Source organism: Tasmannia lanceolata, unplaced genomic scaffold, assembly GCF_043159265.1.
Source record: "Tasmannia lanceolata isolate RefF3 unplaced genomic scaffold, GAP_Taslan_0.1 ptg000018l, whole genome shotgun sequence".
Lineage (NCBI taxonomy): Eukaryota > Viridiplantae > Streptophyta > Magnoliopsida > Canellales > Winteraceae > Tasmannia > Tasmannia lanceolata.
In genome coordinates, this window is record NW_027518695.1 from 3,647,659 (window position 1) to 3,708,606 (window position 60,948).

The 60,948-nt window shown below is 38.1% G+C and overlaps 3 protein-coding genes, 1 non-coding gene and 1 pseudogene across 9 annotated transcripts in view; 3 read left to right on the forward strand and 2 right to left on the reverse strand.

Moving 5' to 3' along the window:
• Positions 1 to 3,613, reverse strand: part of TRS120 — a 16,320-nt gene extending 12,707 nt beyond the window's left edge. For both annotated transcript variants that reach the window (XR_013235724.1, XM_077358642.1), the window contains exons 1-4: positions 2,991 to 3,613; positions 1,784 to 1,990; positions 1,469 to 1,651; positions 1,145 to 1,254 (exon numbers count right to left, since the gene is read on the reverse strand). Coding sequence is in view for 1 of the 2 variants with exons in the window: in XM_077358642.1 (XP_077214757.1) it covers positions 1,145 to 1,254; positions 1,469 to 1,651; positions 1,784 to 1,990; positions 2,991 to 3,401 (911 nt within the window). In the remaining variant the exon portion in view is untranslated. The remainder of the gene's footprint in view (positions 1 to 1,144; positions 1,255 to 1,468; positions 1,652 to 1,783; positions 1,991 to 2,990) is intronic.
• Positions 3,614 to 18,189: 14,576 nt separating this feature from the next.
• On the forward strand, positions 18,190 to 20,804 carry LOC143849756 (transmembrane 9 superfamily member 11 pseudogene; annotated as a pseudogene). Its single transcript, XR_013235807.1, has 2 exons — positions 18,190 to 18,325; positions 18,491 to 20,804. The product of XR_013235807.1 is annotated as a transmembrane 9 superfamily member 11 pseudogene (transcript).
• A 3,433-nt stretch (positions 20,805 to 24,237) lies between these two features.
• Positions 24,238 to 40,362, forward strand: LOC143849777 (adenylate kinase family protein). Of its 4 annotated transcripts, XR_013235866.1 has the most exons (19): positions 24,241 to 24,655; positions 25,337 to 25,465; positions 25,552 to 25,686; positions 27,420 to 27,566; positions 31,435 to 31,509; positions 31,608 to 31,713; positions 33,277 to 33,329; positions 33,677 to 33,805; positions 34,286 to 34,321; positions 34,388 to 34,468; positions 34,566 to 34,704; positions 36,412 to 36,491; positions 36,585 to 36,650; positions 37,122 to 37,151; positions 37,259 to 37,368; positions 39,454 to 39,591; positions 39,746 to 39,775; positions 39,852 to 39,941; positions 40,215 to 40,362. XR_013235866.1 is itself a non-coding variant. In XM_077358961.1 (18 exons), exons 1-18 carry the CDS (start codon positions 24,350 to 24,352, stop codon positions 39,877 to 39,879), a joined length of 1,818 nt encoding a protein of 605 aa, XP_077215076.1. In that variant the 5' UTR covers positions 24,241 to 24,349; the 3' UTR covers positions 39,880 to 40,198. The 4 variants fall into 4 exon arrangements, 3 of the variants coding, with proteins under 3 accessions (XP_077215077.1, XP_077215076.1, XP_077215075.1); XM_077358961.1 differs by lacking the exon at positions 40,215 to 40,362 and having other exon boundaries at positions 39,852 to 40,198; XM_077358960.1 differs by lacking the exon at positions 40,215 to 40,362 and having other exon boundaries at positions 39,746 to 39,884.
• Positions 40,363 to 44,212: 3,850 nt separating this feature from the next.
• LOC143849885 (putative NOT transcription complex subunit VIP2) lies at positions 44,213 to 58,827 on the reverse strand. The gene is made up of 14 exons (XM_077359171.1): positions 58,644 to 58,827; positions 53,452 to 53,598; positions 51,093 to 51,198; positions 50,828 to 51,006; positions 50,308 to 50,659; positions 49,307 to 49,507; positions 49,120 to 49,221; positions 47,093 to 47,181; positions 46,882 to 46,947; positions 46,338 to 46,772; positions 46,204 to 46,256; positions 46,062 to 46,103; positions 44,762 to 44,906; positions 44,213 to 44,677 (listed from the first exon to the last, which is right to left on the reverse strand). The coding sequence occupies exons 2-14, from the start codon at positions 53,467 to 53,469 to the stop codon at positions 44,618 to 44,620; spliced, it is 1,848 nt and encodes a 615-aa protein (XP_077215286.1). The 5' UTR covers positions 53,470 to 53,598; positions 58,644 to 58,827; the 3' UTR covers positions 44,213 to 44,617.
• On the forward strand, positions 51,093 to 51,170 carry LOC143852106 (small nucleolar RNA snoR35). Its single transcript, XR_013236684.1, has one exon. It is a non-coding gene; the product is annotated as a small nucleolar RNA snoR35 (small nucleolar RNA).
• Positions 58,828 to 60,948: the final 2,121 nt, after the last annotated feature.

Here is a 60,948-nt window from a genome sequence, read left to right on the forward strand (position 1 = left end):
GTTAAAGCAAAAACTTTGAGAATAAGATAGGAAGAACTCTTCACTTGAAAAGAAAAGAAAAGAAACACCAAATCTCTCCTTCCAAATGATACACATTTCTCTCCTTCCAAATGATCCACAAAATCCTACCTTTTCTTCTCCAAGGGACCAGCTACCAACAATCTAAAAGATCAATAACATGACGAGGGAACACCCAAGATGCACCAAATCTCCATAAAACTCCACACCAAACTTCCTTTGCTACCTTACAATGCAACATTAAATGATCCACTGATTCTCCCGCTTCTAAACATAGACAACAATGATCAACGATCAACATTTTTCGCTCTCACAGAAAATCAACCGTCTGAATACGCTGAAGAAGCGCTGCCCAGCCAAAAACACCCACCCTTGGAGGAGTTTTTAATTAGTGATTCATTTCGTAACAAGAATTAAGGAGTTCACACTCATGTCTACACTGCAAACATCCAGTTCCCCATGCAGTTATAATACTTATAGTTTCAGTGTTATAAATTTTCATTTTTTCGTGCAGACTTTTTAAAATAGGTAATTAGATAGGTAGGTACTTGTAGATGTAATGTTGGGCAAATATTGCCCTGTGATCTTATTGTTTCTCCAAGACAGAATGACACAAAAATGGCTCCAACCAGCAAGATCAAACTACTCAACTCGTGTTCCTAAATCTCATTATCAAGTGAAACAATATGGAACATAATGACCCCAGTAATAACAGGAATTAGACATAAATTTAATTTCCAGGAACATCATAATGAAAAATGACGCTAAACTATGCAATTTTGGCAACATTATATATTTTTGAAATAATCAAGAATTACTACATTCGGACACAATATGGTGAAACCAAAATCTTTTAGAATACGATGGAAAGATATATTACTAACTAATATGACAAATATCTGCCAAACATGTACCTGTCATTTGAACAAGTTGAAAAGCAATTAGAAGTATGGGTTACAACAGGTGTATAGGGGAAAAAACGAGCTAACTTAGCTTAATGGTACACATTTACAGATACTAGTCTAGACAAGGTATGAAGTCATTTCATGAGAAAAGATATTCACAAAAACAAAACAAAACAAATAGGACAGCTTAGGGAAAAGAAAAAAACATGATGGTCAACTACCTTTGAGCATTCTCTTGTATAAATGACTTTCTGTAAAGTTGGATGACATTATAATAACGATACTTCACTTCCTCCTCTAAAACTGGATCTCTCTGTCCCATACGGTCTATCTGTTCACATCAAGATCACAAATAATACTAGTGTCAAAATTTTAATTGATTCTTCTCTAACTTACACCATGAATGAATGCCTGAACTGCAATTCAAACAGTATCAAGGGCATGGCATGCATGGCAATATGAAAATGAAATTCTATAATGGAATACATTGAAGGAAGGAAAACCTTCAACCATTTCACATTTTAAATCTAGAAAAATGAGCCTACCAGTAAGGCACAGACACTACCCTCCAGAGCCCCAGCATGCCAGAAGACATCTCCTGTCAACCTGGCTAGCTCTAATGCTGTAGAATAATGTGCATTGGCATCAACAGGGGAGCCCGCCAACAAGCAGTAATCCCCTATGGTTTTTTGTGCACGACCTAGCCTCCGCTTTTTGGCTTTGATTACCTTCATTTATATCAAAATGAAAACAAATAAGTTTCACCATTCAATCTGTTTGCTAGATGATTGTGAGAATGCAGAACCATGTCCTTTCTCAGTATACAAAAAACAAATCATTGTAACACCTAAAAAATAAACCTCCTCTGAGTTGAGACTGGTTTGAGAATCTAAAGGAGTCTTCAGAATTGTCCCCGCAGACTCGGCATGAAGAACCCATTTCTCAAATTCCATCAACAATGAAGCAGCGATATCTTGCACCATGGTTTGCATGTGGAATTCCTGTGTTTGCTGATCAGCAGGAGGAAACAATATTATCTGGTTCACCCTTTTACCGCCATCCTCTAGCTGCGTCATAAAACAAGCAAAGCAGGGTTTAGGAAAGGAAAGTTGATGTGTAATGAAAGTGAAGTTGAAAACAGGAAAAAAAAAAGGAGTCTTCTCAATAAAGGCTTATGGAATTTGAAGTGGGAAATGGATGCTCCGAATGTGGAATCCCACATAAATCTCAAAACCCATAATCTTGCAAGGCTCAATCGACAGGCGAAAAAATAAATTCATGTACCTTTACAGTTAGATTTGCATTCTACACACTTTCTATGAACCCCATTCTTAACAAGACAGGTAAATCCACATTTTACTGAATTTCCCCAAATAATGGAATGGGTATCATATTATATTCATTATACTATGACAAAATGTAACAAATCACTCATCATGTCTCTCTACTTTTCTTTTCCTGATCGGTAGAAAAAGTGCCATAGCATAGTATCCGATCATGATAGATAGTGAAACAGCAGCTTGCACGGAATATACAACTCGAATGTGTTCCTCCGCAAACTATTTTGATTTATAATCGATTTGATTGCTTTTAATTGAACCAATTCAATCATCCTCATCATATTGCTCATGCATTTTCACTTACTATCCACTCAAATCAGACCTAATTAAAGAAAATGAGAAGAAATGAAAAGAAGACGAAGTGTACTCCACCTGAGTGTTGCTAGGGCAAAATGCTCGTGAATGTGTTCCCCCGCTAACTGTTTTAATTTATAGTCGATTTGATTGCATTTAATTGAACAATTCAATCGTTATCATCATATATTCATCCATTTTCGCTTACTATTCACTCAATCAGACCTAGTTACAGAGAATGAGAAGAAAGCAAAGGAGGAAGAGGTGTAACCCTCCACTAACTGTTTTGATTCAGAATCGATTTGATTGATTTGAATTGAACAATTCAAACCTCTTCATCACATCGTTCATCCAGTTTCACTTACTATTCATTCAATCAGACCTAATTACACAAAATGAGAAGAAAGAGAGCGAGAAAGAAGTGTAGTTTTACCTGAGTGTCGCTAGGGCAAAATGCGAAACAACGTTCAACGAGAGCATTGGCATAACCCTTACAGGCGGATGAGAACTGATCGGAAATGAGGCTGAGATCCGGGGAAGACGGGCAGTGACAGAGTCCGATGACGGCGAGAATTTTGCGATTCGACTGAAAATCCTCCCAAGGGTTCGGCGGGGAGCCTCCGATCATGAACTTGAATCGGAGGCTACCGGAATCCCAAGGCTGGTTAGAGAAGGGACTCTTATTGTGCTCCGTATAGAAGGAACTGATGCCAGAGAGATCGATCTTTCGATGTCGAACTAACATGGATACGTAGTCTCGGAGCTCCGATTGGGGGACGGGTCCGATTGGGAGTACTGCGATCCGGATCACGCATCCGGTCTCCATGCTCACATCTGGCTCCATTGAGGGGTGAAATTGAAGATCGTCTCGGATCGGACGGGATTGTGGGAGGAGTTTTTTCAGGGCCGGATCATGGAGGCAAAAATGAGGAGAACGGAGAGGAGGGAAATAGGAGGAGAAAATGCAGTTCCAGAGCGGGAGTATTTGGAGAGGGAGAGGAGTGGGATTTGAAAGCACTTTACATGGTGCTTTGGTAAAATTGGACGAGACATTGTTGAGAAATCCTTTGATAAGCTGTTCCTGGGATCGGCTATATCTGCACTACAGTGTTTTGATGATGACACAAACTTACCTTGTCTTTTGGTTTTTAATTGGCTGCTGAGAGCATTGCGGGAAGAGTAATGCTGAGGAAACTGAGAGTACAGGTGTGGCTCTTTGGCTTAAAGTCTTAGGTATGCTCCCAGAGACGAGAGTTCGAATCCCCCTGAGCTTACCCGATGCACGTGGTTTACGGGTGATTGCGCACATCCGGAGGACATAAATGACCGGATCAACAAGTGACCATCTGAGTGGGCTAGGTCAGTAGAATTATGTGTCGCACTGGCACTTAATGGACATGTTGGGAAACATGCACGAACCAAAATGGTATAAGTGGCAGTTGTTGAGATATCCATTAAAGCACGCTCACCCTGAAAGAAACAATCACTCAAATGGGACTGAATTAGCATGATATTATCTGTTTGGATGACTCAAGAACGTGGCATGGTTGTTGCTAGTCATGCGAAGGTGGAAGATAGCCACTTGGACTATAGAGAACATGAAAATAAGGCGACCCATTAAGGGTAGTTACCAAAACATTTCCTTCCAAGAAGAACGTGGGGTAATGAGGAGCGGTTACCAGAATAAAACTATATACGAAGGCATCCGTCTCCAAAGAAGAGGTCTCGGGACCAAAAAATCCAATCATGTATTAGCATTTTATCTTTACTTTTCATTACATGTACCTTTTACTTTGTTGTAGCTGTACTCAAATTAAAGAAGCAATGGATTCATCTTTCCGAGTGAATCTATCTCTTTAGTTCGTTTTATCACCCACACTGGCATTGGGCTTGTTGTTTTGTTGCCTGGTTTGAGTTGGATGTCTATCGACACTGAGGGTCTTCCACTCCCCGTGCGCGTGAGGGAACCCCCTCTTTACTTTTAAGATTCCACGTTTGTGTGCATAAGTAAGAAATGCCGTACTTGCCACATAAAAAGTCCTTTCCATCTCTGTAAAGACATTGGAACCCAAGGAAGAACCATTGTTTTGCTCTTCTTCTCAGCCACTTAAAATGCAATCCCATGGGATGAAAAGGTTTCAGTCTTCCACCCCACTCAAATTGAATTTCTGACCCTTGCCTCGGGATAGACTGGCACGCCCGCATGTACATGTACACACAATCACACATGCATTGTTTTGCTCTTCTTCTCAGCCGCCTAAAATGCAATCCCATGGGACGAAAAGGTTTCGGTCTTCCACCCCATTCAAATTGAATTTCTGACCCTTGCCTCGGGATAGACTGGCACCCCGCATGTACAGGAACACACAATCACACATGCATACACACCTAGCTCACACGCTCAGATCGAAGGAGGCCAAACCGCCAACAGACATTTTTTTCCATTTTTTGCACACATGGCACTTTGTCATTGTTGGGCTCTCCGTCAGCCTACATATAATTTTCCTTGCAATGGTTATTGACAGTAGGTTAAATAATAAGAGAGTTTGTGTCATTATCAAAACATTCTCGAGACTAAAGTATACGTACTCTAAGCGATATTTTCTAAAATGATACTCTCTTATGTCTTATATCACCAGATTTTCTATTAAGTATTAGAAATAAATGATTAACAAAATCAGTTCCTAGTCTAACAATGCGCTATTAGAGATTATAAATTTATGGAGCATTAAATATGAGAGCCCCAACTGTATATGACTACTCTTTTTACACTACAATGGGGTGGCCCAGGAAAGAAAAGAAGGCGAATATATCATTCCTTAAGGGCTTCCAAACGAACTGAACATAATTATCAATGTATTGGCAATGGTTATAAGAAGCTAGTGCCTTTTTCTTTGCAATCTTTTGTTTGATATTGGCACTTGTTTCTCTATTTTAAACATCTCTTATTTGCTCTTGTCATGTTGGGAATTGTACAATCCAATGAGATAAATGTGACACAAAGAGAGGAGTGCTAGGACACTATCCCTTCTTGTTTAAAAATTAACAAAGGGAAAATGATTTATTCTCCTTTTTTTAGTTTGACACAGTTCATAAATACACCAGTGGGGACTGTCCTGGGTAAAAAGAAGGGTGAGTATATCACTTCTCGTAAAAATAGAGGCTTCTTTGCAAACATTTAAGTATCTCTATACTACTTTCAGCCTTGCTTATGTACAGTTGAATCTTATAAACTTTAGTAAGTCTCGGAGCTGGCCGGAAGCCTCCTCGCAGGGTAAATTCAGATCAGGTAGTATGAATAGAGCCTTGGGTGTTTCAAAAGAAGAACCCAACTGTGACTGCAAGAAGGAAAAATACTCATTAGTTGCATTCAATTGTATTTCGAAAGAAAAGCATCAACCCAGTTCAGTATTATCATTTTTATGGGTAGGAAAGAAAAATGAAGGGGCGGGTTAATTTCAATCTACAATTCAAGAAAAAGGATCTACTTCATATAACAGAATTCTGATTTGATCTATTGTATAAAGCCTAATCTATTGTGGGTGAGGAATGATCTATTGTGTTTTTGAGACAATGAATTTTGTTTTTCACGCCAACTATTTCTCCAATTAAGCATAAGAAAATAAATTAAGGAGGAGAAGAAAAAAAGCAATACAGAACGTAATATACTAACCTTGGACGTTCCTTCCCCGTACCCAGGCCATTTTTGGCATCCGCTCAACTTCATGCACTCGTCGCCGCCATTGAACGAGATCGACGTTGTCTTAGAATGTAACATAACCTTCAACGTTTCTTCCCCGGAACCTGGCCATTTTTTGGATCCACTCGACTTCATGCATTCGTGGCTGTCGCTGAATGAGAGCGGTGTTGTCTCAGAACTTTTCTTAACCTTCGATGTTCCTTCGCCGGAACCCAGCCATTTTTCGCATTCTCTCAACTTCACGCACTTGTCTCCGCCGCTGAATGAGATCGACGTCGTTTTAGAATTGATTCTAACCTTAGATGTTCCTTGTCCAGACCCCGGCCATTGTCTGTATCCGCTCAACCTCATGCACCCTTTGCCTCCTCCGAACTCGTTCGGCGTCGTCTTAGGACATGTCCTAACCTTCGACGTTCCTTCGCCGGACCCTGGCCATTTTTTGTATCCGCTCAACTTCACGCATCTGTCAATTCCGCCGAACGAATTCGGTGTCTTCTTAGGACATATCCTAACCTTCGACATTCCTTTGCCGGACCCGGCCATCTTTTGTATCCACTCAACTTCATGCACCCATCGCCTCTGCCGAACGAGTTCGGCATTGTCTTAGGACATGTCCTAACCTTTGATGTTCCTTCGCCGGACCCCTGCCATTTTTTTGTATCTGCTCAACTTCACGCACCCATCGCCTCCGCCGAACGAGTTCGGAGTCATTTTAGGACGTTTTTTTATGGTAATCATTTTAGGACGTGTCCTAAGCTTTGACGCCCTTGGTTCGACTCCGGCCATTTTCTTGATCCTCCACTCAACTCCACCAACTTGTCGCCGTTGAGAGACGTGCTGTCGTCGTTGAATGAGAGCGGCATTATCGAGCTCACCCTCCTCTCTTCTTCATTGGCTTCAAGAATTCCTCTCATGGTTATTTGCCTTGACCGGGGCTGTCGGAGACCCCACTGCACCTGTGATGGAGCAGGAGCCACTTCTTGAGAGAGCCGCATCAGCATCTCTACCGCCAGATAAACATCGCTCGTGGGTTGAAGTAAGGATGCTTCAGCTCCATCAACCGAATGCTCTGACATGTAGGAAAGCTCGTAGATGAAAAGGGAATAAAGAGTAAAGGTTTTAAAGAGAATGTGTTGTTGTTTTATACAGCGAGGTAGTGGGGGAAGTTCTTGTTCTTGTTGAAGGAAACAAGAGGTTTTGGGCTTTAAAGAGAATATTCAACGAAGAGGAAGAAGAACTGTTTGTGAACTTGTGTCCGATTAGGAGTCTACTTTCTAAAATGGGCTATTTTTCTATTTTGGGAAATAAATTTTGGAGGGTATTTTGGGAAATAAAACTTCCTTTACTAGTATCCACATGAAGTTCTGTAACGAGTTTGCTTCCACATTGGGCTGAACCCACTACGGATTCTGGGTCAGTTTCCATGGATGATCTTTTGTTTGTAAAGGATCCTAGAACAGCTTTTGGGAAACAGAAGTATTTTCCTTGTTTATCTCAGTCCAGAGAAAAATAAAAATTTCAAGGTAAAACTGTTCTCATGTGCGTGCCTACTGTAAACATTAGTTACTTTGTATAATTTCCCTTCCACTATTAGATGCTTGGCACATTATTTTGTTATAGATCCTGTTATGATTTTATTTTTCACTTGCGGTAGGACTACCATACGTTTTGTTGTAAACCTGATTAAATGGGTTAATCTGCGGGTTAATATTTTCATTTTTTTGACCTTACACCAACTGCCTAAAGTAACTTCCGGATGTTGCTCCGGACTAAACAAAATTTAGAAGTTGAGAGTAATTTAACATTTAATCAATGACAATCAATACTGATTATGTGTCACTTGTGTCTTGTATGTTGAGGAATTCTGGTAAAAAGCTAAAACTTTCATAAGCCTGAGATGGCTATTCACTGAGCTAGAAGAGGATGCGTCTTATTTAGGCCCATAGTTGTGGATTTTGAGAATCGATTGTGCGTCCAAAATTGATTGTTGGACTCAAAATTGCATCTAATGTTGAGTCCAATAATCAGTTTTGGATTCACAATCGGTTCTCAAAATCCAAAACAAACAGGGCCTTAGTAACCTTGGAAGTTCTATCTCATCTTAAAGTGTATTACAGGCAACGGTTACACATAGGACTCCGAGACTCCATTGTATATCAACGTTCACTCATTGACCAGTGAAATAGCATCTTAATACAATGGAAGATATTTTGATTTGCGCATTGAAGAGTGCCTTTGCTTATTGTAACCATTTTGAGATTATGTATTCATCTGTGCGCTTAGATATTCAAAATTGTTTTTGTCTATTTGACAAGCATCTGAGCATTACATCGTTTGTATGCAGCTGACAGTCATGTTATGCACTTCCATGTGGTGTTGCTTGCCATAATTGGTGCCCTCCATTTCAGATTGTATTCTTATGCATGAAAGATCATCATTTCTACGTTAGCATTGGCACTATTATCGTAACTTCTAGATTATGGAGCCCATCTCCTGGTTGAATTTTAGGTTATCTAATTATCAGTGACCGGCATCTGTGTTGTACTCTTCTGTTTAGTTATTAACTTATTATACAACAATTACTTAGTGACAGCCAGCTTACATATTATGCGCATTTTTAGTACTATGTGGTGTTATATATATAGAATATAGAATTTTTATTATTTTATATTCGTAACTTAGGGGTTCAACTTTGTTTCTCTCTGTTTATTCAAAACATAGTAAAGAAATGATTGCTGTGAAGCGCCGAGAACGAATGCTCAGACGTGGTGTGGATCACAATCAGATAAATTCATCGAGTCTAGATGTCATTCCATTGTAATGCCCACTTTTTAATGCTTATAGATTGATCTATCCACCTCTTTTATCATTAAATCGGTTTCATTGTTTATCGTTCGTTCTTCTAGCATTTCATAGATTGATCTATTCCACCTCTTATTGACATCTTTTCTGGCACCAATAATTAAATATTTTATATTAGTCCATTCTTCTGGGACTAGCTTCTGTTTCATACCGACATTTTAGAACACTTTTTGTATAACTGAGCCTTAATCTTCTATTGAAAGCCAATAATGTTCTTATCCACTCCATGTGGACACTGCATGATGACATTGTGATTATTGATGAACATTGAATTGTTCAAGGTGTTTTAAACTTCATCATATTTCTGTGAATCTAATGCTTCCACGGTTGGCAACATGCAGAAGTTGAAGCAAATGGTATTGGATGAGATTGATATGTTATCATTTGAACCTATGCATTTCCGTGCTTGTTACAAGGTCCGTATCTTTGGTTCTCTCTTTTTTCTAGCTCTTGGCCTACTTTGCATGTTACTTTTTGGTGCTTAATTAGTGTTGGGAATGCCTGAATTCATCTGTTGATTTTTTGAAAAGTGTTCAACGGCGTTTCATCTTAGTTTCCAAAGAGCTAGAGATATATATGAGAGTGTATAGTTACAATATGATATTTTGTTTCCGGGTGATTCTATTTTGAAGGATCAGTTATTTTCTTTAGACAAAAAAAATGATGGAAAACTTATATGAGAGTGAAAGCAAAAGGCAGGAAAGCTTAAAACTGCCACAAGAACATCCACAAAACAGTCATAGTTAATTTGACACTTTTTCAATGCATTTTTCTCAAATTTACAACCGCTTCTTAAAAAATACATCTGTTCAGGCCTTTAGTTGTTTTACAAACTGTAAATAGTCATTTGTATTGGAGATATGCTCTCTTTACATGCCTTGGGAACTCGGTCACTCTTGATTACTTTGGTTGGGCTTCTTAAAACTAAAGTTCAGTGTTATTTTTTTGTGTGTATCCTGCCCAGTGACAAAGCCTGCCATTAGTCGTTTTTAAAACTGTAAATAGTCATTTGCATTGGAGATAGGCTCTCTTTCCATGCCTTAGGAACACGCTCACTCTTTATTATATTGGTTGGACTTCTTAAAACTAAAGTTCAGTGTTAATTTTTGTGTATATCCAGTGACAAAGCGTTTTTGTGGTTGCTAATTGTATCTTCCTTGAATTATAGTGCACAAATTTCCTTGGATCCTTGCTTCTTAAATCTTAAGCTGGTTAAGAATTATAATGCTTAGACTTTTATGACTATAATTTTCCCCATTTGTTTTTGTGGTTCTATCAGATGCCTGTAACTGTACAACACTCGTGTGTTCTACATTGAGATATCTTGCTGAGTGTGTATTATGTGACTGGTTTGATTGTTGATATCCTTCTATAATTGGTGCTACTTGGGTCAGGTCCAACTGGAATTTGACAGACCCGGTCTGAATTTATTTCGGGTTGGGTCAATTTGGGTATAAATTGTAGAACATGGCTCACGTTACAAAGTGGAGATTTTTTTCATTTTGAGCTGGAACGAAGTGTGAGATTTATGACTTTGTTTTTTACTATGATTGGATTATAGTTCTTTCCCAATCCCATGCGACATGCTGATGCATCACTTTGTCAAACTCTGGCAGCTAGATTCTTAAAACATTAACATATTTGCTTCTTTTCTCTGATTTCTTTTGTACTGAGTTTACTGACCATATCGGTGGTGGGGTTCCCCCATTTTTTCTCCCTTTTTAATATAATCCGCAATTTTCAAAAAGAAAAAAAAAACATATTTGGGTTTGTCAGCTTGCTGCACTTTCATTTGTTTACATTATTGTTGGAGTTGGAATGTGATTGTTTTTTGCATTTTTTGAATATAAAGCCTTTTTGTCATTACTTTTGGCTAACACAGATATTTTAAATAGAGTAAAATACCCTTGATTTATCCCCTCTTGAGAAATCTGCCATTGGTTTACTAAGATTTACTTTGATAAACTATGATTAGCTTTTAATGATGTAACTGAAAAATCTGTCTGTTGAACCTCTAGTGATGTCTTGTTAAAACTTACTGTGAGAATAAACAAAAACTGTTAGTTTCTATTTCTGTTAGCACTAGTGAATCTATGTTACCATGTTTGTTTCAACCTTAGAATCCAATAGCCGGGGCAGGAGTATGGTTGGTAACAGGAGCGTAGTTGAGGACTACTCAGTTTTCAACGGTTCGGGGTTGAATGGTCTAGGAGCGGACATAAGTTGGGGTCCTGCTCCGAGGTTTGAATTCCTTCTTACCATTAGAAAAAAAGGTTTGAATTTCTTCTTCCCACATCTAGTTTCCTAAGGAGTACTCTGTAATGGAACACGGGTGACTTTGACAACTCCAAAATTTTACAATGTAGAGAGTTTGGGGTTCTGCTTTGCAATCTGACTGCCGCCGATACGATTTCCTTAATTGATCCCACCACTTTCTGCTATAAAGATGCCTTCATCATCAGCCTTTGTTGGGAATGATGCTCCACATTTGTATTGTTGGTGCGTTGGACCTTATTCCAGGGATGCTGGTCGTCTGGCATATTGTTGACCTTACAACCGAAGGGAAACCATATGACTTTATGTTTGTACAACTGGGTTACATCATGTGGATTTTGGGAAGAACTGAAGAAGGATGATTCTGCTCCTGCCTTTGAAAGTATCCTCTAGTTCACTCGCTTAGAAACCGTAAACAATCCAGTCTCCCTCCCAATTTCCTATGCCTCTTCATCTCCTCTCCCATTTCAATCTTTTTATTTTTCAGCCTCCTTTTCTGAGTGGAAATCCAGATCCTCCTCCGTTGCTGTTGGTAATTTTTCTCCTGTCAAATGATTTCTTCTATTCAACAAACGAAAAAAGAGAGCTGCATAAAAAATAAAAAGATTGAAATGGGAGAGGAGATGAAGAGGCAGTTTTGATGCAGCTCTCTTTTTTCATTTGTTGGATAGTAGAAATCATTTGAGAGAAGAAAAATTAGCTCCATTGCTGTTGCTATTTTCTCTTCTCTCCAATGATTTCTACTATCCAACGAACGAAAAAAGAAAGCTACATCAACAACGGCAGAACAACAGCATTAAGAACATATGCTTTTTAATGATGCAATTTAAATAGCTGATTGAGCTACTGAATTCATACGGTCCAATTCTCTCTTGCTCATAAGTAATCAAGTCTAGATCACGGAGCACACGTCATTTGATCTTCAATGAAGAAAGGAGGAGGAGATTCCATAACTTCAGACAAAAGGAGTTGAGACGAACAAGAAGAAGATGGTTACTAAAATCTTTTAGACCATGTTGGAAGGTGTTTGGAAACATTCTTAAACCAAGGGTAAATATCTCAATTGGGGAAAAATTGATGGTATCATACTCTGCATTCAATCTTAATTAGTAATTTTAATATGAAATGCCAAAATTCTTTCACCTTTCTTGTTTCTTATTGTTTGTTTTAATTTAGTTCCTTCAATCACATTGATAGTTCTGTTGTTTTTCACTATTACTGGATCTTTAGGTACAACGACTAGCATCAATCTACGGTTGACGAAGTGGCTGCCAAGGTTCTGGCAGGAAGAGGTAGAAATGATATCTTTTTTCCTTTGGATCAGATTTTGTTGTTACTTTTGGAGTTTAACTGACTTATTTCAGAGGTGGCTGTTGAAATGAAGCTTAATCCCTGTGTATTAGTTACTTGGATATACTGAATCTAAACTATGTTAATCTCTACTGAATCTAAACTATGTTATAATCCCTCTGTATTAGCTACTTGGATATAATCCCTGTGTATAATCCCAGTGTCCTCCAAGGTAGGTAGAGTGCAGATATTCCAAGCTCCACCTAGAGTGTGCACCTTTGTTTGGGTGTCTATTCGTGACAAGACTCAGATAGTGCACTTTCTTCGTAAAAGGAAGATGCTCATCATAGGCCATTGTGCTCTTTGCCTAGAGGCTGGGAAAACTGTTGATCACTTATTCATGCATTGCAAAATTTCTAGGGAGATTTGGACTCAATTGTTAAAGAGATTTGGCATTTATTGGGTTTTCCCAGCAAAACTCATCGATCTTCTGCAGGGATGGTCGGCGGTCCTCTGGAAGAAAAAAGAGGAAAAATATTATGGAATGTATATTTCCTAGCTACTATATGGGAACTATGGAAAGAAAGAAATGCTATAGTATTTAAAGAGACCCCTAAGAGCTCTGCCTTCCTTTATGTCAAAGTGCTTGCTTTGATGTCGTGGGTAAAATATCTCCCTTGTTTCAGATTTGTATCCGCCTATGACTTATGGGAAAGGTGAAGTGAAGTGTGCCATAGTGTGGAGATTAAGCAAAAGACGGTACAAGTTAATTTGGGTTTCCCCTGCATCTGGATTTTTGAAGTTCATGGGGAGGTTTTTATGGGCCTTTGAAGGTCCTATAGGGGTGGGAGATGCTACGGAAGCAGAGGTGCTTGCAGTTCACCAAGGTTTGCAGTTTATGGTGAGAGATGGTCTAGATAATGTGGTGGTAAAAGGGGACTCAATGAATGTCATCCGTTGCCTTATTGGATTGCAGAAGCCCCCTTGGAGATCGATGTCATCTTAGGACGTCTCTTAACATTCTGTCATGATCGGAAGAAAACCAAATTCTGTCAAGAAGAGTCTGATTGTTTGATCCTAAATTAGAAGGCTTTGAGTTGGATTTTGAAAGCCTCTTCTATGCCCCGCAAACTTTAGAAATTGGAGTTAAATCAATATTTGGAGATAAATGTGAGGTTTAAATCAAAGGGAAAATACGGGTTCAAGCCTTCGAAGTGAGGTCAGATTGCTTAGGTAGTACACAAGTTTGGAAGCCTTTAAACAAATGGGCTTTAGGAGTTCTTTTTTTAAAAGGTTTTCTATTTGAATTAAGACTAGCTTTTGGGGGTCACTGCCCAGAATCAAATGTTTCTCTTTGTTTGCTTTGATTAGTAATTTTAAAGTTGGCAATTACAGGTATGCGTCAAAGAGCAGTTAAGGTTGACTAAAATTTGACTTGGATTATGAGAAGTTGGTGAAATGTGAGGTTTATATAATATGGACTGCCCGGTCAATGTACAAAACAGTTCACATTTTATGAAGTTCTTTTGTTCTGATGCTCATAATTTAAGACTTTATCTTTAGTTTAAGCTCTCTCTTTTCCTCTTCACTTTTGATTTACTGTGCTGTTAAATATCCATCAATCATCATATTGAAAGGAAGGTACTTCAACTTATAAAGCAGAAACTTCTTATAATTTACTTGTTGAAAGACCAACCACTGCCTCCCTCAATTTAACTTAAAACAGGGAAATCATCAAAAAGTATTTTTATTGCCATAGAAGCCATAAAACGACCTAAATCACTTGGATTCGGTGTTGAATTTGCTAAGGTGAGAAGAATTTCTAGCTCAAGAGCCCAAAAGGATTGGTATGTTTGAGAAGCATAACAGAGGATCCAAATCGAATATGATGACAAAAATGGGTTGTTTCAAGGGCACTGGCTAGCTCGAAAACTGCCCCATCATCACCAATGACCGCAGTGAAGCTACCAGTCTATCACTACTGCGATACCAAAGGTTGGACTTTTATCTCTCATTACAGGCAAACTAATCTGATCGAGATCGAAATTCTCCCTACTCTATGATCCAAATTCTCCCTATTGTATGATCCAAATCCTTGAACATGTACATATTCCCATTAAATGTGACCAGATTATTTATTTTCTTTCATGTTATTTTGTTTCTTAACCATCTGTTTGCAGTTCAGCAGTCAGATGACTATTAGAATCACATGGTTGTGCAGACTGTTGGGTTAGACTTTTGTATCTCATTACAGGTAAACTAATCTGATCCAGATCAATATTCTCCATACTGTATGATCCAAATCCTTGAACATGTACATGTTCCCATTGGAAAATGATATGGAGACCTAGAGTAGGACCTAAAACGGGACCTGCAATGAGAATATGCCATGTGTTAAAGAAAAATCTACTTTTGGCTGATTTCCCTAAACTTAAGGGATTGCTCATGTCACTAGTGATGTTGTGGCGTGAAACAATTTGTTCGGTCCCCTTTTAGGTCCTACTCTCGGTTTCCCTAGCATTACTCTCTTTTTTAAATGGAGATCAGATCATTTATTTTCCTTCATTTTCTTTTGTTTCTTAACCAACCATTTGCAGATCAGCAGGTTGTTAGAATCACATGGTTGTGCAGATTTTTGGGCCATAAGGGTCTCACTGTGAACACTTTGTATCATTTAAAAGAGTCTCAAATTGTGCACCTCTGCGTGCCCAAGCAAAAACATACCAGTCATACGGGGCGAACATTCTATAATTCGTCCTTTTTAGAGGGCCAGTTTTACCTTCCCCACAAATTTAGGCACTTCTCCTTGTTAGTTTGCTTGTTGATATATGATTGTAGCTTTTTCGCATTTAAGCAAAGTAGAAGTGCCTAATTTAAAGGGTAAAAATACCGAGACCAACCAACCCTTCTTGTTTGAGGAACTTGCATGTTGGCGGGCCTTAACTTACGCCAATATTTTCGGACAAAAGTGCCCTGTACATGTTGCTTTAAGTACAGGGAGATGATATTTTCACCCGCGTGCAGCACGCATTCGCCCCTTGTGAGCAACTTTAACAACGTCAAATCACGGTAAAAGGGGGCGAATCCGTATATCATTTTCCTCTTTATGAGTTGTCATGGCTTCATTTTATCCTACGACTAGAATACCCTAACGTTTTCTAGTCTTGCCAATGACCCCCTAAGCAGATTTTCCGTTCATTCATTCAACACAATATTGTAAATGCTTATAAGTTCTTCATCAAATGGAGGAAATTATTCCCAAGATCTCTACACTCTACAAGTTTTGGAAAAAAAAAAATGTTATCTTCTTCTATACAGAGCTTCGAGTTTCGATATTTCTACACTTTCATATTCCACAATCCCCAGATTCATAGAATCATTCCAAAAGAAAATTCTTCCCACCACATTCTTCATGTAACATTGCTTCAGAAAAAAGAAAAAAAAGAAGGTTACCCACGAGTTTATGCAAAAATGGCCCAAAAAATCCAACAAACAAATTCGACCAAAAATGAAAAAAAAATGTCAATAACAGCTTCAAAACCAAAAAAAATGGCAAGCTTGTCTGGAAAGCCAAAAAACCCAAAAAATCTTCACTGTAATAGAGGGGAATAAGAAGAAGGAAAAACCCAAAAAAAACAAAACAAAATAGAAATGAAGATAAGAGGAGAGAAACATACTGATGAAGACGAAATTTCAGATAGTTGTGATGAACATGATGGCTGCCATGGAGGGACGAAGAAGGGAGGAGGAAGACTATTTAGGGTTTCTTTTACAAGAACCTCTTTACTTTGAACAACCCACTTTATAATTTCATCCACCGTATTTACTCACCGAACGACTTTTAGTTTCCCGGGAAACCAAATCGCACCATTTTATTGGGATTTGGTTTCCCACTCTCATGAGAAAATGTTTCCCTCCATGCCATTTTATCAATTTCCACGTCATTTTTTTCAATATCCACCTAACCACTGCTATTTTCCCGGGAAGACAAGTGAACACCGCTATTTTAGCTTTCTCGGGAAAAAAAGAAGTGTTTTCTCGGGATTTGGTCTCCCGGGAACACAAATGAACAGACCCTTAAGGGCCCGTTTGGATACCTCAAGCATCTATATTTTGATTTCGATTTGAGTTTTGGATACAAAACCCATCAATCTTCATGATCATGTTCTAAGGGAGGGAGGGAGGTCTCACTGCTGCCGGAGCAACATCGAGGAGCAGCAATGGTGAAGGAAGTTGCCACAAATATTGATTTTCAAATAATGTCTCGCAGAATAGATTTGAAAATCGGAATTTTTTCTATTGTTGTAGCTGATTTGGAAATCTAAGGATCTGATCGAGTTCAAAATATCAACTAAATCCAAATCTAAATCTTTTTGGTATCCAAACGTGGCCTAAATATCTTATGGAATTTTGTCAATTAGTCCCTACTTCGAAGTAAAATATCCATTTTGAAATATCTATCAGTGTAAAATAATTCCTAATTTTTTTTTTGAAAAGGGCAACAGAATATATATATATATATATATATATATATATATATATATATATATATATATATATATATATATATGTAAAAACAGAACCGAGGTGGTCCTGAAGGAACAAAGATAATACAAAGATAGCAGTATTGCTCATCTTGCTCCATTAAGGATAATTCAGCCTCTTTATTAATAAAACACCCTTGATCTTATAACATCAAAATACAAACAATAGGTGGTCTTTTGCGACAACTTGATATGCAATTTTTTGGTTTGTGGAGAAGGTGAAAAAATGGAGAATAGTATTAGGCAAATCCGACCCATTTTGCCTGTTTCTCCAATTTCGGACTCTCTGTACTTGAAATTGATTTGAATTGAATTCTCGGAGCATTCTCAATTCGTTGAATATTGTAGATTGATGAGGAATTCGGGCCATGCCTCATTCAAAATGGGGCCCATGAAAAAATTAAGTCATTTTCTCCAAAAAGAAAATTGCTAAAAGAATGGTCGGGTGATCCTATCCATTGATCTGGTCAGTGACTACAATTCTGGCCAATTGCTGTTAACCGAATCTTGATCAGATGATCTGAGCCCTTGATCCATCAAATCATCATTAAGGGTTCTACAAAAGAAAGCTAAACCGTCGGTAAGTCCATTCAGCATGGGACCATGACCATATACGTCCCCGAATCATGGTCTACAAGGATAAACGGTCTCGATTAAGCATACATTTCCACATTTGGAATCCAAAATCCAATTGCTAGGAATGTTGGACGAGGACCGTCCCAGAATCGGATCCCCGGAAGCTTGATGGATCAAAGGCTAGGATCATCCGATCAACACAGGGTCAATGCATATAGGGTTATAATCTGATCAAAGGACCAGATCATGTCCACCATCATTTTATTTGGAAAAAAATGAGGCCCCACGGGAAGAGTGTTTCCATTCCAATCCGCCGGTACAAAAAATGTGAGGTAATAACTTTATAAATACAGGGCTATTATTGTCTTTTAAAGTCCAGGCGTGTTTTAGAAGAGAGATAAATAATTAAATACGGTGTGCCAAAGTCTTCTCCCCAAATACGCTAGATTCAGATTTCTCCTCGCCTATCTCCATTGCCGGAAAAAAATCCCAAGAAGATCGCTTCATCTTTCTCTGTAGAAGGTGAGTTTGTTCTGCTTTCTTTGAAGCTTGTCTCCCAAACCCACTTTATATTACTCTCTTTTTGTTTGTTGTTATTGATACTAGCTCAGAAAAACCTAAATCTATGATCTTGCACTCTATAGTCTATAGCCATTTCCTGATCTGGGTTTCATTTATATCTGACAGGAGGTGAAGATATACAGTAGAAACTGGTGAAAACATGGGTATTTTTTATTGGTTTAGGGTTTTGGTCTTGGCTTTTAGTTTGATTATTCAATCTGGAGATGGGTTCTATCTCCCAGGTAGTTACCCTTACAAATACCAAGTAGGTAATGCTTTATCTGTGAAAGTGAATTCCTTAACCTCAATTGATACAGAAATGCCGTTTAGCTACTACAGCCTGCCCTTCTGTAAGCCTCAAGAGGGTGTTAAGGATAGCGCCGAGAACCTCGGTGAGCTACTGATGGGAGATAGGATTGAGAATTCCCCATATAGATTTAAGATGTATACGAACGAAACCCAGATCTTCCTTTGCAGTTCCAATCCTCTTTCAGCTGATGATTTCAAGATTTTGAAGGAGAGGATTGATGAGATGTATCAAGTTAACCTATTTCTCGATAACCTCCCTGCGATTCGGTACACCAAGAAGGAAGATTACTTCCTCAGGTGGACTGGGTACCCTGTTGGGGTTCGGGTTTCAGATGGTTCATATTATGTGTTCAATCATTTGAAATTCACTGTTTTGGTTCACAAGTATGAGGAGACCAATGTTGCAAGGGTTATGGGGACTGGCGATGCGGCCGAGATGATCCCGACGATGGAGAAGTCGGGATCTGATATACCTGGTTATATGGTCGTCGGATTTGAACTCGTCCCTTGTGTTGTTCAGCATGATGCCAATGCAGTGAAGGATCTAAAGATGTATGGAAAATACCCATCAGTAATAAACTGTGATACAACCACAGGTTCCGCCCCTTTGAAAGAAGGTCAGCCTTTGGTTTTCAGTTATGAGGTTGCATTTGTGGATAGCGACATCAAGTGGCCTTCGAGATGGGATGCTTATTTGAAAATGGAGGGTTCAAAGGTTCACTGGTTCTCGATCCTCAATTCGCTCATGGTCATTGCTTTTCTCGCGGGCATAGTACTTGTGATCTTCTTACGTACAATTCGTAGAGATCTGACCCGATATGAGGAGCTTGACAAGGAGGCACAGGCGCAGATGAACGAGGAGTTATCGGGTTGGAAACTTGTCGTTGGGGACGTGTTTAGAGCTCCGAGTAACCCGGCACTTCTGTGTATATTGGTGGGTGATGGAGTTCAGATACTTGGGATGGCCATTGTGACTATCTTGTTTGCGGCACTTGGTTTTATGTCACCAGCTTCGCGAGGTACACTGATAACAGGTATGCTTTTTTTCTACCTCATGCTTGGAATAGTGGCTGGTTATGTTGCTGTTAGGCTTTGGAGAACGATCGGATGCGGGGATTACTCCGGATGGGTGTCGGTTTCTTGGCGTGTTGCTTGCTTCTTTCCTGGTATTGCTTTTCTCATCCTAACCACACTGAATTTTCTGTTATGGGGTAGTCACAGCACGGGGGCCATACCCATATCTTTGTTCATTGTTCTACTTTTGCTTTGGTTTTGCATCTCTGTGCCCCTTACCCTAGTGGGTGGGTACTTTGGGGCCAAGGCACCCCATATCGAGTACCCTGTCCGAACGAATCAGATTCCTCGTGAAATCCCAGCACAGAAGTACCCATCATGGTTATTGGTTCTTGGAGCTGGTACGCTACCATTTGGTACACTGTTCATTGAGCTCTTCTTCATAATGTCTAGCATATGGATGGGTCGTGTTTACTACGTTTTTGGGTTCCTATTTATCGTGTTGATTCTTCTCGTTGTTGTCTGTGCCGAAGTATCTCTAGTCCTCACTTACATGCATCTTTGCGTGGAGGACTGGAAATGGTGGTGGAAATCCTTCTTTGCATCAGGATCGGTTGCCATTTACATCTTCTTGTACTCCGTAAACTATCTCGTGTTTGATCTTAAGAGTCTCAGTGGGCCCGTTTCTGCTACTCTATATCTTGGTTACTCACTTTTCATGGTTGTCGCTATCATGCTTGCCACTGGCACAGTTGGATTCCTTTCATCTTTCTGGTTTGTGCATTTCCTCTTTTCTTCAGTGAAGCTAGATTGAACTTGCACACCGAGAAGCTTCCTTGTCTAGAGCAGAGATGGAGTGCATTGCAAGAAAAACAACCTGATCCCATCAATGCTGATTGGTTCTTGTTTCTGTTACCATTATGGATTTATGTAGTAACTCCGAATAGAAAAAATAATACCTCATCCAGTTTTGCTTATTCTTTATTAAATAAAAGTTGATACACAACAGTTGGTTATATGTATTCTGGTGAGTTTTTAGGCTTACTAGTTGGTATATGCAGTCGTACCTTTTTGTCTTTCGTTAATGAGAATGAAGCTGGAAATCATATGTTGCTAATTTCAATGGATTACTTACAGTTGATGGATGAAATGCTTATTACTTACAATTGATGGATGAAATGCTTGTTGACTTCATTATTTGTGGCTTCTTTGAGAGGCCTGTTTTTCAGCAACAGGGCTGTGTGCATGCTGTCGGTTTGGTAACTCCTTAGAGTAGCTAGTTCGTTCCTCCCATTTGGCGAAATCAATGGGACCCATGCTCTCTCTCTCTCTCTCTCTCTCTCTCTCTCAAAGAACAGTGACTTCAATAATTCCCAGTGAACCAGTTCAGCAGTTTACACTTCAATTCCCAGCAAACCGCTATTTCTTCCCATCTCAGAATGCTGAACTCTGGAAACACTCATCCTTTTCTAAATAGTACTGGAACCCATGCATGCAGCTACAAAATTCTGATATACATCTGTAGAATTCTTTGGAGTTCTTCTCTGCAACTATAAAATTAAGCTTGTTATAATGATGGAATTATCTCAAGATGTCATAATATATAGGTTCCGTTTTGTTCTTCCCCTATTGGAGATGCTATAATTTTTATGTTTTAACTCTTATGGCTGTCTGAACTCTAGCTTATTTTAGCAAATGTGCTATACGTATGCCTTGATCTTTTTATGGGAACTGCTGGGAAGGCATTGTTTTAGAGCTTCTTTCGATACCACCAAAAGTACTCCTTATTTGCAAATAGATTATTTTAACAGAATCTTATTTGCAAATGAGGCATTAAAGCCACTGTGGAAGGATATAAAACTATTGTAAGTTTGTAACCATTATTTGCATCCATTTAAGATTATATGCCAATAATTTTTACAACAATCCAAAGAAGCCCAGAAAAAAAAAAAAACACGTTTTTGAACTGTTGATTCAGGATGGAGTTGGAAGAACATGCCATCTACATCCAGTGCACTTGCTCCTTTTTACGAGACTTAAAAATGAACTAGTTCACTTGTCCCTCTAGCTTTATCTTCCCAACAGCAGCAGGTGAGCTCACTGCATCATATTTCTGCCCTGCATCGATCCAAAGCTGAACAAAACATGACATTACTGATTCCATGGTGTGCGGAAAACAAGTTTTCAACCCACATCTGCTCATCGTTGTAGGCGCAGTTTCATTTAAGCATCGAAGGACATTTGTCTTAGTTGCTTGAAGAAGCTGAGAATCAGCTTTTTTCTCCACAGTCGTTGATCTTGCCATAGGCTTCTAAAGTACTGTTCTCAGGTTGCTGATGGATATGCTATCAATCTGGTATTTGGAAGATAATATATGCACTATATTGTTTTGAGAGATAATGGCACTATGTTCTTTATTTTAAACTTATCTTTATGGATGTTAGAATTCCCAAATAGAGTTTTGACTTTATAATTAGGATAAATAGAATGCTAATATAAAAACAATCGACAGTGGATATGAGATCCCCTACTTTATAAGGGTGCAGAGATTCAGAAGCTTCAATGACGACTCTACCATTCGAAAAGAACCAAGATCTTGGTCGAAGTAATTGATTTCAATTTATTTCACGGTCGCGAATGGTGCGTAAATTGTGATCAAGATCTTTGTCTTGCAAGAAATAAAACCCTGAGCAGATAAATATCTTCAAGCTCTTCACCTTGTCTCCCATGTCTTTCATGCTCGTGCGCTGGAGAATTTAATAGCTCAAACGAATTGATTTGGTCTCCAGGGGTCACAGACAGACCATAGACCCTGTTCAATAAGTTTCCACGGCAGTTTGGAAAGGTTCTTAGTCCAAACCAAGTGTGCTCCCTGTTCTAAAGAGATCAAAGAGACTAAGTCCTTGCCTAATGACAAGTGAGGGACAAAAAGGGTCTTAGCCCAAACCAAGTGCGCCCCACCTATGCCATGACGAGAGAATCCTGACAAGGCCTTCCTTCTTGGGTTGACATGATCTTATGGCATCAAAGGGGAGTGATTTACAGAAAATGGATTTGCTAGGAAATTTTGTAGAAAGCCTGCGTCTCACTTTGGCAGGAGAGAACAGCCACCTCATGTGAATAATAAATTAATAAAACAGAATCTGCTAAAAGTGAACCTCTGTGTAGCTGTTCTCTCATGCAAAAGTGAACCGCGAAATGACTTTTTGCAAAATTTCCTAGCAAATCCCTACGGAAAATAATGGCTAGAGTGAATTTTGTGTTTTTTGAGTTGGAAGGTGAGGAAGGAACTTCTAAATTTCCATTTTCAAAATTATCATTAAAAATAAGTTTTTTTTTTTGGTATGGTGCCCTCTCTTTATTTTCCAGTTCTCTAATTAGTTTGTAAACTACAAACAATTTATGAGAAAATTGTTTATTAATATGAAGAGTATCACTAACCACACAATTAGAAGAAAATGAAAAATCTAAAAGTTCTACTATGAAAAGTTGAAAACAGTAACGCATTTCCCTTAAAAAAGGATAGTGATGCGTGATACATGCGGAGGCAAATACAGAGCGCTAAACCGGTCACCTTGAATTAAGGGTGCAACTTGGGCCGGGCAAGGTTGAGCTTTTACAAGAAAAATGAATTGGAATAAACCCGAACCTAACCCCATTTTATGGTAAAAGCTCAATCCGAATCTGTTAAAAGTATAAATGATTAAATGACACCAACTCTAATAACTTAAGCTTTTGAAGAAACTGGTCGTTTCACTTGGCATCATATAGTTTGTGCGAGTGTTGAAGTATAAATGTTTATAAATGATTAGATAACACTAATTCTAATAGCTTAAGCTTTTGGAGTAATTGGTTGTTTCACATAATAATCCCCAAAAGCCGGCCCAAGTTGCACCACTACTTCTGAATCCTCCTTCCAACAAAATAGCTAAAACATCATGATTCACAAACAAGATTTCAAAATAATAGCTATAGATCTTAAATATCATATTGGAATCATGGTTTTAATTTTCGACTGAAATCCGAAATTTCAGATTTCGGTGGAGACCGACACCGAAACCACACAAAACCGAAATGGTCATTTATTTCGGCCGAAATTTTGGTAATTTCGGCCGAAATTTAATAATGAATAAAATATTATTTTTTCTTTTTGTACCGGATTTCGTCCGAAAATTTGAAATTTCAAGGTCCAAACCGGTACCGAAACCGAAATTTTAAACCTTGATTGGAATCACAGTGTAGTGGTCTCATCTCGTCCTAGATGACAACTTTAACCGTGAAAAAAAAGACATTTTCCTCATATTAATACTTTAATTTTTGAATAAATTTTGGGAAATGATATCAGCGCGGTCATGTTTTGATATTCCGAACTACCTATTGACTGACAGCCTTTTAAAGAGAAGAAAATTCCACGAAATATAAAAACATGACAGTGCTGATATCATTTCCCTAACTGACAAACTAAAGAACCATTCCCAAGCTTGACCAATGAAAATGAAACAGGTAGTGTCAGTATGAGAACAGTAGAGGGTGCAAATATCAATTTCCACCCAATAATCCCATCTGCAGATAACGGAAAACAAATGGTGGGAGCTGGACACACACTACAAGCGTACGCCTATCTCTCTATTTCCTTCTTTCTTTCAAAAAACTCGAAGAAAAATGGCGCCCAATTCAGTTGCCACGATCCAATCCCACCCCCAGCTCACTACACCCGTTCGCATTTCATCTCTCCCTTTCTTTCATTCTCCTTCTCATTCTTCTTCTTCTTTTTCTCTATCCCTTTCACATTCCATTTCTCACCGTTTCCACTCCCTCTCTATCAATTCCAAGCCTCGCTCAGGGAAGAAAAGCCCTAGCCCTAAAAAGGTGAAGGTGAATTGTTCGCTTCGTGATCCGTTGAAAGTCATGATTTCTGGGGCGCCTGCATCAGGGAAAGGAACTCAGTGCGAGTTGATCGTTCAGAAGGTAATTCAATCTCTCTACCTCTCATTTGTATCTTCTTTTCTATGTGGAATTCAATCACGTATTTCCGTGTTTTGTTCGTAACTTAGCAGAATTATGAATGTAACTTAGAGCTACAAAATCTGGGATGTCGAATGTTTTCTGAAACCAATTCGTCAAAAACGAAATCCTCTCACTTTCTTAACTCTGTTACTGTTTTTACTTCTTATCCAATATATGCTTGTGACAGGGTGTGGGAAAAGCTTAATATCATTCTAGGCTCTGTTTGTTTCAGATTATGCCAACCGATTGTGAGTCTAAAGCCAATTATTGGACTCAAAATTACATTTAGGCCCTGTTCGTTTAAGAATATGGTAACCAACTGTGAGTGCCAAGCCTATTATTGGACTCGAAATTACGTTTAAATTTGAGTCCAATAATCGGTTTGGCAATCACAATCGGTTATAGTAAATATTAAACGAACATGGCCTTAATTTTCGACTCCAATAATTGGTTTTGAACTCACAATCGGTTGGCATAATCTTAAGCGAAGCGAACAGGAACTAAATCTAGTAGGTCTTTCAAGCAGTCTAGTGATTGAATGCATAGGTTATGTTTTTTTTTTCCCTCTTTATCCTGGTTATTTGTTTTCTGATGAGTGGATGTATTTCCTGGTGGGCCTGATAAATGCAATTGATTGTTCAGTATGGATTGGTGCACATATCTACTGGGGATCTTCTAAGATCTGAAGTATCATCAGGGACGGAAATTGGAAAGAAAGCGAAAGAATATATGGAGAAGGGCCTTCTAGTTCCAGATGAAATTGTCACAGCTGTACTACATCCTTTCATTTTCTTGTATGATGTTATCTTTGTTTCTTCTTTCCAATAATGCATGAAACTAACTTGCGGGTTTCGTAGATGGTGATGTCACGATTGTCACAGCAAGACACAAGGGCGAAGGGGTGGCTTCTTGATGGATACCCACGAAGTTCCTCCCAAGCACAAAGTCTTGAAAGACTCAAAGTTAGACCAGACATATATATCATGTTAGACGTATGTTATTTAGTCAACATATGCAATTCTTTATTGAAAATTTTGTGAAAATTAATCTGTAACAATTCCAAGAAATTGTTTGTACCCTATCGATTCTAGTTATTTATCTTTTGTGTATACTATATAGCTTATACGATAGCTTGAGCTTACTGCCAGCTATTTTTTTTCTTCAGATTACTACATAGAAGTTTACTCTTTCCAGTGTTTTGAGCTATTATGTGATGATCTTGAATCATGGAGATCAATTTGAAACTGATAATAGAATAAAATATCTTGAAGTGGTAAGAACCATCATATCACAGGGATAATTCATATTTAAAAATACTAATGTTGACACAACAGTCTAATTATTCTTGTTTAATTAGCACGCACCTTTGGTAAAGAGATTTGGGCCCAGTATGCCCAAAACTGTCATTTATTTTGATATTTTTTTTTATAAAGAAACTATATTCATGAAATATTCTCCACTGCTCCAGAGGTTTTATAAACCTTCAATAACAAAATGCTGTGATGATAGACAATGAATATTGTGAATCTTCTACATATTCTATTATTTAGTTGTGGGCTTGGGGTGCTATCAATATGATATTCATGAGAAAAATAATTTTGCATGTACAAGTTGGTTCTTAAAGAATAGTGAATTATGTTTGTATGATCATTAATCTGTATGTATCTAGGTACAAATTTTCCCTCAATGATAGTGAAGAAAGTGAGGCACAGAAAGAAATGTATTTGTGAAAGAATATGTCAATTTAGAATAATAGTATCCAATGACGGAATGGTTGTGATAAGTCCAATAATCAATATTAGAATTGAGTGCATATAACTTGATAAAATCCTCCCTCAAGTTGAATACTGATGCTTCTTTAAAGCATGATATCAGACATATTGGAGGTATCTTAAGAGCGAGTTCATCTCTGCTTTTTCTAAGGGAGTTCCAAGTTAAGACAACTGAGTTCTTGAGTTAAAGGCTATTTATATGGGTCTCCTTGTGCATACAATCCTAAATTGCAAAATACGGATTGAGTCAGATTCTTTGCTCTCAATCAACGTTATTGATGACAAATTTCCTTGCCCGTGGAAATCCCTTAGCATCGTTTCAAATATAAAGCAGATCATGAATAGATTTATTCATTGTAAATTTTTGTAAACTCGGAGAGAAGCAAATAGGGTAGCGGATTACCTATCCAAAAATTTATTCCCATTGCTACTTAGTATATTTCAGATGATTGTAACAGGGTGGTTTACCCTAGATTATAATTCATCATCTTTATTTGTTTCATCTGGTAGTGTCCTGCCTAACCCCAGCTTGCTTGCCCAAAAAAGGTTCAGAAACTTCCCTATGAGAAACTTTCCCTGTTTCCTAATTGTCTTGATCTCGATTTGATAAATGTTTTTAAGATGCAAAGGATTAAATAATGGAGTCCATATTATGTCCAATTGTTTCTATTTTTTTCTCTTGATAACTTCATGGTCAGGTGAGCAAGCTCAACTTAACACATAACTGGCTGGAGTTGAGAATTTACTCATTTTGGATATGTTCACATGATAGATTTAATTTAATGCATTTTTTATGTTTATTTTTATTTTTTGACGGGTGCAGAAACCAAGTTTATGGCTGTCAGTGTCTGTTACTGGTCTTGAGGCTGAAACATGTTGTAAATGTGTCGGTTTTGATTGGATTCACTTTATATAGCTGATCTTTTACAGAAAGCCTATTTGTTGTTATTCAGGTTCCTGATGAAGTTCTAGTCAACAGATGTGTTGGAAGAAGGATGGATCCAGTGATGGGGAAAATTTACCATATTAAAAATTTCCCACCGGAGACGGAGGAAATTAATGCAAGACTTGTAACCCGTTCTGATGACAATGAAGAAAAGGTAGATATACTCATTCTTTTTATTTATTCTTTATGGTTTTCCTTCCCTTATCCTTTTTTTCCTATCATTTTTTGGGACAGATAATATGATCTAGCTGTTCAACTTTATCTGTAGATGTAAATTGCATCTGCTCCATTATATATGATATCATTTTGTGTCATCTGGATCTTCCAACCTCATACTTTTTTAATTGGATGGGGCTTTGTTTTGTAATAATTTATATGACACATTCGAATCAAAGTATTATAATTCTATTATTCTGGATTACGCTAGCGATGATAGGAGCTTATGTTCATAATGCCAAATACTGTTCTTCAGAATTTATCAAGTCAATTTCTAAATTGACATTTTTATTGAGATAATACCTGGAAACTATCACAGAAAATAAATTAACTACATATATATATATATATATATATATATATATATATATATATATATATATATATATATAGAGGAAAAGGATTGTACGCTCGAGTGTACCTAGCTTATGGTACGCTCGAGTGCCCAATCACATGGGTCCCACATTTTTTGTGGTGATCCAAAGCATTCATTTGCAAGGCTCTATCATAGATAGGGTGTGTACCAAAAATCAGCTCCATTGAATCATCCTAATCCCTCCAAAAGTGGAGGGCAAAAATGGGCAGATTTGTGGACACACAGTGTCTGTCCATTTTGACCTCCACAAATGGATGGGTTAGGATGATCCTATGGAGCTGATTTTTGGTACACACCCCATCTATGTAAGGGCCTTTCAAATGAATGCTTTGGATCATCCTAACAAAGTGGGCCCACATGTGATTGGGCACTCGAGCGTACCATAAGCTTGGTACATTCGAGTGTACAATCCTTTTCCTCATATTATAAATTAACTATATATATATATATATATATATATATATATATATATATATATATATACGTAGTTAATTTATTTTCTGTGATAGTTTCCTGGTATTATCTTAATAAAAATGTCAATTTCGAAATTGACTTGATAAATATATGAGGAAAAGGATTGTACGCTCGAGCGTACCAAGCTTATGGTATGCTCGAGTGCCCAATCACATGGGTCCCACATTTTTTGTGGTGATCCAAAGCAATCATTTGCAAGGCCCTATCATAGATAGGGTGTGTACCAAAAATCAGCTCCATTGAATCATCCTAACCCCTCCAAAAGTGGAGGGCAAAAATGGGCAGATTTGTGGACAAACAATGTCTGTCCATTTTGACCTCCACAAATGGATGGGTTAGGATGATCCTATGGAGCTGATTTTTGGGACACATCCCATCTATGTAAGGGCCTTTTAAATGAATGCTTTGGATCATTCTAACAAAGTGGGCCCACATGTGATTGGGCACTGAAGCGTACCATAAGCTTGGTACACTCGAGCGTACAATCCTTTTCCTCTATATATATATGAGAGAACGGTTTCTACACACATGTGTAGAGAAGTTTTCTACACACTAGTTTAAAATACAGTGGAGGCCCACATTGTTTGGGTGATCCAAACCATTCATCTGATTGGCCCTCACATAGATAGGGTGTCCACAAAAAATCAGCTCCATAGGATCATCCTAACCCTTCGAACCGTGGAGGCAAAAAATGGACAGATTTGTGAAGGTTTATACACGTCCATTTTACCTCCACAAATCGTAGGGTTGGGATGATCCTATGGAGCTGATTTTTTATGGACACCCTATCTATGTGAGGGCCAATCAAATGAATGGTTTGGATCACCCAAGCAATATACCCTCCACTGTATTTTAAGCTAGTGTGTAGATAACTTATCTACACACGTGTAGAAACCGTTTTCTCTCTCTCTCTCTCTCTCTCTCTCTCTATATATATATATATATATATATATATATATATATATATATAGTTATTACAATTATCATGAATCATGATCTTATTTGCAATAAAAAGAAAACTATAGGCATTTCTAACTATAAATTAGTTATCAGGAAATTTTCATGACAATATAGTTTCATATAACTGTCACAATATTATCACACAACTTGGATTTAATGGTGATAATTGATCCATAGCCTATTTGGCTATAAATGTGATGCATATGGCTTCACTTTTCAGGCATTTGAGAATCTGATGGTTTGTTTATATGAGAAATAATCATTACAGTTTTATATAATTCATGATTTGAATTTATTAGTGATAATGGACACATAGCTTATGTTTGATATGAATGTGATGCATTTGTATTCACCAGTTATTTTACTTCAAAGTTTTGGGATATTTCATATTTTGTAATCTGTTACTTTTTTTAAAGTTTTTTTGTAGGACATTGCCTAGTCATGGATTTGATTCCCCTCAACTCAGAGCTATTTTGACTTCAGTTTTTTAAACATCTTGCTTGTTACTTCTATATAAAATAGTAATAAAAATGGAGGTCACTTTTCGATTCACTAAGAACTACTGAAATTGTTTTGACATTCATCTATGAATATTTATTTAGAGAATTTCTCTGTACAGCACTGTAACTGGTTATTGGACTAGCTATACTCAATAGACAGAATGGAGGCAGTTTTGCATGCTGCCAATTTCATGGGCATGTGCTAATCACCATGCCACAGGGACCACTTTGTGGCCTTATTTTTAGTGGAAGGTTTACACAAACAGTACAAGCCACAACAATTCTAGCATTGTGAAGGCAATATTGACTAAGTTCTTCCCAGCTTGGACCTCCAAATGATATTGATACAATATCATGCCCTGGGTTGTATCAATGCGTCAATCTTGTACTCATATATTTTTTTGAAATATTTCCTTGTATTATGTAAATTGAATTTTTTAGTAAATAATGGGTGGTTATGTAAACCTTACCTGTTGACGTTTCTTGAGAAAATTCACAGGTGCTTGTAGTTTCAACAAATCTTTCAGTTTCAATGGACTGTGATGTTTACTCAATTGGATGCACAAAAACATAATTGTTATTTACTTTTATTTTGCATGCCTACAAATTATAATATGTTACATGAAAAAATCACATAATGACTTTATTGTGAGTATTTGCAAGGAGAAAATTTTGCATAGAGAAGAAATATTTGTTTACACTTGTAATATATCATGTTTTATGGGCCTTTCAAAAAAAAAGAGGATCATGTTTTATGGGTGTGCAATAACAAAATTTCATATAAAATTCTATGATGCACGCACATAGGCCCTTAAGAATGTCATTTATTATGTTTTTCTTGCTATTAATGACAATTATGTTACTGCTTGAATTTTCTTGCCTCGGTAAATATCTAGTAATGTTGTGGATTTCATACTCCGTACGAATAAAATATCCTGCATTTCCTTGTCAACAAGTGTAAGTGAGATGTTGATTACTCATTTTGCAGAACTTCAATAACATAATCCTTTTCAGGAAGTGATACACTTCCCCCTTTTAGTTTTAGTTTGGGTGTGCATTCTAATTGGATTTGTGATGCAATTTATGTGTAAACTTGCAATGTAATTTCATTTTTGGTGCAATTAGATTGCAAGTTTATGCACAAATCGCCCACCTTCCAATGAGATTGTACATCCAATCTAGTCCTTAGTAGTGAGAAACTTATGCTGATTCTTTCTTTGCAAGATGAGTAAATTTTCTTTGATTTCTTGCGTTTTTGGTAGTTTGCAGAGTAAAATCTAGTCTCTTTTGAAACATTTTCACAAAGAGAGATATATAGAAACAATTCTATGTTTATTCTGCATGTCGTGACATCATTGTTGATTATTTTTAAGGTTTATACATTGTTCACAACAAACGCCAATAAAGCCTTATTACAATAATTAGTCTGAAACATAATTCTTTTTGGCTATGGTAAACAGATGGTTTCTGACATGTACTTTCTTTTGTATGGCTAGGTAAAATCACGTCTAGAAACATATAAGAAAAATGCTGAAGCTGTCTCTTCAACGTACTTGGATGTGATGAATAAGGTGTTCATATATCCAATCAAGTTGATGTCTTTTTAATCATTGATCATATTAATCTGTAAAGTGATTGGTAATTCCGTCGATACATTTTAATGATATAGATTGATGGAAACCGTCAAAAAGAAGTGGTATTTGAGGAAATAGACACTTTGCTGCTACAAGTCCAAAAGGATAAAGCAAAGACAAAGGAATTAGACACTTTCCATGGTAAGTAATTCAAAGACTTGTAGAATATCTTGTATCTAAGTTGGCACACAGCCGTCATCATAAATTATATTTTGAGAAACACAATGGCATTTCATATGCAAGTCCAAAGCTGAACTTTTGGTAGAATCGACAGAAGTGTTATAGAGAATGGTGGTGAAATCTGTATTTTCTCATCTTTTGCAACTATATTTGTTGAGAATCAGCTCCAAGTTTCCTATTCTATGTATCACTTATAAAATTCTTTGATGGAATTGGTTCTTGCTGTTGGGTGACTTGTGATGCCAAGCCAACATTCTATTCTCTTAACAAGGATCTTTATTTTTTCTTGGAAATAAAATCTTAGACATGTAAGCCCATATGGTTGTATCCTTGCAGATATTTCTCTTTCTAGCCACACAATCACGAGTACCCCTATTGTGATCCCCGATATAGGAGTAAAAATAGGGACAAGCCCTGAACTAGCTGCTACTTGTGAGGTATGGAAAGAGATCAAATTCGAATTCAAAGCAGTGGATACCTTGAATATCTTGTAATCCAGTAATTCCCGTTCGTCCCTAATGCGGATGAAAATCATAAAATTGTTCAGTCGTTGGCGTTGAGCAAGTACTTTAGGTTATCTTCTAGGGTTTCTTTTCTTATAAATACATCTTATGAAAGCAATGTAAAAGACTTTGAATATTGAATAGAATTGAGATTTTCTTTTGTGAGAGCTACTGTGGCTTAGACTTCTTCTTCTCTTCTCCTCTTGGTGGTTTGGAACCATCCCTATTCTAGGTATTGTCCTGCATCAGCCCCCCTAATTGAAATTAAACTCAGCCCAATCTTTTACTAAAAGGAAACTAGTCCCTCCTTTGCTTCACTCCTTTACTTGCTTCTGGCTTTTAAGGTTCCTCCCACATGGGTTCCTGACATTTCTTTTTCGTTTCCCATTTTTCTAGAAACCTATTTGATTTTTCCCTTCACTTTTCTTAGGAATCAAATCCAATTCTCGTTCTTTTAGCTAGCATTATCATTAGCGATAACTATTTTTTATGAGGCTAACTTTTATTGTTTGGGCCGAGTTTTTATGTTTTTAGTTCATTTCATAGAGCCAAATTTGAAGTTGACTAGATGAATATTGAACATTGGATACAAAGACTTGGAAGAAGTGCAATCTAAAAGTGCAGGTGTTAAATAATGGCAGCTGCAAGAAGTGAGAAATCACAGAAGTGCACCTGATTTGTTTCAAGGATGTAGGGGAAAAATGAAAGAATCATATCCCTTCATGTTCTCGGGGAAACATGTTTTCCCACTGAATGGATATGATACTCACTAATCAATGGCTACATTTGTGATATTATTATGGTCAGTCCACTATTTATGTTTATGTTTTCATCCATACTTCTAGAGCTTCATTTATGGTTCAATTAAGAATTCCCATAATCTTTTACACCCTACAAAGTCTGTATGGGGTGCTTGTAGGTTAAAATCTAGAAGGTATTTTAGAATTTTTTGCCTCTTGGTCATTTTATTTTATTCTTGTGGTTAATTAAATTTTCTTGCTCCTTGCTTTTTTTTTACTAGGAAAAGCAGCTCTTGAGAGTGATAATCATTCAAATATGACATCCTCAAACCAGGCATGTAGTTTTTTGTCTTTCTTGCCCTTTTTGCATCAGTTACTGTCCAAAGAGTAAATATTTACTATTCAGTTATATACAATAAAAAAAGGGCGGCCCAATGCACGAGGCTCCCGCCATTGCAGGGTCTGGGGAGGGCTAGATGTACGCAGTCTTACCCCTGCTTTGCAGAGAGGCTGTTTCCGTGACTCGAACCCATGACCACCAGGTCATAATGGAGCAACCTTACCATTGCGCCAAGGCTCGTCCTCTTCAGTTATATACAATAACTGGAAGAAAATTAAACTATCATTCTAGATTTCTAGTAACATGAAATTTGCTTCTTATTTTACAAATCTATTTGCCAGGATAATTGGAGAGGGATTCCTACTCGATTGAATAACATTCCTCATTCTAGAGAAATAAGGAAGTATTTCTATGATGATGTGCTACGAGCAACTCAAAGGGCCGTAGTGGATGGGAGAATCCGATTGAAGGTCAGATATTTGTAATCATTTCTTCTAAGTTTGAGATTTTACTTGGTTGATTCTTGGCGTCCGTGTCAATTCTAATTAAATGGTTCCACTTTTTAAGTTTTCTAAGAAAACTTTCTTCTATGCTGGGAGATAATATCTAAATGCATTAATGTCCATAGAAAGTTGGGTTATGGTTGACATGTCCATTTTGCATGCTATTTTCCTTATTTGTGCTAGTTTAAATTAGGATTTTTACTAAATTATAAATGCATCTCATAAGTATGTGCTACTAATGGCTTTAGAGGCATCATGTTTGTTGAACAAATCTGATGTTTGCGTTTCTTAACATGTTTTCCATATTGTATACTTCAGTTATCTGAACTCTGTTATTTAAAGTAATTCAGTTTGATACATAATTGATTGGTGTAATATTCATTTATATGCTATTTCTACTAAGGATTTGGTTAGTTTTTCCTTATTTCGACTTTCCAAAATTGGCAGGTGGAAATCACTATTCCTGAGCTGAACCCAGAAATGGTAAGCGGCATTTTTCTCTAATTTTGTGAAAAATTTGTCAGATTAATAACATTTTATAATTTACAGGATGTTTATCGAATAGGTACTCTAATGGAACTTGCTCGAGTTCTTGCTCTATCATTTGCCGATGATGGAAAACGTGTCAAGGTATGTCAATCTTAAAGGGGCCATTTGTATCCCAATAGTACGTTCTCATGGAAAATCAGTTGATGCATATGTGATTGGTATTTTTCCTTCTTTTTAGGTCTGCATTCAAGGGTCCATGGGAGAAGGTGCATTAGCTGGGATGCCGTTGCAGCTTGCTGGAACTCGAAAGATTTTGGAGTTCATGGATTGGGGAGATTATGGTGCCATGGGAACCTTTATCAACATTGGTTCTATAGGTATGAGACTCAGTTACTAAGCCTTCTGTTTTTGTAAGAACTACCTGTCCATTTCTTGCACCTGATGGGGTTTTTTTTCTCTTTCCAAAAATCCTAAATGATTCATCAAATATTAGTACAAAGAAATTTCACAGTAATTGAATACCCATCTATTTTGAATTTTGTTTGTGTTATGTACATGTTAAAGAGTGGGTTGTAAAACAGAATGCCTTGTATTTGCGTACACCACTTAGTTATCATTCGTTTATGTTCTGCCTGAAGGTCTGGAACGTTCCATTCTGGAACAGAAAGCAAAATAAAACTAGAAACGAAATGTTCTAGGCAATTCCGTCCTGTTCCGGTCTATTCTGGCTGTTTGATAGGATGGTAAACAGGGACCAAAAAGGGACTGCAATTAGTTAGCTGCAAGGGATGACCCTACGACAACCCTTGCTTGTTTAGAGTGAACGGAAGGCTGCAAACAGTAAGATTCCCTTCCTTAAATAGTTCCTTCTTCTAGCTAGCTCGAATCTTCTTTCTCTTCTGCTTTGTCTCTTTCGGTCTATGTACATGTTAAGAGTGGGTTGTAAAGTAGAATGCCTTGTATTTCCGTACACCACTTAGTTATCAATTCCTTTCTGTTCTGCCTGAACGTCCGAAACATTCCGTTCCAGAATAGAAAATAGAATAAAACTAGAAATGAAACGTTCTGAGGCGATTTCGTCGTGTTTTAGGAATTTGATGTCTTTTAACCTTCCCAAACAAATGGGAGGGTTAGAACTCATCAAAAACCCCTCATTTTTTCACAGAACATGGGAACGTTGCAATCAAGGAGAAAAATGAAACGACCATTGGAACGGAATCGATTTCTATACTTTGTATTAAGTTTCTTCTTTGTATTAAGTCTATTTATGTCTGTTCCAAGAAATTAGTATGTGCATTGTATAAACAAATCTTGAGTGCATATGCTAAGAAAGTACAATACTCTAAAAATATACAATTTCCTGAGGGGTTTCATTTCATTGAATTTACGGGAACTTGCGTCTCCGATCATAGTCGTTAATTACATTTATTTAGTAGAGATATCTCATAGTTGTTAATTACATCTATTTAGTGGAGATATCTCTTATTATCTCTATCTTGAGAGTTCCCTAGACATTTTTTAGGGACATCTTGGTTTCTGGTATTTTTGCATTCTTCAAAGCTTTTACTTGCAATGTAGGTAGGGCTCTGGCTTCCGTGTAGGATGTTTGGGCGTAGATTTGGAAGTCCATTGTAGTATTTCAATCCCCTAGAAAATATTGCAACTTGTAGGAAGCTGGCAAATAGGTCATGAAGGAAGAGTCTTCTTCCTTGTTAATGGGAGTCTTTGTGGAAGAAATCACCACGGGAGGTTCTAGGGCTGCCAGAAATGGGGCCTTGTTCTTTATGTTCACTCAAGGTATGTCCTTAGTGATACTTGAAGGAGAGATGAGAGAGAATAATAGAAGTTGAAGTTAATTCTTGCTCAACATCATTTTCATTTTGCTACTTAACCTCTTTTCCTTTCTTCTTTATAAAGAATTTATGTAAAATTCAAGGCTTTTGATTACATATTATAGGTATTAAATTATGTTCTGCAATTTTGATATGGTTATGCAATGCATTCTTATGTGTCTATGAAATCCAAAACTCTTATTGTTGATGACTTCATCCATTCACGGGGTTTCATGTATCTTTCAACTATAGGTGCCAGAGAGGTAAATGAACAAGATGACATTTTTATCCTAGTGGCTCCTCAAAATGCTGTCGGGAACTGTATAATTGATGTGAGGAACTTGTGAGACTGTTTTACTGTCTATTGTACAGAATACATTGGCTAGAATGCTTTTATACCTTACTAGTTTAAGTTGGGCATGCAGGATCTAAAAGCTATGACCGATGCAGCTGGTAACCGTCCTGTCATTCTTATCAATCCTCGTCTCAAGGTTGTATGAATACGTAATTTTAAGCACTTGAACTGACAAACTTATACAAAAAATACACATACACACGTGCGTGCGCACATACACACACCAAGTTTAACTTAGCAATCTCTGGTTGTTTTGTATGTTTTGACCGAAACTTTAACGAACTCCTCAAATTTTGGGTGAAATATGGTATTTTTCCAAATCCAAGTTGATTTTGTTTCGGTACCAGCCAAGATCGAAATACTTTGGCCGACACAAAATATTTCGTCCAAAATTTAAAACCATGCATCATTATATGATTGTTGGAGTGGTTCTTGTTATGCAAACTGCAAACAGGTTAATGGAATTGTTCTGTTTCGTCTTTGAAATTCATTTGCTGTCCTCTTTCTTCCGCTGGTTTTTCAGTTGAAGTTGGAGTTAATAGTGCATACATAGATGATGCCATGACTAAGATTTCTATTTTTACTCAAGGATTTTCTTTATTTTCAGGATTTACCTGCTTCAAGTGGCATAATGCAAGTAAGTAAAAATTTTCATGTGATACATGTATCATCTATTAGTGAATAATATATTTCAACAGAAACCACTGGTTAGTTTCTAATCTAACTATACCAATAATCTTTTAGACAATGGGAAGGGATAAGAGATTGGAGTATGCAGCATCATTCCAAAGTTGTTATTCCTTTCGGCTTCTTTACTATGCAGGCACACAATATCCAATTATGGGTGCTCTCAGGTGAGATTATTAGAAGTGGTAGTATTGTTTCATTGGCTAGAATTTTGGTTGCTTATGTTGTGTGTTGAAAGACAATAATACAACACTTTTATGAAGGTACAACTAAATAATCATCCTTTTTACTTTCACTTTGACTTGAAAAATTGTAGTCTTATGTTGCTCTATGTTGAACTTTTTGAGCAAGGTGTGGGAAGATTCTGTCCCTCGTAGAGTGAAGGACTTTTGTCAGACAAATTTGGAAGATAATATTTCTATCTTAATTTTAGAAGCCAAGAGCAGAGGCGATAGTGGGTGTGGGAGCAGGAGCAAAGTGGAGGACATGCCAGATTTTAGACTTTAAGGCATTGGGAGTGGTTTCAGAAGCACCTTTAAGTGTGGATCTGGCTTCTAACCTTGTGGTGGTATCAGAAATATGAAGGCATGGCTTGTAAATGCACACATGTTGTGTAGGGAATTAAAAGAAATGGTTGCTCTCTTTCATCATTATTTAACAGCTAGAAGCGTGCGAGTCTTCTTTCTATATCCGTTTTATATGAGTTGGGAATTCCAAGCTATGATGCCAGTTTTAATTGGAGGTTTATTGGGTGGTCTGTTCAATGGTAGAGGGGGCATTTTATGGAGGGTCCCTCCTTCCATATGCTATGATGCGATATTTGGAAGGAGAGAATGAACGACTGTTCAGAGGTAAAGTTGCGATTAATGAATGTCTGGAACTTTGGTATTTACTGGGATTTTGGTTAGAAGGAATTTTGGGGCTTCAACTTGGATAGTTTGAGGTTGGTGGTAGAGGCAGAAAAATTAGAAACTCAAATCTAAAAAACTATTGGAGATGATGTGTCACTGCTCTAAAAGTCAACTTTTTTGAGAGTTCATGTGGTTTTTAGATACTAGAGAGGAGAAATCAAATTAGCTTTAGTATCCTAATGTCTTTTCTTGAGCATTAAAAGTTACTCTGTAAATTTTCTTGGTTCAGCTTGTCGTTGAAGTTTAGTATCCTAATGTCTTTTCTTGGGCTTTAAAAAGATGCCAGGGCTGGTGAAGCTTAGGATCTATAGTTGATGAGCTTTTGGATTTATGTAGTGGGGTTGAGGTCTTCTATTGCTAGGAGCACCGCCACCAAAGCTGTTAATTTCCATCTATTATACAGGGGTAAGGGAGGGTAAGGGTAAAGAGTAGCCAATAATCTTGATAAAGGGGTTTCTAAATTGGTTTTCTGTCTAAGGAAAATTCTCCCATAAACTTGTCATTTATTGGTAAAGCGAAAAACAAAAAAGAAAGCAGATGGTAGGACCATGATTTCAGATAAGTTGGGATTTATATTGTCCAAAGAAACCCACACATCCAATACACTCGAGATCTTCCCCTTCACTTTGTTTCTTTTCTGCAACCCTGTCTTCTCACCACACTTGTGACTGTAGATGCCACTCACTTACTGATAGTTTGTAAGGATTTTATGTCTACGAATAATTATTCCTTGATGGTCACTGGGATTCTACAAGGATGTTACTGGGAACTGACATGCCCAGTAACGTTGGATGGTGCTTCCAAGATGAAAGTAGATCTCCCATCTCTTAGGGGCCATTTGGATACGCGGATTTTAGAATCCAGGTTTTTAGTTTGAAAATACTGTAAAAGAGGGTTCATGATCAAGCTGTTGTATGCTGTCCTGACAGTGTTTTTTGGATTTTAAGTGAGAAATTCATGTTTTAAAAATCTCTCCTGTATCCTGAGATTTCTAAAACCTGGAAATATGGGAGGATCTGCTACTCTCTAGCTGACGGAAAGAAGGGCGAGAAGTAAAAAACGAGTCAAAAATGACGGCTGGTCCGCTTCTTCTCTTGTCTCTTAGCTACAATTTTGAAGAAATCCGGATTCTAAAATCCGCGTATCCAAACGGCCCCTTATTCTCTAGGAACATCCGAATATGACAAATTTCTCAGATTAAAATAGAAAATTTTTCATTTTTTGCAACTGCTACTGAACTTTCACATTATGAGATTCTTTCTGTCCATTGGATAAGAAGATCTCTGTTATCACTCTATTATCAGCTTTTATACAGTCTAATACTTACCCACTTTATTTCAGGATGTCTTACCCATATCGCTATGAAGTCTACAAGAGGGTAGATGACCCCTCCGGGAAAGAGAAGTATAACATTTTGGCTACATTCCCTGGAAATCCAACAGTCGATGAGATAAATGATGCATTCCTAGGAAAGCCTAGGTAAGCACTGTGTTAGATGGTCAGATTTGAAAAAACTTTACTGTAGAATATTTAATCTCATGTTTGCTCCAGCTTCCTTTGCTTTTCATCCATAAAAGCAATTATCCCGATTTACCTTTTTCTTTTTTCTGTTTTTTTGGATTGAAACCTGCAGAGACAAAGAAAAATCAGGTTCAGGAATCTGGTATGAAACTTGCATCTTCTCAACATATGGCTCACCTTTAATTTTGAAGTTTTTTGATCGATGTGTTTTGCTTTAGGGGTTTCTTGAGTGGTATATTTGGCTAGAGTGAAAGATATCTCATAACCAATATGAGTGAGTGGATTGAGCAAATTGTCTACATTACAAGGTCTGCATAGGGAATGCTTTATGTTCTCAATATAGAGAATTTACATGGTGGCCGACCGTCAAACAACAAGGGCGGGGAGAGAAAAAAAACTCTCTCCCTTGATTTTTGGTCCAGGTCAGACCCCTTTTTTTGACTTTCCTTCTGGATAAAAAATCAAGGGGGTTGATATTTTCTCTCTCCGCCCTTATATGTAAAGGGCGGCCACCATAAAATTTCTCCTAAATATAAGGTGGCCATTTTATCTGACAATAGATCAGAGGTTTTTTGTTGCAGGGTTTCTAGAGTGGGTAGACTTATAAAGGCAGTCAAAAGGAACATGTCTTGTAATTATTGCTGGCAAGCATGGAAAATGTCTTGTAATTATTGCAGGTAAGCATGTAAATTTTTCATTATCAGAAGAAAAGTCCTTTTTTCTTTTTCATATTTTTTCCTTATCTGCAGTGCTACGACAATGTATAATTTTGTTACATCTCTTAATTTTTTTCTGCTTTCTGATTGGTGTCTGATTACCCAAATAAAGAGTATAAGATTCCCATGAACATCAGAAAAACAATTTTACATATGAGAGTTGTTTTCTATCCTTTCTGGTGGACAAAAACCATTCAATGCCATCTCCACAATAGACATGACTCTACTGCAACTGGCCGCTATAATCACAAATATTTTTCTAGGCAATTTCTCAGGAATGGTGTATCTCGGGATATTTTAATTTTGTTTTTTTTGTATATTTAAGATTTATAATGGGGAATGACTTCCCCCATTTAGTACTAAGGGAGTGATTTTCTGCCACTCCCCCTGAGAATATGGCTATAATGCTTCTACTCGAGCTCAATGCCATCGAATTCTCCTTGCAAAGGAAATGGAAATGGATAACATCTTGATCGAATCTGAACCTCTTGTCGCGGTAAAAATCATCAAAGTGGTATCCCACTGCCCATGGAGATCGCATCATGCTATCCAAGATTTGAATGAAAATGTTGGTTCGACAGGTTGAGTCAAGATCCAAAATTACAAAAAAAAAAAAAAAAGGAAAAATATAATGTAAGCATGGAAAGTGATATTGGCACTGCCATGTTTTGATAATGCACTAGCTCATCCTTGGCTCTAATTTATGAACAAATTTTCCAAGAAGTACAGACTGCTCATGTGAAAATGAACCTATCAAAAAGGAGAAATTATATGTTGTCCCGCAGAAGTACAAGTGGGGCTCACATATTTGAATGTCTAAACACTATCCCTGAAATCAGCTCTAAAACGTCCCTGCTACCAGTAATCCCGACACCTTTTCTTCCTACACATTCTGATGACAATTAACAAGACAAAGTTAAAAGGACGGGGGAGACAAAATGAGTGGAGGAGGCAAGAAAGGGAGGAAAGGTGGCAGTGTTGGCTCATCAACGAAAACCTCTGGTGGAGAAAAAACTGCCGGAAGAAGCGGCAGCCACCTCTGGTAGAGACACAACCGGAGGCAGGAAATCAGGAGCTGGCAGAAAATGTATCGGGAAGAGCGGCAATGCTGGTGATGTAGATGGAGGCGGAGGAGAAGGAATGACTAGTGAAAGTGGTGATGGTGGCAATGGTGATGATAGCGGAGGAGAATACACGACGGGTGGTGGCGGTGGAGGAGAAGGGAGTGGGGATAGTGGTGCTAGTGGCGAAGGTGAATACACGACTGGCGGCGGCGAAGGAGAAGAAGGAAGTGGGGGTAGTGGTGCTGGTGGCGGAGGAGAATACAAGACGGGTGGCCGCGGAGGAGGAGAAAAAGGTGGGAGCAGTGGTGTTGGTGGCGGAGGAGAATACATGATGGGTGGGGGCGGTGGAGGAGAAGGAAGTGGGGGTAGTGGTGCTGGTGGCCGAGAAGAAGGAAATGGGGGTAGGGGTGTTGGTGGCGGAGGAGAATACACGAGGGGTGGGAACAAAGGAGGAGAAGGACGTGGGGGTAATGGTGATGGTGGTGGAGGAGAATACACTACGGGTGGCAGAAGTGGAGGAGAAGGAAGTGGGGGTAGTGGTGCTGGTGGCGGAGGAGAATACACGACGGGTGGCGGGGGAGGCGGAGGCGGAGAAGGGAGTGGGCGTAGTGGTGCTGGTGGCGGCGGAGAAGGAAGTGGAGGTAGTGGTGCTGATGGCGGCGGGGGAGAAGGAAGTGGGGTTAGTGGTGTTGGTGGCGGAGGAGAATACACGACGGGTGGCGGGGGTGAAGGAGGAGAAGGAAGTGGGGATTGTGGTGCTGGTGGCGGAGGAGAATACATGACGGGTGGTGGCGGAGGAAGAGAAGGAAGTGGGGGTAGTGGCGCTGGCAGAGGAGGAGAATACACGACGGGTGGCGGCGGAGGAGGAGAAGGAAGTGGGGTTAGTGGTGCCGGTGGCGGAGGAGAATACACGAAGGGTGGCGGTGGAGGAGGAGAAGGAAGTCGGGGTAGTGGTGCTGGTGGCGGAGGAGAATACATGATGCGTGGCGGCGGAGGATGAGGAGAAGGAAGTGGGGGTAGTGGTGCCAGTGGTGGTGGAGGAGGAGAAGAAAGTGGGGTAGTGGTGATGGTGGTGGAGGGGAATACATGACGTGTGGTGGAGGAGGAGGAGGAGGAGGAAAAGGCGCCACGGGTGGTGGTGGTGGTGATGGAGCAGGAGAAGGCACGATGGGGGCGTTTGCGGAGGAGAAGGAAGTGGTGGAAGTGGCAATGATGAAGGAACCAGAGGTGGAGTGATGGAACTGGTGCTGGTGATGGAGATGGGATTGGAACTAGTGGTGGTGGTGGTGGAGAAGCAAGAACTGGCGGCGATAATAAAGGTGGCGGAGTAGAGGAAAATGGTGGTGGAAGAACAACTCTTCTTGGTGGAGGAGGGTGGTGCGGGCAATGCCGAGGTGAAGGAGATGTCGGGGGTGGAGAGGGTTTATTGCGAGGGAAAAGCCACTTGCCACAGTTTCCAAATAGGTAGTGAAAAAGAGAATCACAAGATTCCCTCTTATTGTTTCTCTTCTCCTCTTCTTGCTCCATTGCTTCTTTTTTCTCTTCACGATGGCTTTGTCTGCCTTCTGCCTTAGCAAGACTAAGCAAAATCAGGAGCAAAACCGCTTTCAAAGTGGGTTTCATCACTGCTTCAAAAACCAGAAAACGTTGAGATTCTCTCAATTGTTGTTGTTTCATTTATGTATATATTACACCAGAATTCATGAATAGATACACTACACTAGAGAGGGGGGGGGGGGGGGGGGGGGGTGACAGGGGGAGAAAAGGGGGGAATATATCAGTTTTCTGTGTGTAGGCAAAAGGTTTGTATCTCTGAGAGAGGAATAATGGGTTTCATCTTTAATGGTTGTGCGTGTGCAGAAAATGGTTTGAATGCATGGCTACGACTACGACTACGAGACCCTTTTTATCTGCATGCAATTCCTACAGTAAACTACAAGCTGTAGAACTCTTTATTTCAAAGAAGCTTCTTTCTAAACAGTTTACACATTGTTTGATACTTCCCCTCTTTTGTTTGTTCGTGGAATCGTGGATAGCAGTTATCCGGAGTATTCATGTAATGGGCCCACCGTTGCTTCCATAGGACCATAATTTTACCCACCTGTGTAAAATGGTGGTCATAAATACACTAGAGGGGGCTGGCCCAGGGAAGAAAAGAGGGCGCATAACTTTTACATGTAAGATATCCTTATTAGTTATTATATTGCAAATGAGACCTTAAGACATCCTTGGAAGTCATTAACTAAATTATTTGCTAGTATAAAAATTATTTCTTAAATTGACTTTTACCCATCTCCCACTGCGTTATAATAGTAATATTTATTTACTAATATAACAATTATTAGTAAATTGTCTTTTAGCCTGTGAGTTTACTACTCTTAGGGTTAGGATCTCCACAATCAACTGACTTGTAGCCCATTCTCCCATCCAGAGTATGGCTGTTATCCATGAGGATGGAAAACCTTGGATAAGTTATTCCTGGAATTGAATACCTGCTTGGGTAAACCTCTCGGATTGGCTGCCTTGCCTGTATAGTATATCCTATGGACTGTTTTTTTCTTTTTTTTAATATAGGTGGAAGAAAGCAAGCCTATCCAAGGATAAAATAAACCCTGGCTTGCTATCCCCATTGAGAACAGACCCAAAAAAGTCTCCCACCTAAAACATGATTTGCCACCGAAACAGAGGATTCCAACCATACGGTGTAAGGCCTTACAACTGTATGGTGGAGGTACCACCCTAAATATTTAATACGAACAGCAACTAAAAACAGTTACTTCATCACAAAATTCAAAACTCTTCAACAAAATCACATTATTATATAAATGGACTCTTCAGAAGAATGGGCATCATGTCTTCTCAAACTCATAATCCACCTCTTTAATACTTATGAATGTCGATCGAATGAAAATGTCAAATATTATTATTACCAAACATGTAGCCTACATGTAGGCATCTTTTGAAGATTTTAGAAACATATGGAGTGAGGTTTCTGCCAAATATAATGAAAGAAATGAATGGAAGGAGGACGGGAGGAATTTACACCACCGTCTGCCGGAAAATCTACTGCTACTCACAGTTGGTAAGGAAAAAGATTACCCACGGCAAAATGCAAAGGAATTCTGGCAATTGACAGCTGACGGAGAAATAAGCCTTACACCCGTTGTTTAGGTTGAAAATGAATGGCAGAAGTGCAGAACTTCACTAATGGTGTGGGAGAGATGGTCTCTTCTCCAACATCTCGTACTGGACGACGAAATTATCCTACAATCCACAGTTTGAAGTCCTTCAAATATTGAACAAAGTGCAAAATATGTGCAGAAAGAATGGGGGGTGTTAAAAGCAAACCATGCGAACTGTTTTCCATGTGTTTGGATCGAAGCAATGGTAAGATCCCCTCTCGAATGTATTCGTCTTGACAAGAGGCTCCATGTTTTGGACTCTTATGAACCATAACCGGAACTCTCGATGGTAGAACCATCCCCTCTGGTGCCTGCAAAATGTACATAAATCGTCTCTTAATAAAATGGACTCTGGGCTTAGTTTCAATACATGACTGCAATATAGTAAAAAACGGTTAATGCAGGAAAAAGATATTCCGGCACACAAATAGTGCATAAGACAAGAAAAGTTGTCCTAGGTTTTCCAGCAAACAAAGCACACTGCCCAATAAGTACAACCTTGAGAACAGTGAAACATCATGAAGTTCAGCTACAGTGGCAATAATTCTTACTAGAAACGATATGAAAATTGACTGGTTGGATATGAATCATAAAACTGGATTGTAAATCATAGGATTTTTTCTTTACTTCTCTACAATAATAAACTACGACCACCATCATACAGGAATCATTGTAAAACCGCATGTGTGCGCGTACGCACACATACAAAGTTCATTAGCATATATATATATATATATATAGAGGAAAAGGATTGTAAGCTCGAGCGTACCAACCTTATGGTACGCTCGAGTGCCCAATCACATGGGTCCCACATTTTTTTGTGGTGATCCAAAGCATTCATTTGCAAGGCCCTATCATAGATAGAGTGTGTGCCAAAAATCAGCTCCATTGAATCATCCTAACCCGTCCAAAGTGGAGGGCAAAAATGGGCAGATTTGTGGACAAACAGTGTCTGTCCATTTTGACCTCCACAAATGGATGGGTTAGGATGATCCTATGGAGCTGATTTTTGGTACACACCCCATCTATATAAGGGCCTTTCAAATGAATGCTTTGGATCATCCTAAAAATGTGGGCCCACATGTGATTGGGCACTCGAGCCTACCATAAGGTTGGTACACTCGAGCGTACAATCCTTTTCCTTATATATATATATATATATATATATATATATATATATATATATATATATATATATATATGAGAAAACTGTTGGTGAGCTTAAGCGCACCATTTTTTTGGTGCGCTTAAGTTGTTATAACGCCTCCCATTGCTGCGCTTAAGTGGGACCTAGCGGGACCCAAACATTTAAACGAATGGGAGGCGTTATAACAACTTAAGCGCACCAAAAAAATGATGAGCTTAAGCACACCAACAGTTTTCTCATATATATATATATATATATATATATATATATATATATATATATATATATAGAGAGAGAGAGAGAGAGAGAGAGAGCATACAGTTCATTAGCAGCATACAACTGAGCCTCATCTTTTGGCATGCTGCAGGCAAAGCAAAAAAAAAAAGATGACAGATTAAAAAAAGTAATGGAAAACAAGCAATGCAAAAATTCAAGAAAACAAGACGAGCAAAGGAATGCACCTGTAAAAGATATAAAACAGTGTATCTAGCCGGAACTTTGAGAAATAACCTGGCTGCAACATAATGTAAGAGTTAGGATCATAAATATGGCTGAAGAACTCAAACCATTGGTTTTAGGAATCAGAGAAGCTCACATGCAGCGGAGGTGGCTGGTTAGCGTAATAACATTTCGGCAAAATAAACTCAGGCTCTCCCTTAGAAGGCTTATCAGACCAAGGAGACCCAAATGTCTTATGAAGGTTATCGGTTGAGTTTAAATTTAATCCCAACGTTGTGAGATCAATTCCCAAAGCAAGAGTTGTTGCATCAGGGTTGTTTGTCCCCCCTATAACATTTAACAAACCCAGCAAGCCAAATCGATCAGGAGAAGTTTGGCTCCCCTGAATTGATTTCAGACTCGGCTCTCTATATGACTTGGTTACAGCCGACATCTGTTGCAGTCGAAATTGGGGTTGATTTTGGTGATGTTGATACTGTGGAATAAGATGGTCGTATGATCCCATACCAGAAACTGAATTTGGAGAATTTAATGGTCTCATTCCAATGCTAGGTGGTCCACTGCTTTGAGCCTAAGAGGGTAAAAAATGTTGAGATGAAATGTCCTATAGTTTCACAGTTCACAACAAAATACCATATCTCCTCAGAAAAAGATCAATCAATGGAAGTCAACAACCATACCTGTAAGTGATAGGCTCCATGAGATGGATAAGTATCCCCTAAGCTAAACCCAGCTGATCTTCCCATCTGTACGCCAATGTGTGCGTTAAAAAAATGCTAAGAGACCACATTATGGCATGAAAAGAAGGCAGCTCAAAGCTAAGGCACTGAAGGATATTATGGAAAAAATGGATCAGGTTCCCTATTCTTCCACAGGTAAGCAAGGACTCACAGGGAAGTGGTGGGATTGCATCATAGAGCCAGCATTGCCATGAAATTGTTCTTTCTGATGCATATCCATTGCAAAATCAGAATTACCACCTGCACACAAATTAAACGCAAGATTGTTGCTGCCGCAGCATAAAACAATTGTAACAATTCCAATACCACCAGAAAGACAAGCCTTTCAAGACTTCTAAGAAGCCTAAATTTTAGTAAAAAATAAATATAAGATAAATAAATTTACCAAACCATTCGAAAAAACAAGATAAATAAATCTACTAGTGAGCACTAGAGCACCTACTATGACAGGTCACTAGTAGACATCAGCACCTAATGTTGAAAGACATCCACCCCTCCCTACAAACAAACGTGTATTGAGAAGGTGGACAGTGGTGTAAGGTGTTTCAATGTTGATTCTACAAAGAATAGGGACACAACATTTAGTGATTTTAGTTATTTAAGTTTTTCTATGCGTCTTCTATGAAAAATATGGTGTTAGCCAATCAAGAACAAGAAGGTAAAGACGCTTGGGGCATATCATTTTCTGCTCAACCTAGAAAAGCATCTAGAAGGAGCAAAATGCTGGAGTACCCTATTTCTATGATCCAGGTGGATTGTGGCATGGTTTGAGTTGAAACAGAACATCTGTGGAAGACTCATATGATGTGTGAATCTTTAAACAAGCATATCTCCCTCATATGTTATTTAATAGAGATGATGCTAGCATCGTTGGAAAGATATCACATAGCACTATGACAAACATCAAGAGGTGCTAGTGGCCTTTTCCTGAAAGATGGCGCTGGGGGTCACCGGAGAAGCATTCGAACTTAGGAAGCCCTTCAAAATTGCGGTCAAAGATGTACTTTACTACTCATAGACTTTTTGATAGTAAACAGCATTTCAGTGATTGTATTTTGTAGTAGCCCCGAGAGGCAATTTTGATGTACTTGTAACGTAGATTATCGGTCTGCCCATAATCAGCCCATATTTTAATGTTCATTTTTTGGACTTAATATTTATAGTGTCACCCCTACTAGGAATTAGGAGTCCTACGCTAACTAGGAGTTAAAGAAACCCTAATCATATATAAGGGAAGGCTTGTAACCCTCGAAGGGATCACCTCTCAATCTCTCATGGTGGAAAAGAACTCGCCCACTCAATCCAGTATCTTTGTGATGCATACTCTTTATTGCCTTAAGTATCTTTGTGATACGGCCAGTCCTTATAGTATGGCCTTCCTTCCTTGCCTGAGGCTTAGTATAGTATGGCAGCGAAGAGGTTTATTACCTCTATTGATAGGAGTGGGACATGCCTAAAAAGAGGTAAGGTCTGTCAAAGATGACGAAAGGTCTTGTTAATAAATGTTGACGAAATGTTTACTGAAGGCATCAAATCGAATCGATATTCCTTTCTTGCATGTACTTGGAAATGAAGTCAAAGAAAAATTATTTATTGAGTGCAATCCTAATGGGCCCCTTTCTTTTTTGTAAAGATTGATCCTCATCAGGGTACCTAAAATAAAACCTTCCCCAAGCTTTGAAATGAAATAAAAAAGTCAAAAGGCGGGGGTTTTAAATCCCAATCATCAAAATTTTTTGATGCCCGGGAGACGTCCAATACGCAAGTGGCATATCATCATGTGTCAGGCCACATCAGACCACATATTTTTGTATATTTAACAGTACATCACATAACTATCAACAAAATGTATCTCAAACATGATATTATTAGTTCCGACTAGTAATTTGAATTTGGACTAGGTCCTAAACAGCAACTGGTTACAAAAACACTCGATAGTCTCAAAAACTACTGAGCTATTGCCAGTTCAACATTCGAAAGAATCCGTATTTATTTATTTTTCGAATGATAAAAACCCTTATATACAAGTTAATTGCCCAACCATGACAAGAAGAATGAAAGAAGAAATAATTTGGCAATAACCATAGCACAATTTGTCTATGAGGACTGCAACAGATCATAGTCTTATCATTAAAAAAACAGATCATACAGTCTTAATCAAAAGAATAACTGAAGCACCTTTGAATCCAGGTAAAGCTGGAAAATCTTCATTCTGGAAATTGACGTCTTGACTTGGTTGGACAATAGAACTAAGATTCACACCTTGCTTTCGTAGAGAATCTGTGGAATAGTATGCCAACTGTTATACCATTGCAAGAGTAAGCACTGAAAGAAAAAATATTAACTAAAATTGACAATTACCTACCTAATTGTCCCTGGGGCCCTCCAGCAGAATTTGGATGCCCGGTCAACTGAGGGAAATCAGTCATGTCAAAAGGAGAATTATCATTAGAGTACACATCATTTAAAATTCCAATGGAGCTTAGTAGATTATTCCCTGCTTGAACTTGGCTTTGAGAAAATGGACCTCCAGAAGTTAAATAAGAATTTCCTAGCATAGAAGGTGCTGCAAAACTCAGTGCATCGGGTGTTCATATCAGATAAATACAGCACAAGTATGAAATCAGCTCACACAGTCCATATCAATAAATTCATAATCCATACATCCAATATAGTAGCCGATAAGCATAACTAGAAAAGGATTAGAAGGCCCCAGCAAACATTAGTTGTTTAAAGAGAAAAAGATAATTTAATAAAGAGGAGTGATTTGCAGACACATAATTGGCATCAAAGCATCAAATACGCAAAGGGATTTGCTAGGCGCCGACCAGTTGTTGCACGAGAGAGCAGCCACATAGGCTCACTTTTCAACAGATTTTGTCTTATCATCTGAGGTGGCAGCTCTCTAATGCAACAGCTGATCCGCAAAATGACTTTTGCAATGGTCCCTAGCAACTCCCATATGCAAAATAAGGAATTCTAGTTGGGTAAATAAAATCCCAGGTGACACTAAAGTAGTTGATTCAAAGAAGTCCAAAATGGGTTAGAAATTATCTAGTTATCACCTTCTTCATTGTTGTTTATCAACTTCTTATTTCCATGCAAATCTCTGTCTACATGACCCAATAATCAGGTGACAAAACCTTCTGATTGTAAAATACTATAGAAATATCTAAATGATTCATGATACATGTTTCAGTTTATGCAGAAACTAAAAGTGCCAAAAAAATGATATAAAACACAATATTTTCTATTTCTAGGTGTTCTCCTTCCCCATCCCAACACCCCCTCCCATCGCTCTCGAACATGATGATTCCATTGACTCAATCTCCATCCCACCTTCCATCACGAGATTTAAGTTGTTACCTTGTTGAGGTGCGCCACTCATTAGTCTACTAGGTCCTTGTACACTGAGATTTCCTGAGCCATTGTTAACAGTTAAATTTATGCGTGAAGTTCCAACAGAGCTTAAGCTCCGTCCAATGTTGCCCCCACCAATAATGTCTCCCATTGAGCTTGTAATCCAAGGACCTGCATTTCCCAGAATTGGAGATACTCCCAATCCAGGAATAGCATTCCGATTACCAACTATAGCAGAGGTTCGGGGAATCCCTTGAATGGATCCATTCATGCTACCACTGAATGCAGGGCCTCCTACGACACTTATACCTCCTCTATTTGTGATCCCTGAATGTCCATGTGAGCTCCCATGAGAAATCTGCATTTCCGAAGAAAATATGTGCATAAAACCAGAAACTCCAACTGAAAAAATAACTAAAATATAAAAAAACAAAAGAAACATTACTGAAAAAATGATTTATTGTATGCCGCATCATTGAAAAATAGGTTATGTTCCATACAGAAAGAAAAAATCCAAAAAGAATACCTGAGAAAGGACAACAGGAAGATTGTTAGAAGCAAATCGTCCACTAGAAAGGCTTCCCGCATATTGTTGAAGACCATTTGAAGGGACACCAGCCATTGCTGCGCTTCGCGAAGTAAGTGAGCCTTGCATGTTTGAAAAATTGAAGCTCCCATGAATGTTATGCGGCCCTTGTACGGCTCCTACCAAAAAGAAATTTTGCAATTACATAATATTTCCATAAACTAATTATAAAGATAAATTGGAAAGTCAAATATAGCATCCTCACCGGAGTGGTGGAAAACGGGGACACTTCCAGATTGAGCAGAAAATGAAGTTGCAAACGTCTGGCCCGCAGAGTTTGGGACATCTGAAGTTGATCCAGTAAGGTTTGACTGCAAGAAAAAGTTCCATACATTTTACATGAATATAAAATCCTTGCACCATATAGCGTCAAATTTTGGAGGAGAGAATCAGTATAAATGAGTTTTTATAGGGTGACCCGGCGTACATGCTCGTAATCAAGGTGCCACCCTTGATATTTGTTGAGAGCATCTATTTAATACCAGAAGGTTCAGAAGAAGAAAGTTCCAGCAAAAACAAAAAGACAAACTAGAAGCTAAATCCAAGAAAATCCAGCAAAATTTTTTGTAACTAATTAGAAAGGAAAGTCTTGAAATAAAAAATTATGGGTTAACTGAAAATCAAGGCAAGATTAAGTTAACAAGAAATTACAAGCAAAGTAGCAGTGTAGCACCACCACAAGACATAAGGCTTTAGCATCAAAACCGAAGTGAAAATTCAGCTTTCCACCAGTCATCCTAAAATCATAACAATTTTTTTTTATTTTTTAGAGAAAATACCATTCATTACAATTATTATAATTACCTATAAACCAAAAATATAATCAAATCCCTAAAATTTTCAGGCAAACCAAAGCCCTTCTAGAATTGTTCTTGAAAGATGCTCTTGCTTCACTAAACAGAAAGTAGATGCCTAAGCATCACACTTTCATAGGGTTTAGAAGCAAGAATGGTAGTGTCAACCATAATAACCACATACCTTAATGAGCTAAAGAAGTCCTAAATGATTAATTAAAACCACATATAACATGAACCAACTGAAAAAATGCCCAGTATGGCATGCTTCAAGAAGAAATACTTAAAGGAGAGTAAAAGTTGATAACAGAGGACATCTTCGAGTATAGATCCTAAAAAATCATTTAAACAAAAGTTGTAAAAGTATAACCGGCATATACATGTCCTAAATAAATCATTCAAACAATAACAGGCATACCATCCATCCCTGCCCCACATGATCCTCTTTCCTTCGCTACGGAAACCAAAGTCAAATTTTAAATAATGTCGCTTTTAGATTTATCTTTTTATTCCCTTGCCTCATTTTTCGAAGAAGTGGGATTTTCTATAAAAACAGCAAGCCATATAGGGCTTCAAAATACAAGAGAAAAAAGCAAAAAGAAAAAGGATTACAAGCTAGGCATCTCATGCCAAATAATCAACTCTGTGCAGGATACACCAATATTTGCCAAATAATCTGAGGAAGGGTTTCCTTTTCTATAGATATAGGAAAAGGAACACTCCACATTCCCTTGACTCCTTTCACAAACATTGATGTCCAGATCATCATCATAACCTTCACTTTTAGATAACAAACCATTTATTAGCTTAAAGATGCAACTTTTTTCTTCTTGGTCTTTTCTAATTCATCAACAAGACTGGGCATTAGTTTATATATGAAGTAAATTGCAAAAAGTAGCATTGACCAAGGTGGACCAGCGATGGAAACAATTTTCTAGCTCTGCAGTCTCCATGTTCAAACGCTTGACCTTTAGATGACTCAAACGATCAAAGAAGGGTGGTATCAACATGTCAAATGAGATACCCAGACGCATGTTGACGTTATGTATTCCAAGAAATGGGGAGTCATGTTCACATTTTCAGTCTACATTGGCATCATACTAGAAAATTAGTTCCATGGCAAGCTTTCAAAATAAATGGCATTCTACCAAAATTGAATGATGGTTGCATTCATGTAGTGATTAAGTAAATTAAGTGTACATTGTATTTATACACGGGCACACAAATGACTAAGCAATGCATATATAATTACAAGTGTGCTAATACCCTTGGTGTTCAAGTGGTGGAGGGTGCCCCTATTTGTGACACAAGTCATAGGCACTATTCCCATTGTTTTCAAGTTTTGATTTGCCTAAACCGACTTATGTACCATAGAAAATACAAGTTCACTATGTGCCATGTAGTATTTGAAGTCTTTGTACCTAGTCCCTCAATAAAGGGAGATGAAGGTGTCACAACCTATGTAATGATACTCGATATATTTGAATGGTCAATTCTATTTATTCCTCAAAATGGATATTAAGGCTGGATAACATGACAATAGCATCCAACAATGAAGATAACATGATGTTTCAAATGTTGCACATATGTGGGTGAATTAACAAACATATTCAAAATACATGATACATCCACTAGTTAATCCAAACCAACTGTGGTTAAAATTCATGACTCTGGAGAACGCTACTCAGTCTAAATTAAAGAAACCCTTGTAAATGTGTAAACTATTCTGACAGTTTATAACATAAGGAGGATCCAAAGAAGAAGACATACATTAAGAAACCCGGACATTGTACTGGTCAAAAGAATTAGCAGGACACTCTGTTCTTGGCCAGGAAAAAGGTTTTATTTGTCTGGATTGTAGCTTGAAAGATGTCCCGGTTTTGGAAGTTCCGTTTTATGCTGACCCTGGGATGTAATCTGAAAACATGACAAATGGTAAGAAGAAAAATGCCCAAAAAAAACCATTACACAAGAGACAAAATCTCTCCACTTGCTCATTTCCACAAAAAAAAAATGCAATCATAAGAGAGAGAGAGAGAGAGAGAGAGAGAGAGAGAGAGAGAGAGAGAGGGAGGAAGGGAGAGAAAATGCAGCCAATAAAGAATCATATTTATTCAGATTGGCATAAAAAATCACTGAATATATCGATAGAAATTTTCAATATAATCAAAATAAAATGGTCAATATGACTTGCCCTGTGAGAGTCGTGTACGTCGTCTCTTGCTCCGAGCTCATCATCCTCGCCTCTATCCAAAATTTGGAGAATTCCATTTTTGGTTTCAAGCTTGGTTCTCCTAGAGCTATGTTTGGGTTCCCTTTGAAGGGCGTAAAGTTATTGCGCTGAAATTATGGCCTATGTTTTCTATTTAAGGGCATATTGAAGTAGTTTTCATGGTCATAAGGAATTTCTCAATTGCTAGCGAATGATAAGAAAAAGGATTATTTCACCAATGGAAGGATGGAAGATAATGCTTCTAATTGCCTAGCATGCCTGCATAACGTTGATAGCAGGTCTTGATAGATTTTACGTTCTAACATCTAAAAGTCCCGTTTTAATGTGAAGAGTTAATACAAATATTAATTGCAGTATAATAAGTACAATGAATAAAAACAAAGAATTGAATTTATTCTTCCAATAAAATAGAAAGGAGTAAGAAATGCATAATAGACTAACAGAAAAAACCCCAATAGTTAATAACATTTCCAACACATGAAATCCAGAGTTCTAGACCTAAGCTAAGTATCTAGATAAGCTAAACAAAAAAGACCTTAATGAATCAGTGAAAACCCTAACTATCAACAAAGAGAAAGCAGAAGGATTAAGAACTCTTGAGTAGCGTAAAAATTCTGATATTTGCAATGAGAGGCACCCAAAATCAACCTGATTGAAAGTGGCGTCATACCCTTTCTTTCAAGTCCAAAACACCTCTTTGCCCTCGAGTGAAAATAAAGCACAGAATACCGTCAACTTCTTCTCCTTCTCGAATTTTTCTAATTTTTCATCTCTGCAACTCCTGAGAAGAGGAGGAAGAGGAAGAGGAAGAAATGAGGATGAGGAAGGAAAAAGAAGAATCGACGTCGGAAAAAGATAGAAAAGAAGAGGAAGAAGAAGGTGGAAAAGAAGAATCGACGCCAAAAAAAATGAAAGGCGCCGGAAAAATGAAAGAGAATAATAAGAAGGAAAAAGAAGAATCGGAGCCGAAAAAAATGGAAGACGCCGGAAAAAAGAAAAAGCAGGGGAAGAAGGGGGGAAAATATGAATCGATGCCGGAAAAATTGGAAGGTGCCGAAAAAAATGGAAAAGAAAAGGAAGAAGAAGAATGGGAAAAAAAGAATCAACTCTGGGTCATCTTGGTCTGACTCGGAGTCATCTTGGTCGACTCAGGGTCATCCCATCTGACTCGGGGTCATCGCTCATCTCGGTCTGGATCTTGGTCTGACTCAGGTTCATCTTGGTCGACTCGAGGTCATCTCGGTCTGGATCGGGGTCAATTTGAGATGAGTGATGACCACAAGTAAGACAGTGATGACCCCGAGTTCGGTCGATTTTAGGCATCTTACATTTTTTTTCCAGCGTTGAATATTCTTTTTCCTTCTTCCTCTTCTTTTTCATTTTTCTGGCTTCTTCCATTTTTTCTGGCACCTTCCATTTTTTCCAGTGTCGTCTTCTTTGTTCTTCTTTCTCTTCTTTTCCATTTTTTCCGGCATCAATTCTTCTTTTTTACCTTCTTCTTTGTTATGATTCTTGTTTGTTATGTGCACAGAAAGATGCCAATTAAGGCCTAAGATGGGAAAGGCGTGTTGGGCATCATAAGTTTAGATGGTTGCTGCTTTGGTTGATTGACGCCATTAATTAGGAAAATAAAGGCAGTAAGTTACCCTTATTAATTAGGAGAATAAAGTTAGTAGGTTGCTATTAATTAGAAGTGCTCTTATTTATGAAGTCTATTTGGTAGGATTGTTTCCTATTTTATTGGTAGTTAGAGAGTCCACTGTATATTACTTAACTATATATTACTTTATTGTAATTGGAATAGGATTATTGAATGAAGAATTTTATCCCAAAATTGTGTCTTTGAACACAGAGGAGGACCGACCCTTCCCTCGAAGTGAGTCAAGAGGCTGATCCTCTACAAAGATCAACCACGTTGCAAACCGATTCAGGTTCGTAACATTTACGGACACCAAAAGATGCCAATTAAGGCCTGAGATGGAAAAGCGTGTTGGGCATGACAAGTTTAGAAGGTTGTTGCTTTGGTTGATTGCTGCTATTAATTAGGAAAATAAAGTTAGTAAGTTGTTGATATTAATTAAGAGAATAAAGTTAGTAGGTTGCTATTAGGATTGATTGTTGCTATTAATTAGAAGTGCACTTGTTTAGGAAGTCTATTTGGTAGGATTGTTTCCTATTTTGTTGGTAGCTAGGGAGTCCACTATATATTACTTGATTGTAATTGGAATAGGACTGTTGAATGAAGAATATTATCCTAAAATTGTGTCTTTGAACACGGAGGAGGACCGAACCTTCCCTCGAAGTGGGTCAAGAGGCTGATCTTCCCTCTAAGAAGATCAATCACGTTGCGAACCGATTCGGGTTCGTAACATTTGGTATCAGAGCGGCACGATCCGACTTCGCATAGAAGTAGATCGAAGTAATAATGGATCAATGGGATGAGACTATGAAAGAGATCAAAAGGCATCTAGTTTCTATGAATGCCAAGTTTAATAAGATGTCACTATCACTTGGCGTGAAATTAGAAAAACCTCCATGTCTGCAGAAGCTAATGGAAGAGTTCAACAAAAGCACCGCCGAGAAGGTTTGCACAGTGAAAAAGAAAAGACGAAATAGAAAAAGGGAGAAAAGAAGACGAGAGATAGAAAGCAAATAGAAGAAAAAGTAAAGAAGCCACAAAAGAAAGTCGTCGTTGATTATAAATGTTGTCGAGCCTGAAACGGTTGTGACCGAAAATTGTGTTGTTTTATTCAAATTAGTCAATGCCATCGGGATGATCTTCACCCACAACCATCCGTGCATCAACATGCCAGTCATTCCAAAAAAACACAATGAAGGAGCTTTGATGAATGATACGATGAGATCGGTTTGAAAATGGAGTTGTCTCAACCCTTGATGGAGCTTTGATGAAAGATACAATGAGATTGGTTTGAAAATAGAGTTGTCTCAACGCTTGATGAAGACATACGGGATGGTGACTAATCACGAGACGAAGTGAAGAGGAATGAGAAGACAAAATAAAAAGAAAAAGAGAGAAGAATTTTGGAAAGTCTTGCACGAGATCATCTCCTCAAACAATCATCGCTTAATCTCCAAACTTGAGGACAAGATGTATTTCAAGGCGGGTGGTATGTTACGTGCACAAAAAGATGCCAATTAAGGCCTAAGATGGGAAAAGCGTGTTGGGCATGATAAATTTAGAAGGTTGCTGCTTTGGTTGATTGATTCTATTAATTAAGAAAATAAAGGTAGTAAGTTGCTGCTATTAATTAGGAGAATAAAGTTAGTAGGTTGCTATTAGGATTGATTGTTGCTCTTAATTAGAAGTACTCTTATTTAGGAAGTCCATTTGGTGGGATTGTTTCCTATTTTATTAGTAGCTACAGAGTCCACGATATCTCGCTTGATTGTAATTGAAATAGGATTATTGAATGGAGAATTTTATCCCAAAAGTGCGTCTTTGAACCTATGATTTGTGGACACAGACATGAGTGTCGCGTGTCGCTGACACAGAGTGTCGGACACAGCAAACCCCCAAAATTTAGAAATGGGGACACGGCTAAAATAGAAAGGATATATAATCATAATTTGTCTATATAGATTCGTGTGCTGAGTTTCGATAAGGATATGAGTTGTCCAACATGGCAACATCTAAAAATCTAGAAACAGTGATGCGTACAGACATACATTATTGATTATTACACAAATGTGTATCTACACATTCACATTAACTCTAACACTCCTAGCAATATATTTAAAAGTCTCTAAATGAGTGTCGACAAGCGTGGACACACGTGTGTCAACAAAAAATTCCACCCGATTAAGGTTCGTAACATTCTTCATCTTCTTTTCCACTTTTCCGGCGCCAGTTCTTCTTTTTCCTTCATTTTCTTCATCTTCCGCTTCCTCATCCTCTTCCTCTTATTTTTTCTTCTTTCTCTTCTTTCTTTTTTCTTATTCTTCCTCATCTTCTTCTTCCTTTTCCTCTTCTTAGGACAGTATTCTGTTCTTTATTTGCACTTTAAGGCAAAACGATCTCTAAGACTTGAAAAAACAGTAGGTGATTTTGGATGCCTCTCATTGCAAATTTCAGAATTTTTCCGCAACCCAAGAAGAGTCTTTAATCCAAAGCAGAAAGTCACAAAAAAAGAATCATGCGATTGACAGAAAATCTGTCAGGGTATAACAATGCCCGGCGAACACTATGTGAAACTACCAGTTACTCCAAAAGCTTAAGCTGATGGAGACAGCATTATTTAATCTTTTATACTTTAGCACTCCCCCTCACGGGTAGCCCCTCTTTCTGGAGTTGGCCTCCGCGTGGCACATGTGGCCCCTCTTTTGGGTTTGGCCATTGCATGTGGATTTTTGCTATCCTTGAGGTTTGAACTCAGAACCTTTGGCTCTGATACCATCATGTGAAACAACCAAACCCTAATTACAAAAATAAAGTAAGCTGAAAAGTTCCCAACTGAGTTGAAGGAATCAAAACTCCAATGATCAAGAACAAAGTAAGAAAAAAAATGACCAAGCCTAAATCATCATAACAAAAATCATTTCCAGATCATGTAAAAAAGTGGAGACTAGGGCAACAGAACCATAAAACAGCACATACATAAAAAAATGGTTCATGTAAACCCCCAGAACAACATTAACATTAATGAAAGAAAGAAAATAACGAAATTAATCAAGCAAAAAAAGAACGAGAAGAGAGGAAGAACAGACGTACTCCGATGAACAATGGAGATACAGTAGAGAGAGAGAGAGAGAGAGAGAGGGGGGAAGAACACAGACGAATATATAAGAGAGAGGATTCGAATTGCCAAATAGGGAGGGGTTTCGAATTGCCAAATAGGGAAGTGGTCCGTGCGTACGTGGCTTATAGATAGAAGTTTAGATGACCAAAATCTTAACAGGTTATGAAGGGTTTTTATATGGAAGGGTTTAGAGAGAAGGTTAGACCACACGGGACTTGACAGTGGGGCCATATAAAAACTCAGGAAATCCAGATACGGAGAGATTTTATAGGGAAATGATAAATTCGCACCTCCTGTAGGATGATTCACACCACTTTTACATGTCAAAAAGCGTGTTTACGTCTGCCGCAATTCACGTTAACAGGGGTGCGAATCATCCTACAAGGGGTGCGAATTTATCATCGCCCTTTTTATATGGTGGAACAAATATCAAGGGTGGAATGTTTGACATAGCACCTTCAAAGCTAGCTAGGAAGAAGAACTGCATATTATGGAAACCTTTATAGATCGGTTGGGATCATAGTTAGCAAAATGTGTTTCTGCAAAATTTCGAGTTTAAAACGGTTTTGGTTCAAAATAACTTAGTCAGATAAAAAGAAACACACACAAAAAATACATTTAAATGTTGTAATTTACAAAATATAGTACGGGTAAAATTGGAAAGTTAGCCAAAAAAACGTGTTCAATAATACTAAACGAGTTTAAAACGTGTTCCGAGAAGAAGAAAAAAAGATGTGTAAAAGTTTTAAATGGCAAATCATTAAAATGTTAAACATCTTTTTATGGAAAAAAATTGATGTTTTTGCTAACTATGGTCTAATGGTTGGGGTCACCCTATAGAAATGATTATTTAGCACAACCTATTTATGCTGCGACCCATCAAATGGTCAGTTTGGGGCCCAAAGTGGGCCCTGAACCATACATTTTGAAAAATAATAGCACTATATGAGCTTACACCATATAATAGGATCACCAAAAATCTTCTTTATACACGTTGTTGCCAAAATCTGCTCATGACCGGATGAGCTTGAGTTGTACTTCGGTATGTGCACATCATGTGCTCAAAGAACACACATTAGAGGTTTTGAAGTTTGGACTCTGGAAAGATCCTTTGACACTCAAGTTATAAATCGGCATAGAAATCCAAACAACAATGGAGCAAAGTAACAGTATGCAAGAGATCTTAGATACTTACCTTTGAGCATGGGGTCCTTTCATAGAGCCGGAGTCCTACGCAGCTTAGAGTACCCGCCTTTCTTGGGGACATTCCTTATTGGTCAACTTCTCTGACGAGTCGGTTTCCATGTTTATCTTGGACATCGTCAAGTTTCCTAATACAACTCTGTTTCTATTTGCGTGATCGAGCTTTTAGGAAGGTGAGAGTGAGATTGTTTATCTCTTTCGATTTCCATGTTTATCTTGGAGATCCTCAAGTTTCCTAATGGAACTCTGTTTCTATTTGCGTGATCGAGCTTTTAGGAAGGTGAGAGAGAGATTTCTTATTTCTTTTGTAACTGAATTTTTTACTACTAAAATTTGAAAATATGCTGAAATTACGTGTCAAAAATCGCTTTAGAACTTATTGATGATTGAGTTTTTTTTGTAAAGGGAAAAAGATCATATGACCCCTATACGCATTACCCGACCTTTCCACATCTACATGAAATAATAGTCTTCACATTGCAACTCCACTGCATCATGGTTTAGTAGTTTCCACATGGACTTGCACATTATTGATAGAACTAGAAATGCAAAGGGTGGATAGAGCAAGACAGAAGAGGCGCATGAAGAAAATGTACGAGAAGGAACTGTTTATAATAATGGAAGCTAAATACAAAAAGACAATAAAGAGGGCTGAAAACGACAACCCGTCGATAGCTGTCATACTAAGACATTCATTAGGCCGTTTTGACTCTCTATATCGGTCATATTTGTATCCCGTCTTCATTTTCAATGGGAGGGTTCATGTCATCTGTTTTCAAATTGTTAGTGTTCATCTCCCAATATATCTCAACAAATCACTCTTACATAAAGGGAAAATTGTCACCCTTACGGAGGAGAGGGGTGGAATGAGGGGACACCAAATAGGACCCTTTTTTTGCCTTACTGGCTTGGATATCTTTCTTGGGAATACCCTCTTAGACATATGAACAAGGTTAGAGCTAAATTTCTATTATGAACCTAAATCGGTTTGTAATGGAATTGATCTTCTTAAAGGGAAGATTAACCTCTTGATGCAATTCAAGGGAAGGATCAATCCTCCTTTGTGTACAAAGA

Bases quoted from the DNA above. Each gene is read 5' to 3' on its own strand.
- LOC143849777 (XM_077358960.1), top strand. From the start codon at position 24,350: ATGGCGCCCAATTCAGTTGCCACGATCCAATCCCACCCCCAGCTCACT. The intron at 34,322-34,387 runs GTAAGCGGCATT...TATAATTTACAG, and splicing joins CTGAGCTGAACCCAGAAATG to GATGTTTATCGAATAGGTAC. The intron at 37,369-39,453 runs GTGAGATTATTA...ACTTTATTTCAG, and splicing joins CCAATTATGGGTGCTCTCAG to GATGTCTTACCCATATCGCT.
- LOC143849885 (XM_077359171.1), bottom strand. The intron at 49,508-50,307 runs GTAACAACTTAA...TGAGTTTTGCAG, and splicing joins GAGTGGCGCACCTCAACAAG to CACCTTCTATGCTAGGAAAT. The intron at 44,678-44,761 runs GTTTGCTTTTAA...TGTGGATTGTAG, and splicing joins CATGGAAAACAGTTCGCATG to GATAATTTCGTCGTCCAGTA.